Source organism: Rhipicephalus microplus, chromosome 10 (assembly GCF_043290135.1).
Source record: "Rhipicephalus microplus isolate Deutch F79 chromosome 10, USDA_Rmic, whole genome shotgun sequence".
In the NCBI taxonomy this organism is placed as follows: Eukaryota; Metazoa; Arthropoda; class Arachnida; order Ixodida; family Ixodidae; genus Rhipicephalus; species Rhipicephalus microplus.
The window spans coordinates 92,070,583-92,142,671 of NC_134709.1; the positions used below are offsets into that span (position 1 = coordinate 92,070,583).

Sequence of the window (72,089 nt, forward strand, 5' to 3'; positions counted from 1 at the left end):
TGTTTATATCTTCGAACTTTCTCTTCCGTAGTTCTATTGTTGTTAGTTTGTGTAGTTTGTAATAGTTCTCTCTCGTAAGCTGATTTATTGTTTTCTATATGTATTTTTAGTTGTATCAAGTGTTGCATTTTGTTAGTTGTATTGAAGTGTTGTACTAGATCCCGTGTGCTGCAATATCACTAGAGTAAAGTTTGTTTTGTTTTCTCACGTCTCTGATCTCTTCACTGTCTCTGCTTGCGTACGGAACGAACTAACCTGCTGTCATTCCCGTCGCCGACTTCGCGCTGGCGACGCTAGAGTGGCAGCTTGTAACATATTGCCATCGCCTCGCTTTGGCGTTTAACTTCGCTGAGTACTTCAGATGTTAAAGGTATTTTCGCTATGTGAAGCGTATTATTAGTTTTTTTTTTGTTGCAAAAAGCACTTTAATGTTATACATACTGCACGGTACCTAAGCATGTGTTGCAGCCAAAATGTAAGACTGGGCAGAATATCTATCTGGGAACACAACACGCACAGCCACTGAACAGCCTACGCTGCACCGGGAAGGAGTTATGCTTTCTCACCCTGACAGCATGATTGAAACAAATGGCCCTAATTCTGCAGTATGCAATGGTTATTGAGTGATAGTAACAGGGTCAATTTATTCGACATTTCCCAGCCATTTTCGCGGCTATGGCAAATGTGTTTGAAAAAAAAATCGGGCTGATTTAATGCACTGAAAACAGTGAAGTGCTTGAATATTTAGCAGAGAAAAAAAGGTTTTGGTCACGTGGTTGCCTTTCAAACTTTTCAGACTGCTGTTGAGTGTTGTTTGTGAAAAAAAATATTTTACAAGTACCGCACCTTTTTTTATACCAATTTTGGTACATGTTAAGTGGAGGGACTTATGTAAGGTGTTTGAAACTCAGCAATATTATTACAAATTTTCCACCACATTCGTCTGCAAGAATTTAGCCAAAGTTTGTTATGTTTGCATTTTCTCATTGCTATACTGCACTTTGTATGAATATCTTAGCTGGGACAACTTACTTCACAGAAAAGGTATATTGATGAAAAATTATTTTTTGACACCTTAAGCTGTCTACCTCTACGAGAAAAGATCACTCATTTCACAGAATTGTCATTTTTGTCCATATTGAGACGCTATTTGCACCATGTGGCGGTCGATTTGAAAATCACCTTTTACCTAAAGTGAAAGCAAATGAACAGTTCTTTGTATGTGACAAGTTTCATCATTGCAATTTCTACTTCAAGGAATAAAATATTTTTTGAATTTTCCCATCAACGGCAGTGGGGAACTTCGAGGCGTCGGCTGCTGTATGACCAAATGGCGAATGGGGAACTTGGAACTTCAAAAATCATTTAGGGGCAAAGCTCTTGAGGCCATGGGTCGTTCCCTCCTCTGTAGTCGTACTAGTAATATGTAGCCCCTTCATAAGCTGCACAATAGATAGCGTTAGTGGTTTTCACAGCATATACACGAACAAAATGGTGATTCGTGGGGCGAATCGTTTGTCCTTACATGTGTGCTTTGGTCCGTTCATCTGTGCATCCATCCGCTCGGGCTTCCGCGTGTCGGTCTATTCGTGAGTCCATCCGTCTTTCTTTTCGTCCATACTGGCGTCAGACTGTCTGTCTATTCGTTTGTGCGTCCGGACGGATGAACGCTACGTTCCACTCATCATCATTCACTCCTTGGATATGCTGTGATTTTTTTTAAAACATAAATTGCTATGACAAAATTTGGCACATGAAAAGAACTGTTTATGTGCTTCAATTGAGGTACAGTCTATTTTAATTCAACCACCACATGGTGCAAGTTGCGTCTCATTATAGACAAAGCAATTATTTTGTGAAATTCGCGTTTTTTTCTCGTAAATTTTGACAGCTGGAGAGGTCTAAAATATTTTTCCTCCAAATATACATTATAGGGATTAAATATTCACTCCACAGATATTCATTCAAAGTGCAGTATTGATATATAAAAATGCAGATATAACACATTTCGGCTAAATTATTTGAGGCGTATGTGGTCAAAAAATGGTAATATTATTACTGAGCTTGAAAAATTTTACGCAAGCCCTTCACTTAACTTGCAGACCAAATTTGGCACGGAAGAAGAGATACTTAAGACATAATTTTTTTCACAAACATCCAGACGAGATTCCGGGAAGTTCAGGAGGCAGCCACGTGAGCAATAAACTATTTGTTTGCGAAAGATTCTAGCAGTTGCCTTTTTTAATGCAGTAAAATCAGCACGATTTCTTTTTCGAATACATTTGCGGTGGTCACCAAAATGGCTGGGACGTCTGATGTGGAATGACCCAATAGCCAATTCTTCCATTATATATTCGTGTCAATGTAAGCCAGTCCAAGAACACCAGTGTCATTCGCATTTCAATACGTCACTGTACAATACTTAATTTTACAAGTTACCTGCACTGAATACCTCCTCAATGCGCATACCGTCATGTATGCTCATTGGCATTGTGCTTTTGTGCAATACAGATAAAATATGTATATGTTGTTTTGTGTCGTACCGTATTCTTTTTAATAAACTAATCGAATGAGTACCATGGTAGATCTGCAGAAATACACATGAAGCTGTGTTGATGCATACATAAGCATAGAACTTGACATTCATTTAGGTTGGTCGTTGATTGCTAATGGAACATTATCAACTTGGAGCCGCATCTTTTTATTTGCCTGCGCGAGCAAGCTGAAAGGGTAAAGTAAGGTTCATATCTACAACACAAAAGGTATAATAATTCTGCCACAGCGCGCTTTTTATTGCGTTTATTGCTCAGCATACCTTTTCTACCATTTCTCATTGCAGTGGAGCCCGATGCCTCTGAATATGCTTGCTATGCACTCAATTTATACTTACACATAAGAAAGCAGTTAGTTATGCATGGTGCACACTGTATGTTGCACTCTTTGTGAAATTTCAGTCATTGTTCCTTGTGTATTTATTTTAGGTTTTCAGGATTGAATTTTCTGTACATAAAGAACAGCTTCGCCCCACTTCTCTCGAAGACACCAGTCATCTCAGCTGCTGAAGATGATTGTGCAAGCAGCAGTGATGAGTGGTTTCGCAGTTAGAAGTATACCAACACTGACATTACATTAACACAACCCCAATTACACTGCCTTGTTGAATGTTCTCTTTTTTACTGTCGAAATTTATACTGAGAGATGTAATAGGTTGTTAATGTGACTCCAGAAACTCGCTTACTCTTTCTACGTATTTTTTTTTCTTTGTATAGGTGTCAATCAGACGCCATACGTCTCAGTCAATTGCCCGACTAGCGCAAATGTTTTTGAAAGTTGTGGAGATTTATTGTATTGAAAACAATGAGTTTTTAGTATAGAGAGAAAGAATATTGGTCCCGTGACATATTTCAGAATTTTGTACAAAATGCCATCAGAGTCCTGTTTGACAGATTTGCAGTTTTTTATAATAAAGGCAGATGTTAACGTATGGGCTTAAATTGTTTTTTGCTTCGGCGTTGTGTTAGGTTGGACCTTACACTACAGGTTACTGGTTGCACTACTGTGGTGTGTGTGTGTGTGTGTGTGTGTGTGAGTGTGTGTGTGTGTGTGTGTGTGTGTGTGTGTGTGTGTGTGTGTGTGTGTGTGATGATATATGGTGTTTTTTGGCGCAAGGGCCATTTGATGGCCGAACAGCGCCAGTTCATGAGACAGGAATGTGGACAATGATTGTGATTAGCGGCTGTATAAGGGCCATAAAATTCCTCGCAGTAAAGCGGGTAAAAACATACAATTAATAAAATCATGACCATGCCGTGAAAAGTTGTGTGTGGTGCGAATTGATGGCAAAAGTTAATGATAATAAAAACGATGGTGGACATGTATGGCATTGGCACAAGTGCCTCACTCGTTCATACCCTTGCGTCCAAGGGCCGTGAGGCAAGTGCTTTATTGTGTAGCCACCGCAGCGAAAACCTCTCTGGAGAGGTCGTGCTACGGTATGCCCGGGTATATGACATGAAAGCTATGAATTTCTTTTAAAAACGCTAACAATGATTTGTGACTAAAAAGCGGTTCCCTACCGACGAACATTGCAGGGTGTAAAGGTATATGTTGTCGGTAGGGTGAAGGAAAGTGTTGTTTTCTTAGAGTGTCCAATTGTTTGCACTGAATTAAAGCGTGAAGAACTGTTAGTGCTTCACCACATCTGTCACACAATGGTGGATCGCCACCGGAGAAAAGATATGAGTGCGTCGTGTATGTGTGTCCTATCCTGAGCCTCGTTAATGTTACCTCTGTGTGACGTGATTTTGATACTGGTGGCCAATGGCCAAGGTGTGGCTTGATAACGTGTAGTTTGTTTGTGTGTGTGTATCCCACTTGCTCTGCCAGTAGTCCCTGAGTTTTCGTTTGAGAGACGGCTGAAGATCGAGGGCCGGGATTGATAAAAGTGTAATGGCGGTGCTTTCGTGGGCGGATGCAGCAAGCTGATCCGCTATCATGTTGCCTTGAATCTCACGGTGCCCTGGCACCCAGCACACAACATGTCGGTTGAGTGTGTAGAGTGTGCATAAAATGGAGTAAAGTGAAACGAGGACAGGGTTTTTTTGTTTTTTAAGACTGTGCAGAGCCGTTACCACACTGAGGGAGTCTGTATAAATTACTGCTTTTTGTATTTGTGATTGTTTGATGTGTTTAGCTGCCAAAAGTATCGCGTAAGCTTCCACTGTGAAGATACTTCTGCCTGGATGTAAAGGGCCAGCATCCGAAAAGAAAGGGCCAACAGCAGCGTAGGACACAGAGGAGTTAGACTTAGAGGCATCTTTAAAAGACTCAGGACGTGTGTATTTGTGTTGAGGTTCCAGAAAGTATGTTCGGGTATGGGCAATAGGTACATGTTTTGTAACTTCTAGGAAAGACACATCGCAATCTATAGTCTGCCACTGCCATGGTGGCGGGTATGCTACAGGAGCCATTAAACTGTGTTCGAGTGACACTCCAGTGTCCTCAGCTAGACCCTTCAGGCGAACTGAGAAGGGCTGCCTCATTGAAGGCCTGTTTTGAAAAAGAATGAAGCTCGACAAGTCATTATTAGTAGAGTATGAGGGGCGCCTCTTGTCTGCTTTCACCTTAAGGAAATATACAAAGGACATAAAGGTTCTTTGCAGATGAAGCGACCACTCATTTGACTCAACGTAAAGGCTTTCTACGGGGCTGGTGCGAAAAGCACCCGTAGAAAAGCGGATGCCCGAATGGTGCACGAGATCCAGCATCTTCAAAGCACTTTGAGTCACAGACTGATAAACAATGGCCCCATAATCTAAGCGGGCGCGAATTACGCTTCTATACAGATTCATGAGGCATTTCATGCCACTACCCCACGTAGTACGTGATAACACTTTTATAACATTTATGGCTTTTAAACATTTTGTTTTTTAAATACTTTATGTGGGGTACGAAGGTCAACTTGTTGTCCAAGATTAAGCCTAAGAATTGATGCGCGGCTTTGACGGACAGACGTTGCGCATTCAGTCGAATGTCAGGTTCCGAGTGCATGCCTCTCTTTCGAGAGAACAAGACACACGTGCTTTTTTGTGGGTTAGGTCGAAATCCGTTTTCATCTGCCCATTAGGAGACCTTATTTAAACCCAGCGGAACCTGCCGCTCACACATGGCCAAGTTGCATCACTTGAAGCCAAGCTGAACGTCGTCGACATATGTACAAAAGAACATATTGCGGGGATAGGACAAGTGCAAAGAATTCATTTTAATAATAAAAAGTGTGCAACTAAGCACACCACCTGGTGGCACGCCTGTTTCCTGGACAAATGTTTGAGAGAGCACACTGCCCAGACGGACACGGAATGTCCGGTTTGACAGGTAACTTTCGATTATATGAAACATTCTTCCGCGCACACCAAGGTGGGACAGGTCTCTTAGAGTCCCGAAACGCCAGGTTGTATCATAAGCCTTTTCGATATCGAGGAACACAGAGAGAAAATATTGTTTATGAACGAAGGCGTCTCTGATCTGTGCCTCGTTACGAACAAGGTGGTCTGTGTTGGATCTACTTTCTCGAAACCCGCACAGAAATGGGTCGAGCAAATTTTTTGTTTCAAGAAAATGTACAAGTCGGCAGTTTATCAATTTTTCGAAGACTTTGCACAAGCAGCTTGTAAGTGCTATAGGCCTATAGCTCGAGGGTAAAGAAGGGTCCTTGCCTTCTTTCAAAATGGGAATAACAATAGCCTCTTTTCAGAAGGTACGAATAGTGCCAGAAGACCAAATAGCATTGTACAAACAAAGTAAGGTTTTTCGGGTTTCGTTTGGTAGGTTTTTTAACATTTCATACATCACACGGTCAGAACCTGGGGCAGAAGTACTGCAGGAGTTTAGAGATGTTCGGAGCTCAGCAAGACTGAAAGCTTGGTTATATGCCTCGCATCTAGTGGATTTGTGTTCTAGTTTCTGCTTTTCTATTCTTGTTCTGTATTTTGGGAAAGTGTAAGTATAGTGGGACGAGCTGGATACCTGTTCGAAGTGTGCACCGAGGAAGTTTGCGTGATCTTCCAAGGTATCACCCTGAGTGTTTACGAGTGGAAGTGTGTGTACTTGTTTTCCTGCTAACCTACCAACCATGTTCCAGACTTTAGCCTTCTGTGTGTATGAATTAACCCCTGATAAAAACTTCTGCCAGCTTTCTCTTCTGGCCTGCCGACGCGTTCTCCTGCCTTGAGACTTTATTTTCTTGAAGGTTTCAAGATTTTCGGCTGTCGGTGAGTTCCGAAGCAGCCTCCAAGCTCTGTTTTGCTGTTTGCGCCCGTTTCGGCATTCAGAGTTCCACCATGGCACACATCGTTTTTCAGGGTGTCCATTTGTTTGTGGGATGCATTTTGTTTAAGCGTCAATCAAAAACGCTCTGAAGTAGTTCACAGCAACATCAATGTTCAAAGTACAGATGTCATTCCAACCTAGACAAGCGATAGTATAAAACTGTTCCCAGTCGGCTCTGTTTATGAGCCACTTGGGAACACGTGGTGGACACTCAGTTACTGTCGTTGTGCTCAAAACTACGGGGAAGTGGTCACCTCCGTACAGATTACTGACGACTTTCCACTGGAGTAGCGGCACAAGAGATGGAGATACTATGCTCAGGTCTATGGAGGAGTAGGTGTTATTAGCGAGGTTATAATAGGTTGGTTCTTTTTGATTTAGGAGACACGCGCTCGATGAGATAAGGAACTGTTCGATCAGTCGACTTCGCGCGTCATACCGAGAGTCACCCCATGGCCTGCTATGCGCAATAAAGTCTCCAAGGAGAACATAAGGCTCCGGAAGTTCATCAATTAGAGAGTGTAAATCGGGTTTTTGCAGCTGATAGCTAGGAGGAATGTATATAGTGCAGATTGTGATCAGTTTATCAAAAAGAACCGCTCGAACAGCCACTGCCTCAAGGGATGTTTGGAGTTGTAAGTGTCTGCATGCTATTGCTTGATTCACTATGATGGCAACACCTCTGGATGATGTCATAGCATGAACACGGTCTTTTCGGAAAATAAAATATTTACGAAGAAAATTTGTGTGTTTTAAATTAAGGTGTGTTTCTTGTACACACAGCACTTTTGGTGAGTGTTCATGTAAGAGTTCTTGGATGTCGTCAAGGTTTCTGAGAAGGCCCCGGACGTTCCATTGTATAATTTGAGTGTTCATGGTGAATGTGAACTAGTGCTGTGTGTACGAAAAGCGAGTGGCTGTTTAGACAGGGAGTTTGAGTTCACTTAACAGGGCTTCACCAGGCCCTGTTATCTGCTTTTTTGTTTTCTTGACGCGCTCCAGGGAGCCACGCCGCTCTTTCGGCACCAAGGGTGCCGACGTATTCATTGCCTCCTCGGAGACACTGGATGCCCGCACGTGCGGGCTGTTAATTCGAATTTCGGGCCTCGCCTGGCGAGGTGAGGCCTTGAGACCGGAGGACTCTGGAGTCTCTTGTCTCTGTTTCAGAGTAGGCGGTGTAGCCTAGGCTACAGCCGCCTTGGGGGCAGGTGCCACAACCAACGGCTCGGTATGCGCGGGCCGAAGGAGTGGCGAGGGCTGGTGTGGCGGTGCCCCCTGACGCGCCGCATCAGCGTATGTAGGTCCATAGAATGGAGCGATATTCGCCGTGCTTCCTTAAATGCAATGTTCTCCGTCACCTTCAACGTAATTATTTCTTTTTCTTTTTTCCAGTATGTGCAGGGGCGTGAATATGCGGCATGGTTTCCTTCGCAGTTTACACAGTGTGGCGGTTGTTTGCAGTGCTCAGACACGTGGCCTAGGACTCCACGTTGTGCACAAGCCTGGTGACCACGACAGGTTTTAGAGCCATGGCCATACCTCTGGCATTGGAAGCAACGACGAGGGTTTGGTATGTATGGCCTGATAGATGTCTTTGTGTACCCTGTTTGAATAGATTCCGGTAGTTTACTGGATGCAAATGTGAGTATTAAGTGTTTGGTCGGTGTTTCCTTATTATCTCTTCTAATGATGATTCTCTGTACATTAGTGACATTTTGGCTCCTCCACCCCTCCAAAAGTTCAGTCTCAGTCAAGTCAAGTAAGTCCATGTCAGAAACCACTCCGCGAGTTGTGTTCATTGATCTGTGTGGTGTTATGGTTATTGGTATGCCACCGAAATCTGAAAGACGGTATATCTTTTCAAATTGTTCTTTGTCACGGATTTCGAGGAGAAGGTCTCCACTAGCCACTTTGGTTACCTTGTATCCTGTGCCAAGAGTTTCGGTAAGCCATCTAGAAACCAGGAAAGGAGAGACGGTTCTGGCTCGCTTTTCAGTTTTTTCACAGTGGATAACATGATAGTGAGGATATGTTTCTTTGGGCTGGTTAAAAAAGTTTATATCATCGGTGCGTACCCGCTTTAAGCCGGTACGATCAGAAGTAAGGGGAATGCTCTGTGCATGCCAGTCTTATTTTTGTTCAGCAGCGTTGGCGGCCACCCACCACGGAGCCCAACGAGGGGACGCTGCAAGTTTGCGGATGCTAAAAGCTTGCAGACGTCAGCCGTACAACCCTGCTATAACCCAATGCGCATAGGCCAAGGTAGGCTATTTGCACAGGGTTAACCCTTGCCGCCGAGAAAATTGGAAGTAAGCAGAAGAGAGAAGTAGACAGGAAAGCTAAAAAAGTAAGAAAGACGAAGATGGAGGGAGAGAGAGATAGGAAAAGGCGACTGCCGATTTCCCCTGGGTGGGTCAGCCCAGGGGTGCCGTCCACGTGAAGCCGGGGCCAAAGGGGTGTGTTGCCTCTGCCGGGGGGCCTTAAAGGTCCAATCACCCAGCGTCGGCTTAACCCCCAGGATCCCCTTTTTCCGGACACGGCAAAGCCATGCACGGCTAGGCGTGAGAGGGAGTCAAAACTCCCCCGTTAGCTCGGGTCCGTGGTGTCGCTACACACCAAACGCCTACCTGCGCAGGCACCCCTGCGGGTGTATGTGTGTGTGTGTTTGTGTGTGTGTGTGTGTTTGTGTGTGTGTAAGTGCCTTCCCCGTCTTTGTCTTTTACGGCCCAGTTTACGTACACATATATGCACTGGTCTCATGCAACTCATTCAAGACCATGACACCTTATTTTATCAGCTGCATGCATGCAGGTATAAGTGCAGTGGGTGAGACCAGTATCTTCCTTCTTCCCTGTCAGCCGTAGAGAAGGTTCATATATGCTTCTTCCTGAGAACAATTGAGGCTTGGGCCAGTTGGTGATGCATATTTGATAGAATGAAGTGCTGTGAACGGCTCTCCTCAAAACACAAGTCTAAGCGTCACCTCCCGTGTCTTTGTTTTTGTTGCCCGTTAATTGCGCTTCATTTGATCAAGTATGTTCATCCATATAATTGCCAACGTTTTAAGGGGGTTTTCAGTGTACACCCCACTCGCATGGGTATAGCTTCATCCAACACCCATAGTTTAGGGGTGTTCATAAAGACCCATTAAAGGAGGGTGTAACTTTTCTTTACACCCTACGGTTTCAGGCTGTTTCTAAAGATTTTATTGTTTAGGGTGTTCGTAGACACCCTAAAAGTGTGTTGCCCATGAGAAAAACAAATACACCCTTGTGGGTGTAAAAATTTTTTGAGTGTAGTAGTTGAACGTGATAGCGACATCGTGTTCTCAGTGCGTACTTGAGACACTTGGTGCATGAAACCTTTTCGATTTTGCTACGCACCCTTACGAGGCCTTACGGGTTTCGGCACAGTAGCGTGTGTGCCTTTTGTAGTGACGTAGCAGCTTTCAACCACAGAGCCATTATGATGATCACATATTGCGACGTCTGTTGGCAATGTAAGCTTGCACCACGTATTATTACTGCAACACTTCGTGTTGCATTGTGAAGCATGTATAATCGACGTGTGTGTTTTTGAAGCATGAAAGCTGCTTGCAATGAATTTACAAGAAGAGGAAGTTCTTTCCACTGTTTTCACAAGCAGAGGCATGACCTTGTGGTTGAACCTCCACTTGCCTAGCAAAAGACCCGGGTTCGATCCCCACTTGAACCCAAACAACCCTGGTTCGCTACCCACACTGCTCCAGAATTTTTGTCTTTTTTTATTTATTTTATTTGCATCGTCCTACATTTTTCGATCACGCATATCATGATGAGTTTTCGCTTACAACTGCTGACCCCGGTATTTCCACGAAAAGAGCTTTTTAATGGTATCGCGGTAAATGATGTTTTTTGACTAAGCATGAGTAAGCTTCAATTTTTTTCTGAATTTTTATACTCGCATCACTCCTCTCAACTATGATTTTCAATTTTCATTGTTAGTAAAACTATACAAAATACAAGGTTATGCTATACTTTTTCGTATGCTGTTGCTCTTTATTCTTTCTGAATTTCAAATAATTTTTACTACCACTTACCACACTTTCGCACTACATGTGATGCTATACTGTACACTGCTATGCAAAAATTTATCCCTTTCTTTCTCTAAGCTTGTATTCTGCCTGCCTAACACCAGCCTACAACATCAGAAAGAAAACAACAGTCCGAGCTTCTAAAAATCAACAAATATAAAAGAATGAAAGAAATCAGACAAATATATGGTCCTGATTGTGTGGTAAATTCGTGAGTTTCTGTATCTTAGACATATTTATTTATTTAGAAAATGCTGCAGGCTAAGAATAGCTCAGGCCGAAGTGGAGGTGGTACAGTATGAGGATTTGACCAAAAAAAGGAACAATACAGGAGGTACAAACTAGCTTGGCCATGGATTGCTTCTCTAGAAGTATCAAAACTTGCAAATTTGTCTCGCGTATCTGCATCAGCACAGGCTGTTGAATTTAATACAGAGTGCGTATGGATCAAGGCAGCTTGGCTTGAAAACTGGGTAGTTCCAAGCACCACATGTGTCGAAAAAAACTTTGTTACACTCGTGCCTCTTCGATGTCATCGACTCCCAGGTGTACTGTTCACATTCGCCATCTGCGAAAAAAAAGATGACGAAATTGTAGTGGTATAGTACAGTAAATCGCCTCCCCCCCCCAATAAAAAAGACGACCTTAGAATTCGGCTCTTAAATATTGACTGTACTCTAAGTAACGACTCTGTGGAAGCCCGACGTCGAGTGGCTGCTCCAAGTGGTTTAAATGCCACGATGCAGAGCGCCACGCGCCCTGTGGCGTAAGCAGTATGCGCACGTAAAAAGTCTTTTTTCTCAAATATCCTTTTCTGCGTATTGTCAACAACTATGTACCATTTTTCAAAAAGTATTGATTTGATTTTGATGACATTTTGTACGCATGAGCTACAACAAGCTAGAAATAATCTGAGTTATAAAATAACAGATTTCATAAAAAGTGCAGCAGTAACAAAACTACACTACAGTAGGCACACTCAGTGGCGTTGTGAAAGCAGTATTTTTATTTTTTACAAAGAATTCATGAAAAATTAATATTTTTTGTTCCTATGTAACCTAGTAGTCCGTACAACAATATGGCAGATCATAAATACATCCCTTAAGATAGTCGCAGAAAAAAGGTACGTTGAATTAGTGAAGCCCTTTTAAAATTTGGCAGTGAGCCTTAGGAAGAATAAGCAACCAAGGCAAACGAAGACATGTCACGTGATACCCACTCCAGTTTGTGTAAGCACGTAAATGTTTATAGGAATACATGCAGCCGTTTCTAAAATATTACGCTAAAGCTAACATATACCGTTCGCCCTACCATACCCCGTTAGACTTGACATTGTAAACTTACGCCAAGGCTATATATTTTATACGTTCTATGGTTTCGTTGCACTGTTCTCTAACGTCTTTAAGGGTGCTTGTTGTTTGCTGCGAAAGTTGACGACAAGTAGATAACAAGCTATTGAAATAAAAGCCGGCCGCTCGCTTGCTTGGCAATATGAATTGGTTGATCGTTGATGAAAGCTTTGTTTTTGGACAGAATGAGTGTAGACACCAAACTCTTCTATGATATGTTTTTCCTTTTTTACGGGCAGGACTGCCCATATTCAGCCCAACACAATGACTACCATACATCGGCTCGTGTGTTTTGTCAATTGTCCATAGTTATTATTACGTGAATTGTATGGCACGTTTGACTATTTTCGAAATTCTCACGAAGTGCTTGGTAGCATTCGGGTGACGTGTGTATTGAGTGTGATGCCGTGACAGTATCGCAATGAGTATTAAAGCGCTCACGCCGACAAGAGGTGTAGCAGTCGGTACATTCCCGCTCAGCTTATAGTGCATTCAGACTATCGACGGATTCCAGATTTGTCGTGGACGCGGATTCACGAATTATCCGCCTGCAGACACATCGGCACCACGGGCAGGGTCTTTGACAGAACAGCTGGATTTTTCTGTGCTTAGCTGCACCCGCTATCAGCATACCGGTTCGACAGATTCAACAACATGATGCTTTGGTAATGTCAAGCATTGTGGACAATTTCAGTTTGTTTAGGTTAAGATCGCGTTGTTGGCGCAATGTCTGGATGGCAAGAAAAGGCCGCTATAAAGAGAGGAACTGAATGCGAACCTGGCTACCGTTGTGTTCGAGGCAGCGGATAAGAAGGAAGGACACAGCGATGCCCGAGCCCAGAACGGCTTTTTTTTTTGCATTGCATCAGTGCAAACGTTGCTGTATGTGTCCGTTACCTATCGTAGGTAACGGACACATAGAGCAACCATTGCACTGATGCACATGAGGTTTCTTTTTGTTGGTTTTCATTTTCACGTTGAAATCAGTGTTCATACATGGGCTGGGTTTCGTGACTACCGCTTTCAACGGCAGCGTCACTTTGCCGGTCTCAAAATCCTGCGTGTGCATCCAATGATTAAAGCAGCAACTTACTCGCTACTCTAAAACCTGCCGAGCTGCGTGCTTTACCAGAAATAGATATCATAAAGGTGATCGTCGGTAAATAGGGCCCCAGAAGTAAAGTAGCCACAGAGTCTAAATCATCAGTGAGTATAGCTATACGGCTAGAGCTGAAGAAAAGTTTAATGTTGGCCAGCGTATTTGGCCGCTTAATATGTGAAAAACTGGTTAGGCCAGCCAACCGCGAGTCACGTGGACGAAGCGCGGTTGAATAAAATCGCCGAAATGAGGTCATGTGACAGCCGCTCATCCCTCCGAATCCGGATGCGATGTGTCACGTGAATGTACCACAAGCACCGCACATCTCCCGAAACGCCTCCCTTCAACAAAATTGCGTCGTCGGACTAATCCGACCATGGCCCGCACGCAAGCAAGTGACAGTGATAATTCATTTCGCTGTAAACAGAATAGTTCTTCTTGCGATACCTAGAATTTTCATATCTGTCTGTCACAAGTCACCCAGCGAAGGTTTAACCCGATTCTCAAAGCCAACACATCTTGATTTTGTGGCTTCATTCATACGTGCGAACGTCTTCAATCAAAAAAAAAAATAACACGCATGCTTGAGGCGCGAAATCAATATATACGCTAGTAGTAGCCAGTGTATACATTTCTTTAGAAAATGCATGTATAGGTATATAAGGATCAAGGCACTGATTACGCTGCTCTGACAGTGTGACGCTATGAACGAAATAGCGCGTGGTTCCTACGGTCCACTAAAATTGAAGCGCTTCAACAAAATAAAACCGGTACTGCCACTCACAAATGATTCAGTGTTCTAAAAAATTGTTTTTCACAATATTGCCAAATGCCGATATCTCACACAGTGTTTTCAATCAGAATACAATCGTTTTTCGACGTCCTTTGCAGTAAAGTGCGATGATACGCGGCCAATTTTATCCCTTGTATTTTTTTGTGCGATGGCAGTGATGGACAAATACGGTGTCACTTGCTTAACACCCAGGCTATTCGAACAGTTAACTGCGTTCATACTTGAGAACATTTAGACTAGTCTGTGCTCTGAGAGCGTGAACCAGAAAATATTGCTAGGAGCGTCGCGCTGTTCCGGTGTGGCTGTCCTGACGCTCATTGCTTTAAATAAGAGGAAAAAATCTGAGGTAATCACCTACGGATCGCTTTGGGACACGGAGTGAATGATGAGAAAAAGCCTCTCGCGTGCTAATGGGATGGGCCTTGTCCTGAATAGACGCCGGAATATATGCGAACAACACTTCTACCGAGTGTCTAGTAACTGGTCGAATGCTCCATGATGAGAACTGCGTCGACTGGTTGCACATAAAGACGGAGATGCTCGGTCTTTATTTTGTGGCTGAAATGAAAGTCTCGTACTGGTACTACTATAACATTGAAGTTCTATTTGCCATCTCAGCAATATAACATTTATGGCGGGTCTATGCCTCGAAACGGCGTTATGATTATGACGGATGCCGTAATGGATCAATCTAGAAATTTCGACCACGTGTCGTTCTTGAGCGTTCAACTAAATTTAAGCCCGCGGTCTTAGGCAGTTTTCGCCTGTTTTGAAAATGCGAACACAACAGCCGACATATGATACAACGGCTTTCCTGTCACCAGTTGAGGACCTCAACCCCTATACCACCGTCAGGCTGCTACTCCAGCATGACTGCTCGAATAGCGTGACGGTGTGAATGACACGTGCCCTATCGTTTTCGTCTACATAGAATAATAATAACCATTTTGAGTCGGCCCAGTGCACCCTAAAATGTTTTGTTCAAATGTCACAGAAGTAGCAGTTGCATGCTCTTAAGGTGTCTCCGTTAATTTATTATGTTTAAACTGCGGTATTTTGATTGTTCAAAGAAAAAACAGATGAACTAATATTCCTCGGAGTGAGATTAACGACTAGGCTGCAAAAAATCACGATACATATCTATGATTAAGGGCTGAATGCATGCGCTGAACAAAAAACAATTATAAAGAACCGTCAATACGATGTGTACCTAATTAGATCAATGTGAGCTCCATCAAAAATTTACATTACAGAATCGTTTATAGTAAAACAAACAGCTTCATGGGACACTTACCTGGATGCAGTAATATGAAGCATTTCTCAGACTCTAACCAGTACAACACCACGTAAACTTTCGCTTGTTCCTCTATAAAAGAGATCATATGTCAGGTGCTTGAAATAAGGAAACATAAACAGAAGCTAATGAATAGGGTTAAAATTCTTTGTGCACACAGCGATTCTAGATGACCTCATAAGAAACATTTCCCACCGTAACTTTGTTACCTATTTATTTACTATACCACAGAGGTCCACGTAATAAGCTTTACATGAAGCTGTGAAAAAATTCAGAAAAATATTCATTAGCTCCAAAACCGTGGAAGGCACCCTTCGGTGCCTTCTAAAAAAGAAAATAAAAAAAGGAAATATGCAAGTACTTATAGCCGTAGCTGATTATATAGTTTCTAGCCATATAGTAATAGCATCACCTTTAGAATTTGTCTGTGTTTCCCTCCATGTCAACTATCAAAATGTCATATTTTGTGGCTGTTACCGCCCTCCGAGTGCGACGCCAGAGTTTTGCGAGCAACTGCATGATGCTTTGAATGATATTGTCAAAAGGCACCCGCATACACCTGTTTTTATTCTAGGCGATTTTAACTACCCGAAAATAAACTGGTCACTTCCTTCCTGTTCATTAAGCTCACTTTCAGCCGACAGTTTACATTTCGTGGAACTGTGCGAAGACTTTAACCTTACCCAACTCGTAACGCAACCAACAAGAATGGGCCCCAATTCATCAAATGTTCTTGATCTGATTCTCACCACTGTACCTGACCTTGTCCATTCTATTTCATATATCCCAGGCATAAGTGACCATTGTTTCGTGCACTTCAATCTAACAAGTTCTTTAAGGCGTCGGTCAAACAATTGCAAAACAATAAGAGACTACTCACGCGGCGATTATGACTCAATCAACAGTGAACTCGAATCGAATTTTGAGAGCTTTGCTGATGGCTTCTTTGATCGCAGCGTTCAACAAAACTGGAACTTGTTCAAAATGAAAGTTGAATCTTTAATCACGCGATACATTCCCACATACGTTATCAAGGGTCGCCAACGCCCCCCTTGGTTCTCAACTGACCTAAAAAAATTGCGGAATAAAAAGAAACGGTTGTTCCGTCAGGCAAAGCAGACTAATTCGTTAGCCCGTTGGCACGTGTACAAATCTGTCCTTTCCGAATACAGAGCAGCTATCAAGGAAGCCAAGCGCGTTTTTCTTAATGATACCCTTCCTTCAATTCTTGTAACCAACCCTTCTAAGTTTTGGAAAACTGTTAAACCTAGGGAAAAGATAAACATTTCGCTTACGAACTCAGATGGGCAGCCAGTTGGCTGTGAAGAGTGTTGCATTGCATTAAATGATTTTTTTGTTACTTCTTTTTCAAGTTGTTCTGCTTCTGCGTTTCCGCAAATGCCTAGTCGTGATTTTTTACCCATGTATCCTGTTACCGTTGATGCCGTTGGAGTGCAAAATTTAATTCACAAGCTTAAGTTATCCTCTTCTTGTGGCGTAGATGAAATCAACTCAAAGTTTCTAAAAAACACTGCATTGTATTTATCAATTTACTTGTCCTTAATCTTTTCGCAATCTATTCAGACCTCCACTTTGCCGCTTGACTGGAAGGTGGGGAAGGTGGTCCCTCTGCACAAATCTGGTAACACACAGTCTCCTCTCAATTACAGACCAATTTCCCTAACCAGTGTTCCTTGTAAAATGTTAGAACATATAATTTACTCCAACCTTGTCTCATTCCTAGAATCAAATTCTTTTTTTACTCCCTACCAGCACGGATTCCGAAAAAGTTACTCATGTGAAACCCAACTTCTTTATTTTACTAATGACATAGGATCGGCTTTAGATCGCGGCTCACTTGTGCATTGCATTTTTCTTGACTTTCAAAAAGCTTTCGATAAAGTACCTCACCAATTACTCCTCCTGAAAATTAGTGCCTTAAACATTGACCCGAACATTCTTAAATGGATTGAATGCTTTCTGACTAATCGCACTCAGTTTGTAACAACTAATGGCTATAACTCACCTCTTTCTAAAGTAACATCCGGCGTACCCCAAGGTTCCGTATTAGGCCCTTTACTCTTTCTTATATATATTAATGATCTCCCAGACAGCATTAACTCCGCTATAAGGTTATTTGCAGATGATTGTGTAATTTACCGCGAAATAAACAATGAATATGATAACCAATTTCTACAGTCAGACCTTGACACTGTCTCAACCTGGTGCCATAAATGGCTTATGACTCTCAACTCTAACAAATCTAAATGCATGTCAATAACCCGGCGATCTATTTCTCCCCCCTGTACCTACAGAATTAACGCCGTTCCCCTCCAGCATGTCTCTTCATATAAGTACCTCGGCGTTTACATTACCAACAATCTATCTTGGCACACGCATGTTACCTACATCTGTAATAACGCTAACCGAACGCTAGGATACTTACGCCGCAACTTTTCTCGCGCTCCGCTGTCCCTCAAAATTCTATTATACCGATCACTAGTTCGCCCAAAGCTTGAGTACGCGTCCGCTATATGGGATCCCGTGCAGCAAAATTTAATTAACGCGTTAGAATCTGTTCAGAACCGCTCAGTTCGGTTCATTTGTTCTAATTATTCCCGTACTGCTAGCATATCAGAAATGAAATCTAACCTTGACCTACCCAATTTAACTGTCCGGAGGAAACTGGCGCGACTGCATTTTTTTATAAGATATTTTTTCACAATCCATCAATGAAGCGAGACCTCATTTCACAACCGTCATACCACTCATCGCGCATTGATCATCAGCATAAGGTTGCCATTCCGTTTTGCCGCACCAAATTCTTTTCAGCAGCCTTCTTACCGAAAACAGCCGCCGATTGGAACCACCTTCCCTCTTCCGTTGTATCAATAACAGACCCTTTGTTATTCAAGACTGCAATTTCTCAGCAATGCTTGTAACTATACGCAGTTTCCATTATCTATCTTTGTCTTGTATGTGCTTGAATTCTTATACATTTTTAGTTGACTTATGTTGCCTTCCTGATTTGCGCATCTGATACTTGTTTCTTTATTTTGTCTTTTTTTCTTGTGTGTTATATATGTTGTACCCACCCCCTCTGTAATGCCCTACGGGCCCTGAGGGTATTCTAATAAATAAATAAATAAATAAATAAGTAATCTCCAATATAATACATACCACTTATGATTTAGACTTTTCTACTTTACACGATAGGCTAAATGTTTGCAAGGTTGTGCAAGCTGATTTCCAAAAAGAATATTGCTCATCTCTCATCAACCTATGGCACATAGGTTGAGGGGAGATATCTGATCACATATCACCGCCAGGAATGTGGTTAGGCATCCTCACACGTAAATCTTGCAGAGGAAATGTTCACTTGAGTAAATCCTCACGAACCAGCAAGTAAGGCTACCAGCATAAGTTTGAAACAATGAGAACCACCGGATGTTAAGAATCTATGATGGTCACCATAAATGATATCAGGTGTTTGACATCCCAAACCATCATATGGTTAAAGGAGACACCGTAGTGGAGAGCTGAGGAAATTTCGGCCACCTGGGGTTCTTTAACGTGACCAATCTAAGCACACAAGCTTACAGCGTTTTCGCATCCACAAAAAATGAAGCCGCCCAAGCTGGGATTGAATCCCGCTACCTGTGAGTCACAAGCCGAGAACCTTATTTACTAGACCACCGCGGTGGGGTTTTGGTGGTCACCACCAAATAATAATATTGCTATAACCATTCTTGGTACATAAAAGCTTTCGTCGGGTTCCTTTCACCCTAAAAGGCGCAAAAGTGAACAGTGAGGACTATATGACGTGTTGGAAGCTAATCTTCTGAAATATACATTTACATCGAAACGTCGCAAAACCATCTTCTTACAACAGGATAACGCTCGAGCAAATTCTGGTGAACAAACTATTTAAGTTGTAAAAAACTAAAGAAGATTAGAACCACCCAATTACTCAAGACACACTTCTGATGGGGCAGCAAGCCATTTTCGCATCATTAGACCATTGAAAGAAGCGCTGAGCGGAAGATATGAAACCGATTCAGCATAGATTGATGCTGGTCAAAATTTTTTACAGGAGCAAACAGAAATCTACTTTCCGACTGAATAAACAAATTATTTGTTTTTGACGAAAGGGTGAAGCAATAAATGTTATGATATCATAATCGAATGTTATATGAAGTAAGCCTCGAAGCTTACTCCTTTGCAACGAATGTCCACAAACGCTGGATGAAAAATGACGCCACGCCTTGATTGTCCCTATTTTCTAACTTCGGCTGCGAAAATCCCTCTTTGCCTAAAGTGTCCGTATAATTGGATATCGCCACGCAAGCCGATTAAACGTTGTCGGAGGTGTGTTGAAGTGAAAGAATGCTATACAGAAGAATTATGTGTTTTCGAGATTTTCCTACTAAATTTCGTTTACCATCGTGAATTTAAAAATATACACTGGTTATTTTAAGTACGCACTGAAGAAAAGATGTTGCTGTCTAGTGGCTAAGGTACTCGGCTGCTGACCCGCAGGTCATAGGATCAAATCCCGGCTGCAGCGGCTGCATTTCCGATAGAGGCGCAAATGTTGTAGGACCGTGTGCTTAGATTTGAGTGCACGTTAAAGAACCCCAGGTGGTCTACATTTCCGGAGCCCTCCACTACGGCGTCTATTATAATCATATGGTGGTTTCTGGACGTTAAAACCCAAATATCAATCAATCAAAGAAAAGATGACGCTGTCCCGTCCGACTTTTGAAAGCGAAGCTTGAGGGTCCATAAATTATTCGCAGAAGTGAATAATCGTCGCCTGATTGACTGATATTCTTCGTATTCGTATGTGCCCGTACGGGTAGTTCATTACGGGGTGCGTGGCTCTCGTTCGATAGCCAGTTACCATCCAAATATATGTTGGTAAAGCAAAGGCGTAATGTGTGTTGAAGGTGAATTTACGTTTGCCGGTCCTCTCATCGAGCAGCCTGCTCGCTGGAATGCCATTCCGGCCACCGCTTGCTCCCACTGTTCTCCGATAAAACGAAGGACAAGTGTGCCAAAGCCTATTCCAATCCCATCTGCTCGCCGCCAGTCGCGCTTCTTCATGTCATTATTCAAGAGCAGACCCCCCACTTTTCCCTAGTCTCTGCGCAAATTATGGAAGACTAGCATGACAATTACCTGTGAGTAAGAGCTTCTAATTTAAAGAATGATCTTCACAAGCTCTCTCACCACACCACTATCTCTCTGGAGAAGGCGGGACATTGGTCCTTAGCCATGATATTGAGCGCACCGACTGGCCTAGCTTCAAGCAGAAGCTTTGCCAAGTATTCGCAATGGTAGTGGCCTATAGGTAGCGTGCCGCGAAATCCAAGAAGGCTGCGGAAGAATGAAGATTGATCAACTTGTGAACTCGCATAACAAAAGATGGGACACACAAACGTACTCTCGTGCTGCTTTCACCTGACGAACTCTTTATCGTCAAATTAACGTATATCAAACCAAAGAACTTTCCCAACCGATATGAACTGCCGAATGTTCGCTATCTCATTTTTTGCTGCAGTGCAGAGGGTGGTGGTGCCAGCTGAACGACTTGTATCAACGATGCGTAGCGTAATCATGTACGTGGTACAGAAAACTTCACGAAATAGAATTCACACATCAATGGAATGGCACTCCGAGATCATTAATTCCGAGGCTGTCTGGCAGATTTGCCGCAGTAGTAGGCCACAGCGAATAGCACGCTGTTGCATCTGCACATGACCGTATGTTTAACGTAGCGATGGTTTGCAAGCATAATACGCCGTCGTCAATACTTGCGCTCTAAGCATCATGCAGCTTCTTCTTCAACTGAACACAAGCATTTAACTTCTTATTAGGCAGCGATTGTGTCACAGCCATGATCGGACTTAAACCGTGCGCAATTCCCTGCAATCAGATGTTGCAGGTTCCATCAGCGCGATGGAAACAATGATATGGACACGCGTACGCTTTTCGCAAATTCCAAGTTGCGAAAACTTGTCGAACATCAACGTCGTTCAGATAGCACCGGAGAAAATCAGTAGAAGTGAGCATGGACTGTAGTCCTAACTGTATACTTAATTGCCCTAAACATTCGTTTTTGCTCGTTGAGCTCGAGCGTGTTCACGGCATGCAGCGCTTTGTAATAACCACTGTAATACAGACACATTCAATGTATAGTAAAGAGTATGCATTTATTTAGAGATTGCTGAAGAATATTACACAATAAATACAATAAAAATGACTTAAGAGCGTGAAAAGAACATGAACGCACGACGGGACGTGAAGTGCACTTCCTTGCTTGTGAGCTGGCAGTTGATCCTTTATCGTCGCTATCACTCTCAGTGCGTTGACAACCATGTATGTCCAGTGCGGAATCTTCGATGACAAAACCGTTTCTTTAAACATCACTGCTGAAAGTCTTCTGGGGGATTCTCTCTGGCAAACGACGGATAGCAGCAGCACCAATGCGAAATTCACCACGCACAACACCCACACGGCGTCGCACACCACGTTTATGTGAGGGTGCGGAGATCATTTCGCTTCGATACCCGACAAGAAATAAATCACATGCAGTGCGCTACCATCTGTCAACAAACGCAGAGAACAAGCGACGCAGGGTAGGTCGAAGTTCAGAAACGGAAATCGTGAGCCTGCGCTACTTTCGGCGTACAAGGAACGCTTTGCAATTTATGCACTGCAAGAGCCCTGAAGAATGCTATACGCACGTAAAACAAGGCCAGTTTAAACTGGAATGATCAGACGACGACATTTAACTATCCAAGGTGACGGCGGAAAATCTCGCGTAGCTGATTTGTGTACTCTGCAGGCTATGATCAAAAGCGCAAGTTACCACGTATTTTCACGAAAAGTTCATCTCTTGGAATAACGAATGATGTTTATTGTGTCAAGGATGGTCCGGTATGGTCACTGATGCACGAAACATACAAAGTGGTTTATGTTCGCTTCTTTTTAGCGCGTTAACAATGCGGCTAGCACCACCGAATAAGGGAGCATAGGGAGGGTCTGCATACTTGTCATGCTTGAAAGAACGCTCCCGAATCACGATAGATGGCACGACAGTCTATGAAGATTGTGAATTACGCGTTTATAATATTCAATTCGCTTTGCCGAAGAAGATTCCCGATGCTAGCACACAACATCCTGGCGAGGCATCCGCATCGTACATCGAAGAGGTTTTCGCGCTCTGCCGGCGTGTGAATTCATTGATGTGCAAGCCAGACAAACAACACCACATTCTAAAGGGCTTCGGCACAGTTGCCACCAGTACCCTCACAGTTCAAAATCCCTCTAATAGTGCTGACTTCCTCACCATGTGTCAGCCTTCGATTGGCCTGTTTGACTACAACTGAGCTCTGGCTAACACCGTCTTGCGGTGGACCGGAACCTATGTGACTTGATCAGGGAGACTTTACGGGAAGAAGTGTAGCCAATAAGCTTTTCAGCATTTCCCTATATCTCGTACTTTCTTTAGGCATGGCCTGGTGAGATATTATCCGAGAAGAAATAACATTCATAGAAACATTTCGGCGCACACACAGTAGATGAGAAAAGGTCGCTTTTCATGCTAGTTTATTTTGCGCACATGCGCTCTAGAGCTACTTCGGGATGTATATTTTGTGTACTTCTTTCAAAAAACTGAGTTGTAAGTTCGCGTTGAGATGTATCCTTGGCTTTCGATTTCCTGGCTACTGTGCGCACGGCAAAAGTTTTTAAAAAATGTCCTAAAACCAACTCGCCCAACGTTACCTAATAGTACAAGAACTCACATCGTTGACCGGTCAACGCACGTACGACCACCATACAAGATGGCCACTGTATACCTCGGCTCTCAGTATTTCTGAGACAAGACGGCCATTTCTTTAGCCTGTATGTCTCACGAAATAAACAGTTGCTAGACCAAGACAGTGTCCGTCCTGTCTATGAGCTTCTTCGTAGTTCTGTGTGGACATGCTTTCAGTGCATTATTGAGGATTAAATCCATATATGCATGAACTAGACGAACACCTAGCACTATACTCAAAGCAAGCTCACAACGATATATAGAGAAGTGTACGCAAGCTGTCGAACCATTTTCATTCTTCTCTAACGCAATTGCACCCATGCATCCGATGAAGTGCTTTTTTTCTTTCTTACCTTTTTCATAGTGGGCTCTGATTACCATCGCTGGATAAGGAATCTCATCTAAGTATCCTATCTTCGCATGTTTGTGTATCTTCCCTCTGAAAATATATTACACAGAGTTTGCTTATGGTTCAGCACAACATCATTATACAAGCAAAACAGTTCCAGTGTGCTAAAACAACAAATTGCTGTTTAGGTCACAAAATATTAGTCGCGGAGCTGTTTAAGGCACATACGAATTTCTGATAATTTGTTAGCCAGAGGTCTTAGCTAAGCTAAAAGAGTGAAGCCTGACAAGGAGGAGAGCATGGGTAAACTTAAGTTGGTGCGAGAGAAGCCTAGTATAGCTAGTTTAGCCTAGTCCAGAAGGAGTATCGGCGTATTTAGGATGGAGCGGCGTACAGAGATGGAGAGCAAAATTCAAGCTATCGTGTGAGCGGGAAACTGGTGTGCATTGGAGGGCCCCTGATAACCTTTCCGCATACACTGACGGTATCGTATTTGTTCTGGAACTCACGGTAGAAGCCAAGGTAAACCTCAATTATGCCAATAGTTCTGCGTTAGAATCAGGCTCGGTAATTTTAGGTTTGTTGAAGCTGCGCATAGGATTAACTTCAGCATAACTAACTGGTTCACAAGAGTAGTTAGTGAAGGAATGCTTATCGAATATATATAAAACTAATGCTTCAACATCATGCCATCAAAATAACGGAACAAAGAACAAAGAGAGAGGGAACGAACATGAGTGAGTGAGGGCTCGCAACTATTGTGTAGAGAAGACCTTGTGTTTTTCTTACACCGAAACAACGGTAACCTAAAAAACACAGTTCACTAATAGAATTCGCTAGGATTGAAGTGGGTTATGTGAAAATGTGCGCGTCAAGTGATGGCGCCAACGCAACTGCCCTATCGTCTTTCACTATGCATTTGGGCAGATAATTGCACAACCGTGGTTCCAGTGAAATCAACAACCATGTAATTACATCGGAGTTAATGGATGTGCGGGAAACCTCAGTCATCGTATAATCCATGAAAAACTAGGAATAATATTTATCGGCACAATATTTCCCTAGTCCATCACGTAAGTTCAGTGAACATACTTGTGCCGCATAGCTAGAAATGACATTGCAAAAAGGGAAATGATTGATGTGCTCCTTGCGTTGGTACACATAACTTATAGAACCGAAATATCACGTTGAGGCGAGAAAACCATACAGATAAATAATTTTAGTTATTATCTGTCGTACCAGTATGAACACCTCTGTTTTTAGGAGCAGTCCCACACATCAATTATTGACACATTGTTTTTGCCTATTGTTACAGGAACCCATAACCGATACTTATGGTACCCGTTTTCATGAGTCCAACGGAAAGATCAACTGACAGAGCTTGTAGTCACCAAATGGTAACGCGGAAAACACCGTAGAACATTTATATTCAGATCAACGATACTAGATGTAGCCTCTACAGGAGTGGATGTTTGAAACGCAAAGAAAGGGAAGGCGTGTTGGGTTTCCTCCAAATTTTATCGTAGAAAAACTGTCCACTGAAACGTTGCGAGCGGTATAGAGAATGAAGCATGACATAATACACGCGGCGATCTGCAACAGGCTAGGGAGAGAGTGGCGACAACGCGTGCGCGCTGCGAGGGAAAGCATGAGCTACTTGGCATCGCTCGAACACCTGCGGCGAGACGTGCGCGGTGCGGACGGATGGACAGCGTTAGCAAGGTTAGTCAAAAAGCTGCTTCCCATCTAATGGGCCACTCAGGCTCCAGTTGCAGATTGATATGCTAGGTCACAAGTGTGCTCTTAAAAATAGGTCGACATATTCGTGAACTCATTGCGAACCAATCAGTTGTCGCAATAAACCTCTTGGTTAGTTAAGTTAGTAAAACAAAGGTCAGCGGACCTTTGTACCTTTGTAGCAAGTGAATAGCTCCGGCTCGAAAGGTTCGTTCTTTACGAAATTATTACTAACCACGCTACTTGCTTCGTAAGTGTGTTAAGTCTAACGGACTACATTTTGTGCGTGTGCGTTGCCGTATCAAGAAATTATATTAAAAAGTTATTGAATAAAATAAGTAACATTGTTCACGTACAATTTTTATTTTCTGCTAACTACTCCATCTTAGTACCGTTGTAAGTGCGTATCATAGCAGATCACAGCCGAAACGCGATCGCATACTCGTATGATCAGACCATATTTCTATAATATAAGATCACAAAAGTAAATGTTCTCATATGAATGAATCACAAGCGATAGCACGTAAACGCTTCCAAAGATTCACATAAAAAACAGCGCCAATAATGAGGGACAAGAGAAAAAAGGAGACAGACAGCGGCACTGTTTTTTATGTGAATCATGTCGTACCAACTCGCCCAAGCAACCACGTTAGCTAATTTCATTTCTAGTACATTGGGCTCTTTTAATTGTTTCACCGTTCAGCCATGTGTCATCGTTAGTGCCGCTGTCAGCCTCCTTCTTTCTCTTGTCCCTCGTTATTGGCGCTGTTTTTTATGTGAACCATGTCGTACAAACTCGCCCAAGCAACCACGGTTGCTTCCAAAGAATCTGCCTTTGAATTTTTCTGTGCTTCCCTCTGACGCTCTGGTAGGGTTTTGGTTGGGGCCGCGAGAATTTGCAATGCTGAACAAAGGCCTCCGACTCCGAAACGCGAACACATTTTGTGACAATACTGCCAGGTAAGGGCGCGTGCGCTGCAGCATCATGAAAGGGCGGATTCAGAACTTCGACCAAGCCCCTTTCTACTCTACCAGCACCTTCAAAGCTATTTATGTAGGTACTGTGAGATCACTCACTACGTACTGGTTAGCCGCTATATATTTTAAAAGAATAATTGACGTTTGCTACACATCACCGTATGCTGTTTATTAGGTAATATGTGAATCATCGCGTAAAACAAAACTTCTAAATTTCTACTCCAAACTACTCAATAAAATTCAAGTTAGCCGAAAGATATACGGAGTCTCATGATTGCGGCAAACTATACTTCAGCATCTACGAAGTATCAGATTGGCAGCAGAAGTGTCTTGTTGAAGGGGCCCTGCAACACTATTTGAGCATGGTCCGAAAACGCTGCTGACCGATAGTAGAGGCTCCCTGAAAAACGCGAGCCAAATAATATAGCGCAGCACGCGGCCTGAAATTCACAATAAACTATCAGAGTCAGCTAAAAATAGCTTTCTCTTCTCTCGACAAATCACGAAAAATAAGCCCAGTAAGCCCATTTATCAACCATGTGCTGATTTGAACATGGCGCCCTCGGTTGTTACAGAGGTCGCCGCGAGAGGCCGTCCCTTTTCCACGCGTGCGCGCGCAATCCGCACTGGCAAACCCGCGTATTCAAAGAAAGAAATTGGCCCCGTATCTGCATGTTATACTGCAAATGTCGTCGAAAGACGATAGTCTTGCATCTAGGAAAAATGAACAAAACGTTTATTTGATGTTCAGTGCAAGAAAATGATTGAACAGTATTCCGGAGGCGCTGCGCCAGAATGTCTCGAGCGTGCAGCGGAGGCGAACGAGCGCATCAGGTCACGTCACAAGTGAGACATGAGCGCTATCTGGCACTTATCATGAAAAAAAAGCGCCCGTGGCGTGCGCGCCCATCTCGGAGGCGATAAGGTGTAGAACAAAAGGCGACGTGTTGGTGCCACCACCGTGTCGTCTTACCAAACCAATGTAAAACTTGCCTTTTCTTGCAAGCGTTGCATCGTCAGCGCAGCATAATGAGCGCTATGGTGTTTAGAATTGCTTATGTATGCCTTTTCTAGTAATAGACGCACATCACTGAACCTTGAGCAATATTGGTGGGCTCAGCGGATGGTGTCGGCGGTTTGGGTTATCGTTAGGCGCTGTTTAGACTTTAGGGTATCGTTAAAAATGTACAAACAGACAAATGGGCAGTCTGACCAAAATTTTTCCGTCGAAGGTCCCCAAGAAGGACTATCGTCTTTAAAAGAAAAAAATGCTCATGGTCACCAGTTGCGAATAACATTTTTTTGCTTTCCCCTTCCACCCTTCCCTGCTCAGCTTCTAGCGCTTTCGTCGGGACGAGAAGAGAGAATGTGATTGCAGCGTGTCACAAATCATTTTTAAAAATTTTGCGGCGTTCAATTTGTCAGGTAATACGCTTTTCCAGTGATTTATTTCCATAATTACAAAAAACAGTGTTTCAAAACCCCTTTAGGTCAAAACGCTGAGAAAGCTTCTCTGGTTAGAAAGGGCAAATGTTCCAAGCTGTACAAGGTGCTGGCTTGAAAAGGAACGCCATGAAGGGATTAAAATAAGCTGGAAATAAGTAAATACATGTGTTTAAAAGAGTTAAGGAACTTTTTAAAAAAAATATGTGCGACGTAGGGGTATAACGCTTTGTTCGGATATAGCCATTGTTAAAGGGGCGATGACACAGACACCGAAGGAATTGTAGCTTTCAGCGAAACATGGGAGTGCAAGGTTTATTCTGATGTATTGCATAAACCTAGACGTTCAAATGGATATTTCACTCCAATCAGTTCACTAGAGTCACCGCCGGTAAGCTCCGCTCACCACCGGCGACCGCCGTTTCGCCATAGCGCTTGTGACGTCAATGTATCCTTCGAGTGTCCCCTTGCAGTTTGCCCCTTCACTTTCAGACCCCTCAAAATCGTCCAGTTTTTAATGCCAAGCTGAAGATAGCCGAAATGTCTCTGTGGTACAGCAGTGGACAACGAAACAAAGTCGGTGGGCAAGAAAGACACTCGCAAAGCCAAGTGGCTTCTTCCATCACGGTTCCTGAGAGCACCAGTGCGGTCAGACACTCGTGTTGCTGGTAACTTAAGAAAAATATTGGTTTAGAAGTCAACACTCGACCAAATGTGATAATATTTAAGGTATAATTGAGGTTTCAGCACACGAAGAGACGCAAAGGAACGCAGGCCAAGTGCTTGTCATGTGTTTTTTGTGCCTCTTCTTGCGCTAAAACAACAGTTATACCATATATCTGAACAACTAGTCAAAGTGTCAATTCTGTCACGCTGTTATTACGCAGGCTTATTTTTAAACACGCAAAGTTCAAACCACATAGGAGAGCATATGAACGAAAATTCGGCGTCATGGCCTCGCTAAGTGAATCATTTTGAAAACCAAATCTGACCCCAGGTTTCTGGTGGTACGTTTCTTGTTCTGACAGAAATGAAGCATGGCATAATGTGGCAGTGTCACCGGCATTTGTAAAGTTCGACCGGAATGCAAGTATGTGTTCATGCATCACTTTCATTTCATTAACGCTGCAAGCAACTTACGCTACTCCACTGTTCCAACTACTTGGTCTCGGTAGCCTTCGCTCCCAGTAAAAGAAGTCGTAGTCGGTGCTGTTCAGCCCATTGTTCAACCAGTAGATGCAATCCCGCCGTGGATTATCATAAGTTCGCATCGTCATCCAGATTTTTTCTCGAGTGCTCACCATCTGTATGCGCAGTAAAAGAAAAAAAAAGCCATGAACGCACATACGACAGTAACTAGTGTTGCGAGACTTATGAAGTAAAAACAGTGCGAAAATGGGGACAAGGACAGAGGAAGAGGACCACGCTGACTCGTAACTAAACTTTATTCGAAGATACACGCACATATATTAAGCATTCGACCCGGTCACGTGGAAAACCAAAGGTGTCTGCGCATCAAAGCAATCAAGGTACGAAAAAAGCCTGATCATATTGAACATCAGACGCCTTTGGTTTTCCACGTGACCGGCTCGAATGCTTGATATATGTGCGTGTATCTTCCAATAATGTTTAGTGGCGAGTCAGCGCGGTGTCATCTCTTCCTCTGTCCTTGTCTACATTTTATCGCTGTTTTTACTTTCCAAGTATGTACCACGAACTAGCCCAACTTTCCCTGTTAGTGTTGCAAGACACAAAATATTGCACATTAAGGCGGTGGCGTGAGCTTTTGCAGGACGAAGAGAGTCTTTAGCCCTTTCAGAAGGGGACCTAATTAAACCTTTACAGCCGAAAAACTTCTAGGGTGATTGCACTGTGGTTGGTAGAGTAGTTTTTTAAGGCGAGGTTTTCCAAAGCACAGTTTAAAGCTCTCAGACAAAATTAATAGTTTTTCGTAAGCTCCGTTGTAGTCATTTTAATGGGTAGAAGGGAGCACTTTCCTAATCTTGGATTTCAAGATAGAAGAGTGCAATTTTTCATTTCTGGTGGTTTTTATACGGGTTCTGATATGGCGACTCACCTGCTGAGGTAAAAAAATAATTATGGTGCCCGAATTATCATACTATAGTCATTAGAGATGTAGCAGCGAGATGTCGATGGCATTGCCTAGGATATGGGGCTAGTCGCTAAACATATTTTTTACTATGCTTTATACTAAAGATGAAGTCCCGAATCTAAGGTTGACATAATTTGAATAAATCAATCGCCTAAATGGTGTTAGATTGATAGATGTGTGAGTTTGAACGTCTCACAACTACCATATGATTATGAGAGACGGAAATTTTGACCACCTGGGGTTCTTGAACGTGCACCCAAAACTGAGCACATGAGCCTACAACATTGCCGTCTCACGAAAATGCAGCCGCCGTAGCCGGGATTCAATCCCGAGACCTGCGCGTCAACAGCCGAGTACCTTAGCCACTAGACCGCCACGGCGGGGCACCTAAATGTGGTTGGGCTAGCGAATAGAGGCTATTGAATCTCTTACTAGAAATCGCTAGCATAAAGAGTGCTGGTCTCAATAACACTCCTAGCAATTTTCATATAGATATGCGCAATGGTGTACTAAATAAATTACCGTGATTTTTTTCTTGCTTTCTTCTTTCTTCTTCTTGCTTTTGAATAGCTTAGTAATGCGCGAATGTTCGGCTGTTAGTGAAAGTAATCGTAAGTTGGATCTTAGTCACTACACATTGAGTTCCTTACTTCGTATATATTCTAAATTGCTTGAAGACATTGGCTAAAGCAGTTATTGGTATGTTTACATTATTTCAATTTCATAAACTGCAGTCATCATGGTTTTCGGAAGCAGAACATGACTCTAACGAAGGTGGTTGAGTTGACTGACGATCTTTCTAGTGCCTTTATTAACGCAAAGAAGCCGACATTGTTCGTGTATTTTGCCAAAGCTTTTGATATAGTTTCTCTTCCAAGACTTCTCCTGAAGATCGATAAAGCTTTCAAGAATTTGTTGAATAATATATTGTTTTTATTCTACCACTCTCATAGCAATGAGTATGCTGTAAAGAAAACTAGTGCTATGATCATTTTTTTGCGAATAATGTACTGTTTGTGAGGGAGGTAGTAAGTTGGATCTTGGTAACTACATACTTCATTCCTTAGTTGTTATGTGTTGCGAATTCCTTGAACGCATTAGGTAAAGCAGTTATCGGTGTGTCTAGATTATTTCAATTTTATAAACTTCAGTGATCAAAGTTTGCGGAAGCAGAACTTGATGGTAATTAAGCTGGTTTAATCAACTGAAGATCATTATTGTGCCTTAAATCAACGCAAAAAAGTGTAGATATTATTACTTTATTTGCAGAAACTTTTGATAAAGTTTCTCACCCAAGACTGCTCCTAAAGATTGATAAATCTCAAAATTTGTTGAATAATATATTTTTTTCCTTCCACTACTTTCATAGGGAAGAGTATGCTGTACTAGAAAACTAGCACTTTTATCCTTTTTTTCTCGGAAATGTTGCACTGTTTGGGAAGGTGGTAGTAAGTTAGATCTTACTAAATACATACCTAATCCCTCAATTGTTATATTTTCTAAATTGCTTGAACGCATAGGGTGGAGCAGTTATTGGTATGTCTAAACTATTTATATTTCATAAATTTCAGCGATCATGGTTTTCGGAAAGAGAACTTGACGGTAACTAAGGCGATTGAGTTGACTGAATATATTTAGAGTACCTTAAATCAATGCAAAAAAGTAGACATAATACTCCTTTCTTTGCCAAAGCTTTTCCTAAAGTTTCTCACCCAAGACTGCTCTTAAAGATTGATAAAAATTTGATTTGATTGACATGTCAGGCTTAACGTCTCAAAACCACCATAAGATTGTGAGATATGTGGTGGTGAAGGGCTTTGGAAATTTATACCACCTGAGGTTCTTTAACGTACACCAAAATCTGGCCAAACCTTCAAAACTGTGCTGAATAATAGATGGTTTTCATTCTACTACTCTCATAAGGAAGAGTATGGCATACTAAGAAACTAGTGCTAAGATATTTTTTATATCTAGAGTGGCCCAAGGTAGTGTGTTGGTTACGCTGCTATATTTAGTTTCCTTAATTGATATGCCTAACAATATTAGAGTGTGCCTTCTGTAGTGCACCGATCACTGTGTTCAATATATTGAAACAATCTCCTCATGACCAAGCCCTTCTTTATTGAAAATCGCGAAGATATAAATCATGGACCGACAGTTGGTAAATGCTGTAAGCACAAAAAACAATCGTCACGTCGCTTACGAGAATATAGTTATGTAATGTCGGTTACGAGAAGAAGGATACGTACTCCATTAACGACAGCTTCTTAACACAAGTGTCCGCGCATAAATATCTTGTTACCATGGCCTCCCGCTGAAGATGTAGCATTCACATTGATAATGTAGGCACCAAGTCATGTGTAGTGGTGAAGGAGAAAGTCAATCAGCAGTGAGACCATCTCTTGGTGCGAGGCGTGAGTGCTCTGCGCGTGTTGTGGACGCCGAGCCTCTTCTGGGATTTCTGTCTCTACAGGCTCTCTGCCCGCTACTAGACGTCGTTAACCAACCCCCTCTCAAAGTGGTAAAAGTGTGCTGGGTAGTTAAATCTGGATGTTTGAGGCCGGAAGCTAGCTCCTGCGCAAACATTGCCTGAACAGATCACCGAGCAAGGCGCCTCCCAGTAAAGCACGGCCCAATCTACAGTGGTCATCGATACCACCCTGCGGCAACGCGATCCCTCTTGCGGGCTGGTCAGGCCAGAGGGTTTCAGGTATAAGGGACCCTCCCAACTTTCCTCAAAAGCTTTACGCAATAGATGTTCTCTCTCTCTCAGCGGATCTGAAGACCAGGATTGGCTGCTGCTGTTAGAAAAAGTGAGTGCCGTCAACAAGTGAGACAACCCCTCCAGGTTGGAGTATGTCAGGTTTCACCTCAAAGACGTTGCCAGCCTGTGGTTTACAAACCACCAACTTCGGTTGCTTTGAAGCCCACCCTTGCAACTGTGTTTGATCGCCCGTGGTGCGCAAGCTCTGTGCCGAACAGCACTTACGCGGACGTATGCAAAGTTAGGGCGAAAATTTTATGAGCGATATCGAAGATGTCATCATTAATATATGCAGGTCCATGAGCTCTGAGATCGTCGAAAAAGATAACATCACGAATATGCTGAAACACATAGACGACGATGCCGTTCCTTTAATTGATTCTGGCGAAGGGCCCATGTCTCGTGTCTGAACTTGTAACCTTGTGGCAGAGCTACGAACAACTTCGCAAGCAATGTGCCTCATTTCAGAGGTCGACGACAGCAGACAACTCTCTTGTCATCCTGACCATCGATGGTGACAATAAACCAATGGTGACATTCGGCGGTGCAGATAAAAGAATATGAACGCGAAGTCGCTTGACAGCTTTTGTGCCTCTCGTATCCACCGATCATAAAAGTGCCAACGAACATTTCAACACCGGCCACAAGACAGAATATTTAGGAGCAGGTCTCCTAGGCATTGCCATTGCCGACGTCCACCTCTCCTCCAACACCTGTCGCTGTTTTCTTAAGCAGTTTGCACTTGAGCAACAATATCAACAGGAACACCACTAATGACACCAGAATCGATAAGCTGATTTGAAGCCCTGGTGCTCTCGAAAATGGTAGCGTGAACACTACATAACCCAACTCTGGTGCACGGCACCAAACAGAAATTTCCATTACTCCACGTGACGGCTGCATCAAAAGATTACATAAGTAAGATGCATAAAATCAGACAGTCAGCGCTCCAACCAAAACTGGCGTTTCACAAACATTAGCGTCTATTTCAAAAACACTTTCGAGGGCTGTCGTGGCTCTGGGGTAGAATGCTCGATTGCCACACAGAATTCTTGGGTTCAATTCGTTGTGAGACCATGGCAGTGTTTCTTAGCATGTTTGTTCTTGTCGTTTCTTGGCAGATGTTAAGCTGTTCTGTTTTGACGACTACAATATCGTGGGTTATACCCTAGGTTTCAATTAGTTATGGCACATACCTGTATGCGAGTGCTACATACCCGCCCTCGCGTTTGTGCCTCTGTCTTGCGGGAAGTGCTCGACAGCGTACAAGTTGGCGTTGCTACATTATTTATGTGTTGAACAAGGCGTAGCTTTTTGCCTTCTTACCCTACCACAATAACTTTGGTTCCCGGCAAGCTAAGGCAGTGATCACGAGAGCACCCAGACGTAAGTGGCTAGACAGACAGACAGTAGTAGATAGACAAATAGATAGGTAACAAACGTAACAAATGTGCATTGGCGTATCAGCTGGGGGGCAAGGGGGGCGCGAGCCCCCTCACTTAAAAAAGTTGGGAAGCTGAGGCCCCCCCCCCCACCTTTGACAGTGTTCACTGTCGGCGTGCAGTGTTTTATATAGTGAATATTTTTTTGCATTTCTGCTGTGATGAATTTCCTGGAAGGCTCTTTGTGGTCCAGGCCGCCTATGCGTCGCTCTCGCGCCTTCTATTGTAGTATAGCACTCTGAAACGCAGTTCCGAAAATACAACGCAGTTTATTAATGCGTCTCCGCCATTGTTCCAAGTCCCTCTTCTTCCCTCTCCTCAGCACACTACCCACTACTAGCTTATGTCCTTATGTCCCAAGTGTGTCGTGCCAGAAGAAGAAGAAAAGTATGCCACAAATAGGCCCCCTGCAGACAAGTGGCTGTGGGCACTATAAAAAAATGATCAGACGGAGCTTTCAGAATGGGTTCCGGCTTGATCCTTTCAATGCTGACTGTGTCTTCATGCCCATTACGCAGGATTGTAAAATGATGTTCAGAACGCTGGATGACTGGGAAAGCACCGTCATAGCAATGCTCAAGAGCACGGCGAGACGCATCGACACGAACAAAAATGTGTGAGGATGTCTGTAGGGTTGGCGGCAGAAGAACGTCGTTCTTAGTGTGAGCTGAAGTTGGTGATGGGAGCAAGTTTTGCATGAAGATCCGCAGACGCTGGACGAAAGAAGATGGATCAGAAACACTCTGCGTAGTAACGGGGCTGACGAGGTCACCAGGCAAACGAAGTGTGCAGCCATAAACCATCTCGGCTAGAGAGCAGGCAAACTCTGGCCGATGTGTTGAACGCAGGCTGAGAAGCACGATGGGGAGGGGTGATATCCAATCTTCGGCGTGAGGCTGCGAGGCGAGTGCTGCTTTTAGATGACGGCGGAGTCTCTCCACTAAGCCATTTGACGCTGGTTGATACGCAGTTGTGCGAATACGCGCACCACCCAGTAGAGATGTGACAGAGGTGAAAAACGCTGACTCAAACTGTCTGCCTCGATCAGTAGTCATCGTTGATGGTACATCAAAACGCTAATCTAGGTAGCAAGAAAGGTACGAGCAACTGTTTCTGCCGTGATGTCAGGCATTGGAGCTGCTTCAGACCACCTAGTGTACCTGTCAATACACGTAAGCAAATACGTATTTCCCCGACATGGCGGTAATGGCCCGACAATGTCCAAATGAATGGTGTCAAAACGTGCATCAGGGAGAGGGAATTTTCGCCATGGAGGCTTGGTGTGCCGTTGCACCTTGATACGATGACATGCTCTGCAAGTGCGAACCCAGTCACGAGTGTTAGCGCGTATGCGCGGCCAGACATAGCGTTCAGTGACCAGATGTTGAGTAGCTCTTACGCCTAGATGGCAGATGGAGTGGAGGGTGTCCAAAACAGCACGAAGAAGCTGTGAAGGAGTATAGATACGAGTGCAGTTGTGTGAAAATCGCACCAGAGCGTAACATCGTCGTCGGGAAAGTTGACTTGTTCCAGTCGGAGGGAAGTAGAGGATCGGAGTCGTTGAAGCTCATCTTCTAATGCCTGTGCCTCAGCGAGCGAGGACAATGAAAGGTCGGTGGTGCCTATCGTGGCATCGATGGTAATACGACTGAGAGCGTCCGCTGCATTGTTAAAGCTGCCTTTTACAAAACATATGTCTGTGGTGAATTCTGCAATGAAAGCAAGATGTCGAAGCTCTCTAGGAGTGTGCGTGGCACTGCAGGAACGTAAAGCCGAAACAAGAGGCTTGTGGTCGACAAGAATAGCAAATGGTCGCCTTTCAAGGAATCAGCTGAAATGCTTCACCGCAGGGTAAGCCGCGAGGAGCTCTCTTCCGAAAGTACTATATCGGCGCTCTCTGCCGCGTAACTTGCGGCAAAAGAAGGAAATTGGAGCCCATGCATCAGTGATCCATTGATGAAGAGCGGCCACAACTGCTTCTGAAGAAGCGTTCACCAAGAGGCTAGTGAGAGCAGTTGGTGAAGAGTGGTGGAGGAGATGGGCCTGGGCGAGCTTGGTCCTAACAGCGGCAAAAGCTTGATCCGCGACCGTGTCCCAGGGAAGTGCGGCTGACTCAGCTTGCGAAGTCGAGAGTAGTGCTTCCAGAGGTTTCAGCAGTGTAGAGCATGTAGGAATGAAGCGGCGATAAAAATTGACAAGTCCGAGAAAACGTCGTAGACTGCGTATAGACGTGGGAGGCGGGTACTCGAGGATAGCTTCAACCTTGTCAGGTAGAGAAGTGATGCCATCTTCAGTGATCTGATGTCCAAGGAAGGCTATGTCCGAGACTCCAAACTGACACTTTTCTACATTGATTACAAAGTCGTAATCACGCAGTCGAGTGAAAAGCTGACGTAGATGTGCCTTGTGCGTTTCAGCATCCTTGCTGGCAACGAGAAGATCGTCGATATAGGCGAAACAAAACGGCAAGACTCTTGTGACTTCGTCTATAGAACGCTGGAATGTCTGAGCTGCGTTTCTGAAACCAAAAGGCATTCGTAAATACTCATGAAGCCCAAATGGGGTAATTATTGCAGTTTTGGGAATGTCAGAAGGCTCAACGAGGATATGGTCATAAGCTTTCACAAGATCAATCTTCGAGTAAACAGTTGTGCTGGTTAAAAAGGCAGTACAGTCCTGAATATTTGGTAACGGGTATCGATCTGGAACGGTGACTGCATTGAGAGCCCGATAATTACCACAGCGCCGCAGGTCATTGTTCTTCTTGAGAACCATGTGTAGCGCCGACGACCACGAGCTTGATAACAGACGAATGATTTGCAACTGTAACATATGCTCAAACTCGTTGCGAGCAAATCGATGTTTATCATGGCCAAGTCGGCGAGGGCGGCAGTGAACCGGTGGGCCTGTGGTAACGATGCAGTGGGTCACAGTATGCTTGGGGTTCTTATCCATGGGGGACTGCGTTGTAGTCTCCGGAAATGCGTTGAGCAGAGCTGTATATGGTGACGTGGATGGTTTCACGAAAGAAGAGCTGGGCGCGCTCGTTATGGTTCGGCGGGATGCTGGTGAGTCTTTGGCTGTTGGCGTTGCGGCTGCTGGTTTTACGCCTGTTGTTGTTCATAGTTGCGATGTCGCCCATGTGCGCGGGAAACCACTAGAGGGCCTCATCAGTCATCTTGCCTGACGTGAAGTCCCTAGCTCTGGCGTTAAAAATCGGAGACCCACCCTTTAAGATAGCTCGAAATCGCTGATTTAGACTCGAAAATAATCATGGTGTCGTCCCACCACAGCTGATTACCGCTAAAGCTAGGGCATCTCTTTTGCAGCTTCGGTTGATGACAGCAGTGCTGATGCCATGACCTGAACCTTTCCCGTTGTATCCAGGACCACCATGGAGAAACCAGGTCCCGTCGCCGTTGACCGAACTTGCTGTTGATGTTGGCGCTGTCGCTGCAGTTGTTTTTGTCGTAGCATAAGCTGTGGTGGTGGTCTCAGCACCTCGACTTCGTCTCGCTTATTCACGCGTAGTGGCGGAGCTTCCGAGCGTTCCCCCATCGCCGCCGCAGGTTGACAGTGGATACCTGGCCGCATCGACGAAGAGAACACCCTCTGGATTCCATGCGCCTGCCGGATTTCTGCAGTTCTGCATTTGCGCCGTTGCAAGACATGAACGTAGTGCATGTTCCTGGGGATGTTTTCTCTCAGTATGACGCCCCTGGTTTCCGGTAACAATGCTTCCTTCAGTCCCCGCGCCTCATGATACCGAATCCCGAGCAGGTAGAGAATGCGTCTTCCCGTTCTTGCGCCCGACAACCTCTCGAGCTGCGTGATCGTCTGCGCTTCTGCTATCGCGTCGAGGGTGTTGTGCACACCCACCTTGAGAAGCCTACGGGTTTCCATGTACCGCGGCACACCCAGGGCTACCTTTAACGGTCGACGAATCGCCACGTTCAGCTTCTCGGTTTTGCTTCTGTTTCAGTCGGCGTACGCGGCAATGTATGCTATTTGGACCAGCGCGTGCGCATGTATCAACTTCGTCATGTTGTGTTCCTTCAGTCCTTTTCTTGTTTTCGCTACTCGACACACAAGGTGCGTTGCGGCGGCCACTTTCTTTTGCAGTTGAGCTACATGCTCGTGGTTCGCTCGTTCTCTTCCAGCCACTGGCCGAGCAATCGATTGTGGACACCGTTGGCATTTGGGTCCCCTCATTCGTCGTGACGCAGATGAATATGCGACGAGCGTATAGTAAAGCTTGTGGGGCAGGTCCTTTCTTGCGTGGTCTATGCAGGAGGGTTTCTGATTTATCTGTAGAGGAGACGAGTCCCGTGCTTCCGAGATGCCGCTCCACCTCCCGCACGGCCTGCTACAATCTCTCTTGCATTTCACTGACGGTCGTCATCACTGTGGTCCACGCGGTCACGTCGTCTTTGTAGATCGTGTGATTGATTCCCTGTATTGCATCCAGACGCTCTGGTAGTCCGATCATGATGAGGTTGAAAAGCATGAGAGAAAGCACCGAGCCCGGCGGCGTACCCACACCGCTCATGTTAACTGTTCGTAGTGCGGCACCGTTGAGCTTCACCGTCGCCTTACGTCTGGTCAGGAAGCTGCTCACGTACCAGTGGGACCTCGCACTAAGATCTAGTCGGCTGCTCGCGTCCAAAATAGTCACGTGTTTTACTGTATCGCAGGTGCTTTTGAGGCCTAATCCGAGGAGGGCGCGTGCGCGCGTGCTTGGTGTAATAACGACCTGTTTCTGTATGTGCAGCATAGCATCCTGCGTCGAAAGTTCTCTGTGGAAGCCGATAATGTGGGTGCCGAAGGCATCCCGCTTCTCGAGGATCCTCATCACCTTATTGAGGCAGGTGTGCTATATATATAGATATATCGGCCTCATATGTCGAACCTCAAGCGGTTTACCTGGCTTGGGTATTAGTATGACATCCACTGTCATCCAATCTTGAGGAATAGGCCTTACTTCCAGCATGCGTTGATATATTGACGTAGCTTCTTGATTGATTGATTTGTGGGGTTTAACATCCCAAAGCCACGATAGGATAATGAGAGACGCCATAGTGGAGGGCTCCAGAAATTGTGGCCGTGCATCCTAATTTCAGAACACGGAGCTACAACATTTCTGCCTCCATCGGAAATGCAGCTGCCGCAGCCGGAATTAGATTTCGTAACCTGCGATTCAGCAGCCGAGTACCTAGCCACAAGACCAACGCGGCGGAGCTTAGCTTTTTGATGGCGTCATCGTTCAGGTTCATCAAAATTCAGTTGGTGATCTTGTCAGGGCCGGGCACTGATTTAGTCTTCAGTAGCTGGAGGACAGCTCTAATTTCCTGCATGGAAAGTTCTGCGTCCAGTTCCTCGTTTAAAGCCCTACGGTATTCAACGTGACTCTCGCCTGCCGGGCGAGTGAGGTGCGTCTGAATGATCTTCTCCACGAAGCCCTTCGGGTCATTTTTGTACTTGTGTCGCAGCTTGGCTATCTGGACACGAGTCGCTGTTGTCTTTCTAATTGGGCCCAGCAGATGCCTGAAAATCTTCAAGTGCGCCCTGCACTCATGTTTCTGTCCATCGCATCGGACAGCTCCTGCCATTCCTGTTCGCACAGTCGAACGCCGTGGGCCTCAACCTCTCCGTTGATCTAGGCAATATTCATGCGGATCTTCCTGTTTAGTTTTTTATGACTCGCTATTCGCTGCATAGATTTCTTGGCTCATCACGCATAAGGTGATGAGCCCATATGTTAATAAATTCACTGGACACAGAATCAAATACGTGAAGACCCACCGATTCCTCGGAGTCATAGTTGATCGCGACCTCTCCTAGAGTCCTCACATCGCCCACATGAAAACTTAACTCACCATCATCACCCACGTGCTGAGGTTTCTAGCTGAAAAAACTTGGGGTGCATCAATACGAGCAATGCTTCAATTCTACACTGTTCTGTTCCTCGGTTATATGCCATACAGCTTACCCGTGCTTAGCGGGATCCGAAGAACAAACTTGTGCGTCCTCCAGGCGATCCAAACCCAAGCACTGAGAATATGCCTTGGTCTCCCGAGATGCGCTTCTACAGCAGCGACAGTCATCATTGCGCGTGATTATCCAGTCAACGCATACATCCGCGTAGACGCTTTGAGAATGCTCGTAAGACATTTCTCTCGGCTTCCATCTCATCACCTCGCCTCACTTCGAACATTTAGGCCCCACTGAGCGTTCAGCGCAACTGTAGCTCAGCATTGCGCAGTGCTTTCATTGCACTTCACGCATGAAGCACGGCTGCGAATACTATTATGGTGCCTACACCCACTCAAAGCCCTTCTTACAATTTCTGGCACCCGAAATAAGAAAAAGTCGTCGCATCTAGCCCTGAAACATGCCACATTACTCTTCTTGCAAGAGAGGCACAACGGGCGCCTTCACATTTACACGGATGGCTCGATATCTTCAGTAAGCTCTGCAGAGGCGGTGGTTATTCCCGCGAGGCATCATCATCATCATCGTCATCATCATCATCATAATCAGCCTGACTACGTCCACTGCAGGACAAAGGCCTCTCCCATGTTCCGCCAGTTAACCCGGTCCTGTGCTTGCTGCTGCCAATTTATACCCGCAAACTTCCTAATCACATCTGCCCACCTAACCTTCTGTCTCCCCCTAACCCGATTCCCTTCTCTGGGAATCCCGCGAGGCATATCACAATTAAATTCATGAAATCGCATTTGACGTCGTCGACAGCTGCAGAACTCGCCGCCGTACGTGCAGCTCTTGTGTTTATAGTTGAAAGAACCTTCAGGAACTTGTTTTATCTTCTCGGACTCGAAGGCAGCTCTTTAATGTCTTATGTCACCCTTTCGACATGGACCTAATGAACAGTTAGTAGCTTAAATAAGGCTTCTTAATCACCAAGCAATCGAGCAACAGCACAGCATAGTGTATCAGTGGATACCAGGTCATTGCGGTATATATAACAATGACCGCGCTGATGAGGCCACCAAATCTGCACACGATGGTACCCAATACACAACCATCCCGTTCTCAAGAACCGGCGCAGCTACAAGACTTCGTTTGCTTGCGCGTGACCTCCCACTGGTACAGTGGAACTCAACAGACTTCACAAACGTGCACCTGCGTAACTTGGATCCCGATCTGAAGCTTCGTGTTCCCCCAAGAATATCTCGAGCTGAGGAGAACCTTCTATGCTGCCTGTGGCTTGGAGTGGCCTTCACGAACTCATACTTTTATCTCATCGGAATGGCCAGCTCTTCTACATGCACTTACTACATGTACTACAGCTGCGAAGAAAACATCGCGCACCTTCTGTGTGAGTGCACCCATTTCAACGCGCAAAGACAAGAACTCACTGCAGCTCTTGATAGACTGGACGATCGGCCTTTGTCGGAACGCAGGATTCTGGGTCATTGGCTGAGCCCATCTTCAGCCCAGAAGGCTTTGAAAGCTTTGCTGCGCTTTTTGCGGACAACTGGCCTCGGAGACAGACTTTAGAGTCTTATACTCTTTGATGTTGCCTTTCCTCTGTCGCAATTTGTTTTGTAATTTATTCCTCTTTTCAGAACACTTCTATTTAATATCTTTTTCCCCTCACCCCTTTCCCCAGCACAGGGTAGCCAGCCGGGCTAAGAACTGGCTAACCTCTCTGTCTTTCTGCTTAAACTTTATTCCTCCTCCTCCTCTTGGCCGCTACGAGATGCGCGAGCCGGCTGTTCAACCTGCATGGCTTGAGAACGCTGTCGTCGATGCTTCCGCAGAACCTGCCACGCTTTTCAGATTCTTTTCGCTAGTTTGGCCATTCTATTTGTGTTGTAGCTTTTTCTACGTCTATTATTATTTTCACCAATCCCCGATAACCTCGATTGGCCCTTCCTGCATCGCTCGTTCTCTGTTCTCTCGAAACTTGTCCCAGTCCGCGACCTTTTTTGGCAGCCGTCAATCTTGCCTTCATCCTCTTTTGTAGTCACGCACAGGACTCTGTGATCGCTCCCCAGATCTTCCCCAGACCGAGTGAACATGCCCGTGTCTGACCAACTGGAGAGATCAGGGTACGTGTCGCTGCACGCGCCCTGTCCGAACCGGGTGTGCGATGCTGGTTCATTGAGCAGAACCAAGCCAAGCTCGCCCATCAGTCCGGCTAGCCTCCTCCTTTTCGGCGAGTCGGTTCCATATCCTTATTGCGTGTGCGGTGCATTGAAGTCTCCGCAGATTAGGAGGGGAATGGAGGTGGCCTTGGCCATCGCTTCTAAAAAAAGGGCGCCGAAATTGTGCGTCGGGCCTTTTTTAAAGGGGATGGGGTTGCACACAATAAGCACGAATAGCCCGGTCTACCTGGTTCCAATGCAGGGCACGACTTCAATGAGGTTGTGATGTATGTCCGACTCCTCTCTGATATCAAGCGAATGGTCCTTAAAGGGCCGTGCCTCTATTAACCACGGTACACACGTTGATGTCCTTCCCCGTGCATTCGCTTCGAAAAACACACGCCACAAAGTTCGGTAGCTGAAGCAGGTCGAAGAGTTCTTGCAAAGCAATCACGCCGGAAAGTTTGCTTTTCGAGAGAGTTTTCGTGTATTGCACCATTGTAGCTTTTTTTGTTTTTGAAGCCTCTACAGCTCCATTGCCAGACGAAGCGTCTGCGGACAAACTTGCGCGACACAGCCATGATTGCTATTGAAAGGCTTTTGGAAATGCGACTGTCCATGCGTTCCTCCTTCTTTAGTGTAGATGGCGTTGACCATGCTGCTTCTTTTCAGAATGGTCTGTGCGGAAGGGCCCACTTCGTCATGACCTTGTCGCTGTTGCTGTGACTGTGCCGTCCCACGTTCCAGATATTTGACGAGATTATTAACGGCCGCAGGTTGGGTACGGACCACGGCTTACTGTCCGCTCCTTTCCGCGTCTGACTCGTTCAGCCAAATGAGGAGCGTCTCAATCGCTCTGTCTTGTTGGTCAGTTTATAAATCATTTCTTTGATCGCGTCTATATTTTGGGCTCTTGGTCGTGTCCGCTTTGGTTCTTGTGTGTGATTTTCCGTGCCTTTAAAAAGTTGAGAACGGCTGGGGCTTTTACGCCTAAAGCCTACCGCTACCGATGCTTCATATTCACCTCCACAACACATGCGCGTGTCTCCGTCTCCTTCTGCTGAAGTTGCGTCGCTTGAAGATTTCGTTCAATGTATGTTGTAGCTCCTCAATTTTCCGCGTTGAGTTTTCATTCTGCTTTCTGGCCTTGGCCAGCTCTTGTCTAAGTTCCATATTTTCTTTCTCCATGTTCTCCATCCTCGCCACCAGGCCGGAGTCGGCGGCTGCCCACGGGCGGTCGAAGATATGGTGCCCCTGCGCAGAGCCTCCCTTTGTTCTCGCGACTATGTCACGCCAGGTGATTTTACGCGGCCCTTTCTGTTTCCCGTCAGGTGTGGCCCCTCTTATGTCTTGTTGGGGGTGGAGTCGGTTCTCGCGGCGGCTTCTGCTCCGGCTGCGACTTCTACTCCTACTACGTTTTTTTTCCTCCATCTTTTTACCGGCGAGGGAGATCCGGATCTCGTTGAACGACCTAGGACCTGTTGGGAGCAAGTTTTGAATCTAGAACGACTAAGGCGACCTACCTCCAGCCCACCAGCATTGATATCTGACGGTGATGAGGTTCGCTCGTGAAAGTCTCTTAACCTCAACTCCCTCCTTCTCTGCTTCACTATGTGCGGCCCCTTGTATTTGCCCTAGACCATCTGGTCGGCCGTAGGGTGTGCTTAACCACATGTTTGGCACTGGAGCGTACACTCGTGCCCTATGATGGGGTTCACTTATCAGCAAATCGGGCAGAGTTTGTCATCTGGTCTTGGGCACACGCCAGGTCTGTGGCTGAGCCTGCCACACTCCTCGCAGCAGTCTATCCGTTTCCGGTACAGAGGTACCCTTAATATAACGCTGTTGAAGTAAACCCACATAGGAACCCTATTTTCTTCATAGAGCACTCTCATGTTGATCGCATTGCCGAGCCTCTTCGCATACGTTAGAGAGGGGTTTCTTGTGTTCTCCAGTGCTTCGACGGGCTGATATTGATTATATTAAGAGGCACATTGCGTATAATTTTTGTCGTATGCCCAGGAGCCGAAACGTATGCGTACGTTTCGTACCTCTTTCCATTAATAGTCAGAACTTTCATCTTGGCGATTTTAGTCGCTCTGCTTTCTTGTAGTGTGCTTATCAACAAAATGTTTTACGTGATGTTGGGGAAAATCGTGATCATCTTGTCGCCCACTCTTCTTCGTTGCATATCGCCTCCTGGGGACTCACAGCGGACGTGCTCCTTATATTCAGCCTGTCCCTCGACCGAACAACTGGGCAATATGGGCAGTCTCTGGACAGTCTGGACATGTTGCTGACTCGTAGAACCTTGATGACGATGCTGCAGGGACCTGAGCGCATCGCGCTTTTTGAATGGTCGTCTCCTTGTCTGACCCCCTGGTTTTGGCTCGCGCGTCCTCTTTTTTTTGTAACTTCAATCGACCCATCTGCAACAATGTCAGCGTATTCGTCTTCGCTCAAGGAAATGCTTCTTGTTTGATCTGTTCTGTGGTCCATGGCTTCCCCTGTCCCTGCCTTGTCTACGTCCATCTTGGTTGTTCTTTTAGTCTTCGAGTTCGACGCGGTATGCGCCAGGCCCTACGACCGTAAGACCTAGATGCTCACTCGTATAGTTCTTGCAGTTTACGAGCCCTAAAGCTAGTAGAGCTCACGCTCACCCAAAAAGCTGGTATCCGTGGGTTTGCGGCAACTTTATCTGCCCGATGAAGCGCCACTTCTAAGGCTAGAGTTCAAAAAACATTAGAAACATTCACAAATTGACGGAGCCGATGTGAAGTGCGTTTGCTCCCACTGGCGTCCGTAGCACTTTCGCCAAAGCGTCGTGTACTTGCTTTGTTGTGAATGGGAATGACCAATCGTTTTATGAACCAGTCAGAGTATTCGAGCTGCTTCCGTAAAATCACTTTAATCGAAAATGAATAGCATCACCACTGCTTTGTCGAAATTGCTGTGAGCCGATGATTGTGACGAATCTTTTTCAATGTTTCAGTTTTGCCGTACTGCAAGCGTCAAAAAGTTTTCGCTTTGGTTCCTGATAAATGTGATCATCATTACTTATGGTAACTAGGATCGGTGGCAGCAGTATGCAAAGTGGCGATGAATATTGCAGTAAACTCGAGCACAATGATAAGCTCAGCTTTTAAGCTTATCCTTCAACTACCCACCGGAGTATATATATATAAATATATGTATATATATATATATATATATATATATACATGAGATCTAACAGACAGTAATACTAAAGAATGTACAGGGGAAGGTGATAACGTACAGGGGACGGTGAATAACGCGTTCGATGCTCGAACGCGTTATTCGAAGGTCGTAGGTTTGATTCCTGCTCACGATTGGTAATTTTTTAATGCACTTTTCTTTCTTCTTATTTACATCCCATAGGTTCTAATAACTTCCCCTGTACATTTCTTGGTATTACTGTCAGTTAGATCTCATTAATATTGTGTTAAAACACGGAAAAACGAGCCTTCAGGTATACACTTCTTTCCCTTATATATATATATATATATATATATATATATATGCATATATATATATATATCTTAGCTGAAAAGGTTAAGTATGTTCCCCCCCCTCCTCACTCGCGAAAGAATTGGTATGCCACTGAGAAACGTGCGCACAGTTCGCGAGTAATGAGAAGCAGATCGAAATGTGCCCCGCATTTCTACGCACCAATGACACAGGAAACGCACTTACAGTTACCGATAAACGCAAATAAGCATCTTTGTTGTTATTTCACTATGCCTGAAAAGAGCGAACGGAGACTGTGCAACAAGTACAGTGGCTTCTATGCACCCAATAACTGCAACGAAATCGTTTCAGTGAAAGCCCAAGGTGTACGGTTATCTCCATTGCAAGATAAACGATCACACACGTGAGCATCTCGTCTCCGCAGAGCAATGTACGCGTGGAAAATGAGAGCACGCGTGACCGTGTCTTGACTATCTGCGATGTGTACTCATTGCGCCATCTCACTGGTAATGCTGAGAACACAATAGCACCCCAAGATGAGCATCACCAGCGGTAAGAGGTATACATAAATTGCCGGCTGCTTGAACATTGAAGGAGTTGTTCCTTCGTGGCTGAGTGGCTAATGCCTCACACCGACATTTCATAGGTCGGGACGTTTGACTCCGCACGCCTGAGGTAATTTCTGAATTATTTACTGTCTTGCATTTCCCTATATATAGATACGTATTCATACACGGTGAATGACGGTGACATGAACGCCAGCGCCAATGTCAAGCCGAAATGGTCCACATATTCCATACTGGAACAATACGCGTCTTGGTGCAGACTTTTACTCTTATACACTGTCGTGTAGGTATTGTCTTGCAGGCGGAGTGCCGAGCATGCAAGATCACCCCTACGATCTTTCGAAAACGAAGTGAAAAGAAAGCATGATGGTCGGAAAGTACTGTAAAAGCTTGCCAGTATAACTAAGAACGAAGTTTTGCTCTGCCCACATACGACGAGAAGTTCGGGCTTCGTGCCTGAATAATTTCACTCCGAGGAAGAGAGCCGCCTTTATAATTGCACCCCGAGGAAGAGAGCCACCTTTTGAAATAGGCGATCATGCGATTTGGCCCACATTGTCCCTGGGCCAGCACAGCCCCGATTCCGTGACCACTGGGGTTAGTGCGAACTTTCGTTGGAGCTGAAGGGTTGAAATGAGCTAAAACAGGAGAAAACATGAGCAAAGTGTCGACCTTTGAAAAACTGGCAGCTTGGGGAGGGCACCAATTAAAGGGGTGTCTTGTTTGATGAAGTCCGTGAAAGGTCCAGCAATTTCTGTGAAATCTTTGGCAAACCATCGAAAGTAGGAGCAGAACCTCACAAAGCTTCGAGCGTTTATAGAAACACTTCACAGCTCAAATGTTTCCTGGAATAAGCTCTATACCGGAAGCACCAACAGTATGCCAAATCATCGTAATGCAGCTCCATCTAAACCGGCATTTAGAAAAATTCATGTGAATTCCGGCAAGGTGGGACACGTCCAGAATAGCTGTGAGTCTTTCAGACGGAATTCTGAGCATGGGTGGAAACAAAATTCTGTCGCATAAATGGTATACACACGTGTTTACTTGAGTACGCGAAGCTGGGAGTCGATCATTCGTTCGAATGTGGTTAGGGCATACGTAACATAGGCTGGAAGGCATGACCTTGTACTGGTAGAGCCTATTAGGTGTTACAAATGCCGTCTTTTATCGCTCGATGAAGTCCACAGAAATCTGTCAACACTCGGAACGAAGTGGCTAGAAGAAAAGTACGAGGTAATATGGAAACAATCAACCATGTCGTGACTGTAGTAGAAGGTACGCATTTTTCCTTGTAATGTTGTCGAAGTAGTGATAGTTCACACTAAAGCACCACGATCCGCCCTTTTTTTACCACTCAGTCCTGGAGACGGCCAGGAACTAAAGGTCTGTAATGTCTTTTTATAGCATCATCTTTACTTCTTACTGAATAACACCTCTTTAGACACAGACATTATGTAGAGGTGGCGGTGAACAGAGTTGGCATTACCAGTGTTTATACAACGCTGGACAACGGAGGTTTGCCTTAAAAGTCAGTCACCGGAATCGAAAATACCCTGGTTGGACCCGAGAACAATCTAGAGCACTTCGAAATGTTCATATGCAAGGTCAACATCGACCGTGGTTAGAATTCGATGGGTCTCACAAATTTGTTCGGGGGTTCATGCTGGGTAAGAACGGCATTCAGACAGAAATCGTCGACCAGTGAGTCCAGGAGTGAACATAGATGGCCTAGATATGTGCCTAGTGGTACCTGTATATTTGTGAAGTGAAAATTTACAACGGGTAGCCAGGTTGCAATAGCTACGATGCTGAGAACCGTATAAAATGCAGCAACAAAATGCGTGAACAGCAAATCGGAAAGGGGCGCAGCGCAGTATTCGACGTCTAGCCAGCTGGTGAGGACAGCGTGTCGAGGTACTTTACACGTTTCTGGGCTAGATGAAGAAAGTACCAGCAATTCATTTGGCGTGAAGTTTGCCACGGCGGGTACCAATGGCAAATGAAGTCGGATCACACCGATCTTGAAAAAAAATGAGCGCAGAATTGACTGCGTGAAAAGGCAATCTATTATAAGGTCGAGAGTGGGGGGATGTGGCAGAACCAGCAGGCAGGTCCTCCACTTCATTACCAGCAAGTGCGAATGGTGCCGTACACATTAGGGCGAAGTTAACAATGCCTCCATCAGCAACCTATACCACACTAGTCAAGTATGGCATAAGGATCTTTTTCAGCGACTTTCAGCGACGACTCGATCCGCACTCACAATAGAAACGTGAGCACCTGTGGGTATCAAAGCTTTGACAGGAGTGTCATCAACAGAGACTTGAAGAGTGTACCATTGTAGACGCCAGGGCAAAAGAGGATTTTCGGGTAAAGTCGACCTTTTAGCTTCCCCTAAAGAAGCTGCATGATAGACCTTATCGGAGAAATTCACCGACTGCGTCCAAGCTATCCAGACAACAATCTATTGACCTCCTCCTCAATTTATATAAGAGGAATAGTAAGCGAGGTGCATACCTTTTGCTCTGCCCTATATCTCATCAACCCGTTCCGTTGACCTTTGGTACAAATACCTTGAAGCCGTGGTTGCTCTGGACTCACCATGCGTTGAATTTTCCGTTATGAAACACTGCTGAATATAGCGCATGTATAATGAGCCAGGCAATCATGTTTGTTATTCGGCTTCCAACAAATAAATTGTGAAACATCGTTTTGTCCACCAGAAGTAGCGCCAAGTTATGAAGAAAACAAGCATGTCTTGCGCGTTTTCTTCGTGTGATTTGTTGGTCAGACCTTAAATTAGAAGCAAAGATATTCAGGTGAGTTTTTAGTGATCCATATTGGTATTTAATTTAGGAGCGCGAAACATCAGTCATAGGGAGATGACAGGAAAAGAGTGTACGTACACTTTTTACAGTTGACAGCATTGCAGGCAAAAACAGCCAAGTTGGCGAGAGCAGGCACCACTTAGACATTCACTTTTTCGTTCTCTAGGTGAGCGGCACATAACAATACCCTGTGGTGGTGAAGGCACTGATTCGGTGCAGCCGGAGAAAGACGGTAATGAAAGTGGTCAATATCCATGTGCGCAGAGGGAGTCCGGTGTATGACAAGGCTTCAGACGGAGAACGTGAACGATGTCGGTACGGAGTTGCGTGGACGAGCACGAAGACAATTTTTTTATTTCATACGTGACGTCGGTCATTGGCGGCGCACACAATATGGTCCGCAGTACGAGAGCAGTAGCTTCTCAGAAAGTTTATTACTGCATGCTGGAGACCAAAGGAGGACAAGAGATGCTGAAGGATAGTGGGCGTTTCGGTGAATGCTATAGTGAGGAGATTTTAGGCCTGATTTCCAATCAGTTTGCCAAACAACGGGCATGCTGACGCGCATGGTCGGCGCAGGCTATAGTTTCTAGAACATAACCAGTGGGTGGGTACGTCGAAGGAGGCATCGTTGTGTCCATAGGTAGCGTTGGATTTTTGCCAAATAAGAGAAAGAAAGGCGACTAGTCAGCCGTCTCGTGCCACGTCGTATTGTAGGTGAATGTGACAAAATAAACACTAAATCACAATTCTATGATCGGCAGACACCTACGTTGCCTGCATGTATTGGCTCGATTCAATCGCTCCGTGAAACACTTCGTTTGCGGATGGTAGGCCATGGTTAGCTTATGTTTAATCGAGCAATACATTAAAGTATTATTGATAGCACGAGATATAAACTGCCTTGCACGGTTCGTCAGAAGCTGAAAGATGACGTTGCGGAGCAAGAAGTTTGGTACGTTGGTCGCGTAGTTGGTGGGAAGTGCGCGAGTATTGGTAAACCGTGTGGCATAGCCCTTGGCAACGGCGTTTCATCAATTTCTCGAGACAGTCGTAGGGAACGGACCAAGCAAGTCGAGGCTGACACGATAAAATGGTTCATATGGGACGTCGAGGAATTGAAGACAGCCGGCCGGTGAGTTTGTTGGCTTGTTCTGGCGCTGACAAAGATCGCACGAAGTCGCGTAACGGCGTACTGACCTATAAATTGCTGGCCAGTAGACCCGAGGGTGGGCACGATTGTCGGTGCGAAAGACGTCGAGGTGCCCCGCCATCGGCACATCGTGAAGCTGGGCCAGAACAGTTTAACCAAGGCGTGCCAGAATCACAATTATGAGGCCAAGACCATCGCGTATCAGACGGTGACGTAGCAAAGTGCCGTTGCGTAGCACGGAGAGACGAATACATGAACCGGGAGCCGTAAAGTTGAGGTGGTTGATCATCTTGCGAAGAGTATAATTACGTCAATGCCCATCAGCAATGTTGAACAGGTCAGTTGTAACAAGGACAAACTGAATGGTACCGTTCGCAGAAGGGTCTGAGGGTTCGCCTGGATAACGGCACAGGCAGTCGGCATCTTGATGCAAGCCACCACTCTTGTCGACAACACTGAACGTGTACTCTTGAAGTCGTAGTGCCAATCGAACAAGTTGACCAGCCGGATCCTTGATTGAAGAGAGCCAGCATAAAGCGTGGCGATCACTTACCACGGTGAAGAGTCTGCCGTACAGATAGGGCTGAAATTTTCCGACAACCCACACAAGAGCAAGGCACTCTTTCTCGGCTTTTCTTCCACTCAGCTGCAGAGAGGAATCGGCTGGCGTAAGCAATGACGCAGTCGTGGTGACCACATTGCTTTTGACCAAGGACAGCGCCGATACCATCACCACAGCCATCAATGCGTACTTCGGTAGGCGCAAAATCGTTGAAATGGACCTACACAGAGGGTGACGAGAGTCAGTCAACGAGACGAAAAAAGCCGATGCTTGGTCACGGCCACAATTTAAAGGGACGTCCTTTTCTGAAAGGCGTGTAAGGGGCTGCGCAATCACTGCGAAATCTTTAACAAAGCGGCGAAAATACGAGAACAGGCCAAAAAACGAGAGAACGTCCTTGGAAGAACGTGAAATAGGGAAGTTGGAGACAGCGGGTATTTTAGCTGAATCAGGTCGTAAAACCACAGCGTCAACAAGATGGCCGAGCACAGTGATTTCTCGGCGTTTAAAGCGGCATTTTGATGAGTTGAGTTGAATACTGGCGGTATGAAAGACTTGCAAAATAGTCGACAAGCGTAGCAGGTGACTGATGATTGTCAGGGAGAAAACGACGACATAATCGAGGTAGCAGAGGCATATGGACCACTTGAAACTCCTCAGTAGCGGGACCATCAAGCGCTCAAATGTAGCTAGCGTGTTGCACAACCCAAAGGGTATGACTTTAAATTGGTATAGACCATCGGGTGTAACAAAGGAGGTCTTTTTCCAATCATTTTCTTCGACAGCTATTTTTATGTGCGGCTCACTTAGAGGACAAAGAAGTCAAGGTCTAGATGGTGTCCACTCTTGGAAGGTTAGTGGTTTTTGCCCGCATTACTGTAGACTGTAAATACACCCGTTTTCTGTGATCTTCCCCGGTAACATCGTTGGTAGAAGAGCTGGGTACATGCGGAGCACATCACGGAACAACGCAGAGGACGTCTTAGACAGTCCATCATGTCGACAGACAATCAGGCCAATTGAGCCTCCGCTATGCTGAATGCACCAAGCCGCGTTGTTATGACCCATCTCCGAGACCTTCTTGCGGGACTCATAACGTGCACGGGGAGAAGCGGCTGGCCTAATACGAGCGCGCTAGCAATTTCAATCACTGGGATCCGGCTTTGAGGCTTCCAATTGTAAGCTACTACCTCAGGGGTATGGCCAGTGTGTGGTTTGACACGCACGAAGAGGAGCTGACCAGCTGGGACGTATGTAAACAAAAAAAGAAATACCTTTTCAAGAACCCCAATGCACCCGAGCAAGCCGCCTAGAAAGAACGCTCGTGCTGGGCGCTAACTTCAATGGAGCCATACATAAATTACATACAAGATGGCTTAGCCTTGTGCCGACCAGTTGATAGAAAAATTCCTGAAGCCGACAAAGTAAGCCACATTCACAAAGGCATCACAGAGGACGCCTTTAACTTGCTTGTGTTTAAAAAATGCTCCACCTTTGACGACTTTATCAAGGTGTGCCGATGGTTTGAATAGACAAAAAGCCGACGAGTTAAACAGCAATTTGTTCGGTTCTCTAACACTGCCACGACGTCGTCATGCGAAGAAGCCCAGATCCAACCACCCCCAAGACCAAATAGTTCCTTCGTCTTGTGCAGTGAGAGAAGGCATCACCTACACCTTCACTTTTTTGTCCTCTAGGTGAGCGGCACGTAACTAAATTTCTTAAATAGAGCGTTCATGTGTGTAATCTGTCTCCCTATATCTAGTCTGTTTAGCCCTCCTAAATACTATCACACGTCTAATTTCATAATAACATCACACAGAATACTGAATAAACTTAGGAGCAGAAAGCAAAGTTTGCGTTCATTGTGTTTTTTTGGCGATACAACTGCTTTTATAAAAACAATACCAAACGCCTGCGAACGTGAAACCACGAATTACATTGCAGATCTTGAGCGTGGAGTTGGACAATAACCGAACGATTACAGACGTCTGCATAGCGAAATACTCCTGTGATCTCCATTCCAAATAGAGGTGCAACTGCACCAGGAACAAAAGAAAATAAATAGTGTTTTGCTCATGAACAGTTTTACCTTCCTCAGATCTTCCAAGGTAGGGACCTCATTATCCTCTTCCTCTGAATCACATGAAGAACGTTCAACGTTAGCAAAACTGCAAATACAGAAAGCTATTAGGTACAGTGTGAAGGACTTCATCATTCCACTCTCTGATTGCGGTCGAAGCTTTCGCCAGCAATCAGGACTATATGCTTTCGAAGAGCTCGCTGCCTTAATTATATCTCAAGGAGGCCAGATGACAATACGCAGGTTTCCTTTGTATTACAATTTGATTAAACGTTCCTATCAACGAAAAGACAATACACTTCTCTGAAGTGTTCGTCAAAAACGCTCTATTACAGATATTAGTGTGACTCTTTTCGCGACATGAAGCCTGTGAAATGAAGCTTGACTGAAAACGACCAAGGCAACAGCATTACAGACTGCACAAATTCGCTTGATTACCTACTCTGGTGCTATGAGCTCAAATAACTATTCAGTGAGCGTCTTAAATTTGAAGGAATAGAAAGCAAGTAACTAGACCCCAGTAGAATAGGAACGCAGTGTACCATCTATTTTGTGTGGCACTGTTTAGAGCTCCTTTGAAAGAGTGCCAGGTGTAGGTCTGAAGGACGACACCACCATTTTCATCAGCCTGACGGCGCCCACTGCGAGGAAAAGGCCTTTCCCAACATCCGCCAATCAACATCGACTTGTGCTTTCTGTGGTGCTTATACAAGCGAACTTTTTCATCTCACCGACCCACCTAACTCTCTTTCTCCAGCTTGTGCGTTTGCTTTCTCTGGAAATGCAGACAGGCAAACGCATAACCAGGATGTTTTTTTTGGGGGGGGGGAAAGGGGGCTGGGGAGGCATGGTTTATATCTTCGAAAGAAAGTCGTTTAATGGCAAAAAGTAAAAGTTGTCGGAGATATAGGTGGTGCAAAACTATTGAAAGAAATTGAGAACAGGAGCTTAGCGCTAAAGCTGAGTTAATCAGTGATGACAGGTGAATTCTGACACTGCAGTAAAACTAATGCGTTTGAACCAAACAAAATTCTTTCCTACCAAATATTCCCGACCAAGATGGCTAATAATGAACCAGGAACGGGAAAAGGCATGACGAAAGGGGGGGGGGGGGCTAGAGAATCGGTTGCCGACTTACGCGTGTTGGCAATATATATATATATATATATATATATATATATATATATATATATATATATATTGTCAAAACGCACACACAGCATAAGTTCAATATAGAAGAGGTCACTTAATTAAATGAAGGGCGCTCGTAAAGAGGACTGGGCCAGAACTTTGTCTTTCTTTCTTGCTGCGCTATCTCTTCTCAGCAGGTTCAATGCGGCATTTGCCTCCCTCCAGGAAAAGCATCGTACCGATGCTCTGCTACAAAATACGCGAGGTATGTTGTTTACGTATTATGCAACTTACTCACTGCGATATGGGTTCATCTGCACAACGTGTACGATTTCTGATTTTTGCTGGCGAGTTCACGAGGAACTCTCAGGCATGTCCTCATAATTAACGTCACTTAGGCGCCGTACAACATTGTAGGGACCAAAGTACTTCTTCAGTATATTTTCGGAAAGGCAGCATTGGTGAATTGGGCCCCCGATCCACACTTTCTTGCCAGGTTGATTAGTGACGTATCGGTGTAGTAGGTTATAACGTCGTAAATCTGCTGCCGGGCGATTCGCACGCGTGCTAGCTGCCGCGCCTCTTCAGCTCGTTGGGTAAAGGATTGAACATCCATGTCTGTATCGTCGCAGTCATGCAGCAACATGGAATCAAGCATTGTCTTCAATTCACGGCCGTAAAGAAGACTAATTGGCGTGCTTAGGATAGTTGCCTGCTTCGCCGTATTATAGGCAGACGTCACGTATTGTAAAACGTCGTCCCAATTTTTATGATCCACGTCAATATACACACTCAGGATATCAGCAATTGTCTTGTTGAGGCATTCTGTTAAGCCGTTGGTTTATGGGAAGAAAAAGGTAGTTTTTCGATGCGCTGTTTCACTCAGCTCAAGCACTGGCTTAAAAAAGCATGGCAGCGGAAGCGGTACATCTGTCTGTTATTATAATTGTAGGAGCACCACGCCTGAGAACAATATTTTCAATGAAAAGTCATGCCGCTTCTACTGCGGTTTCACTTGATAAAGTCTTTGTTTCTGCGTAGCGAGTAAGATAGTCGGTAGCGACAATTACCCACTTGTTTCCAGTATGTGAAGTCATAAATGGTCCAAGAAGGTTCATTCCGATATGTGCAAAAAGGTATTGTGGGAACTTGAACTGGTTGCAACAATCCGGCTGGTTTTAAAGGCGGTGATGTTCGTACTTTTCTGCAGAACTACAATCGTAGTTATCCCAGCATACCTGTGTTCCTATCACCAGTGCAATCTCGTACTTCCCTCCGAACTTCACCACTGTGTCTTGACAGAGAGAAAATAATGATAAAAAACAGCCGCTAAACACGGCTGCATGAAAGAGAAGGACGAAGTGAGTTTCGTTTGATGCTGAACCGGCGCCATCTTGTTCGTCGAGTTCTGTGCATTTTAAATAGATTAACAAATAAATTACTCGTAACATTATTGGTGAAGGAGCTGGTACTTGTCACCCTACACTGGACCATTCTATATCGTTCGTCAAGTGACAGGCGTCACGTACGAGATTGTTCCAACCAATTTAAAAGTCATCGTCGGCTCTGAGCGACATTGTTCACGTGGCTCGGCTAAATGCCTATTACCGTCCTTTGACATCATTTGCGTAGATTTAGCACCAGGACGGTGCTTCTACCGCCGGGAGTATGATGCATAACAGCCGCTAAACAGGGCTGCATAAAAGAGAAGGAAGAAGTGAGTTTCGTTTGATGCTGGACCGGCGTCATCTTGTTCGTCGAGTTGTGTGCGTTCTAAATAGATTAATAAATAAGTTACTCGTAACAATATCTACGCATAGGTTCCCATCTCTTCCAGCTTAGTCAGCATGAAGTCAACCTTCTTCAAGACAACAATGATGTCAATGTATGGGCTCTGCAGGCACACAGACAGATGGTATGTGAGTTCTAAGAGTGTCTCGCTGATAGCGAGGCATATAAGAAAGTTGGGCGAGCAGGTTCGCTAGTAGAGGAAATGCATGGTGAACGATGTTGCCAAGCCAATGAAGGTGTTCATGAACTTTTCAAGTCAGTGAACAACCTGATAGGCGTTTCTGCTAACGTTGAGATGGCACTGGGACGTTCCACCCACTTTGTTTCAAAATATCAGCGCAGCCGGCTGAAAGGCTATAGACGCTTCTAGACATTTTTCCAAGACTGCTGTGTTTTCGGGTGACACCCGAAAGAAACTGCACACTTAGGTAATTGTCCGAAAGGCCCATCGAATGTCTTGCCCAGCTAAGGCGTCAAAGAAAGGTTTCGAGAGTGCTTTAAGCAGTTAGTGTGTAAAGCCATATAGAAGTCCGTGTGGATAAGCGCATGCTTTCTAGAGGTCAACGACGTCCTTCTCTCCCCTTTCACTCTGTCAAACTCTGATTCTCGCCGCCGAGTCATCGAGCCACGCAATGAGCGGGAGCTGCGGTCACTGGGTGCTTCAGGGTTGTCCCACAGCTGGCTATATAAGCCAGAACTGTAGTTCATTTCTCTCTTTTCCTCTGCTTTTCTATCGTCATGAGGTTTAAATGAACCTCGACCTCTTGTGCAAGAGTACATTTTCTCACTACAAATCATGATTCAGGTGATGAAGGCCAGCTACTAATTGAGAATGGCCGAAACTGGTCTCAAAAACTACAGGTAGCGTTAAGATCCTCCTTGCTCACGACCCGCCACACCACGCCAGCTCGGAATCCCTCGAGAAATCGAGGTGGAAGAAACGACTCAAATTTATCTGAGTCCACAGACGAGTCTGTGGTAAGGATGTGGCCGTATCCCCACAGCTTTCGCTGCGCTACGCATACACGAATCATGCAGAAGCTTCCCTGGCTTCCCGTCCGAGCCCAAGTGCGCGGAGACGGCGGCACGGAGGCTCAGTAAGTGAGGCGTTGGTTGGTGAAGTCTCTTGGTTAACGGATAGCCTGGTTTGCTCGTTCAGTGGATACGTGTTGTATCATGTAGTGTGGTGTGAGACAGTCTAAAAGTATCATTAGACGACATCATGGGAGCAGTGGCAAGTTGGGAAGAAGTCACCGAGGAGACATTTGATCACCTCCTATGGCGAAGGGGAACAAATCGTCTGCGCTCCTGTCTACGTGCAATGAATCACAGAGTCGGTGAATAAAATATCAGCTTCGCACAGACCAGTGTAGGAATGCCCAGATACAAGATGGAACTCGTGTGAAACATTTGATTTCTTTTGATTACAAAGTCGACGTCTTAATCACTGTTTATTCTTTCGGCAGTCAACGATTAGCGTATTGTTTAATCTGTAAAGAATAAATACGAGACAATCAAGCGAAGTAACCTTGCATGGCGTTCGAACCGAACCGAAACATACTTGGGCTACGAAAACATTCTTCGTTTTTCAGTGTAAGCATGATCGAGGTAGAATGAAGGCTTGAGAGCAAGAATAAATGCATTAACTTGCACAATGACAGAGCGGCTAGTCGATCGCACCTCGGTGGCAATAAATTGCTTCCGTCACAGTTTCTCATAAGGGCCTGTGCTAAATAAGTTAAATCGTGTAACAGGCACGTTTTTCTGTGCTGTTTTTCTAACAGAATTTCTCCGCCAAGTTTCAGCAGGTCTGTAGTTACCTTATTCTAACCAGCGGCCTCATTTCTTTGCATTCTTATTACGAATTTTGTGACTTCACCTGTCATTACTGTAAGGATGTCGAATTCCTCTGGGGTATTACTGCTTCATAAGATATGAGTTTGGTTGTTTAAAACTCTGTACTTTCCCTCTCAAGGCTACATCCATAATTGGCTTATCAACTAGCTGACTAAGTAGGTGATGACACAACTGCGTAAAGAATGATGTCATTCTGGCGCCTATTTGGTCATATTCAATCTAGGTGGCCCTCGTAAGTCACCGACGTTGTTGCTGCTGACGGCACTCAGCGCAATTTGGCGGTCAGTGTTTGGTCTTACTCAAAACACTGGCTATGAAACCCCATTTTTTTCTAGTTCGCTCATGGCGTATAGTGATCCTCGGCTACAAGCTGTATTTTCGTATAGTGAAAGCTTTTATGAGTGCGTGCCGTATTTAAGCAGGTTAAGAAACATTCACAGTAAATAGATCTTTATTCCCACAGTCATCGCGGTCGGGATTATGCTCCGCAGTGAAGAGAGCAAGTCACGTCTGAAGCGCCAAAATATCTATGAAATAACGTCCCGTCGACGTAGCAGGAAAGTCCACCCTCTTTTTAGAGCGAAGTGGGGTGTATTTTGTGAGTTCTTCGGAAAAGTTAGAGTTGCGGAATCAGACCCCATCTGAATAAAAAATCACACTACACTCACACTTGTAGTGATATGAATTTGCGTTGTCAAAGTGATACTGATAGTTTCACCGACCAGGGTGGTTGTGTTTCTCTTTTTAACATTGAGGTTTGTCACACGTACAAGTCGTACACGTACGAATGAAACAATAACAGCAGCAGGCTGCTACTAGAAGGAGGAGCTGTCATTGATAAGCAGCCGCGGAATCCGGTCGCCAAAACGGGCGTGTGTCACTGGAAGCTCTGCACGCACAGGTGCAGTACCCTTGCGCAGGTGACCTACGATTGAGCGCGCACTTTTATTGCGCTAGCAACTGTATGGACACTGTCCACTTGATTTCGCCATCGGCGTCGAAGAAGTCATGCACCATATGTGCATACGTATCTATGTATATGCAAACGCAAGAAAGAAAGGTATGCCAGAAAAAGGACTCCAGTGCGTGGTATCGAACGTGGGACCTCCACGCCGTTAATGCTAGGTGTTAACCACTGAGCCACCGAGAGGTACTTTCTTGAACGTTCAAACGGCAAGCTATTCAAAAACGGCAAGCCGTTCAAACGCCAAGCTAAGTTATCTGCCACTTACCCATGTTGGCGGGCATCTCGTGGGAGGGGAGGGACTACCACGTTATCAGCATCATTAGCAAGGTGGCGCAGTGAGTGCGCGGTGGCTCTCATCTCTCACGCGTACTTTGGTCTTCGTAGAAATTAAGGAGGTGTACGCTCAATCGGGCGCCCGTATCTTGCAGTGGGAAGAATCGTATGTCTTTGCTAGGCTTTGAGTTACCTTGGAACAATTTTTTTGTAGCTACCGGGCACACAAAGGTCACTGCAATCGTTGCACAGCCCCCGTTTGCGAAAAAGGCGCGCCTGTCAGACACGGTGAAGTAACAACTGAGACGCTTATTCGCGTGCATGTGTACCTGTGAGTACGTTTCGGCGTCATTTGTGCATGAGAAACGCCAAGCACGTTTCAATCTGCTCGCCATTGTTCGCATTACCTTCAAATTTGTTGCTATCGTGTTCTTTGCTTCGCCTTTGCGACAAAGCTGCGACTTCTTTAGGCCAATGTGAGTCTCACGCAATTAAACAATCACCTGTTTTCAGTAAATATGCTTTGATTGAGCCTATGTAAGGCAAATAAGGCTTCTTCACCATTTAAAATTGTAATTTATTCTCGCCTATGAAATTATTCTCCAGAAGGCCTACGAGCGAGACTCGACGCCAACTTCCATGGACTTTATGGTACATGGTAGTGTGGTTACTTGCGGCAGAGCTGCACTTGTGTTAAAACACGTAGAATTACTACCAGGCCTCATACTCAATTAAACGTGCTAAATTACTTTAACTAGGAGCAGAAACGTCGGTAAAAATGCCGTGTTTTGCTCGTTCAAACCTTTTCAAGCAACTAGCTGCTTCACCTTGCGAAGTTCCCAGAGCTCACTTAGCGCTCAATACTAGGTTTCTGAAAATAGCAGCTTCAGCTGCCTACAGTTACTCATTAAGTAAGATGAGTCGCGAATCAAGAGCACCAGCAGCAAAGAATGAGCTGACAGAAGGTGTTCTACTGCACTCAGCTTTGCTATTTGACCTTTTCGTCTCACACCACACTTTTGATCAAAATAGTAGGATGTTTCAGACAGCCAATCTGTTGCGTCTCGCCTGTAACCTTTGTCCTTTCCACGGCTGATTTGGCGTGTATATGTGATGTGCTCAACTCAATTTGTACAACAATAATGTCCACCTAGACACCAGTGCTTGCTTGTTCAGGCTTATAGAGTTCATGGCGCATTTCGTTCAGAAACAAACAGTACTGCATGCGTGACTGAGAAAAGTCAACTAAATTCGCTACTTCTTCAGCTAATTAAATAATAGAACATGTTACCATTGTAAACTTCTGTTGTCTAAAAAAGTAACGCATGCTACACTTCCGTTATTACTCAAAGATGAGAAACTTCAATCAGAGCACCCTCACTGCAGGAATCAGAACAACAATTTGCAAAAGCTTTTATATTTCACATAAACGTTTTATCTCAAACGACAATTTAGTTGAATTACTGATAAAGCTAGAAAATTTCGCTCGAAATGCTCGGTGTGTTATATACAACAGACTTGCATATGATTGTTTGTAGTGCCATGGCACATGGTATTTCAGTTTCTCAAAGTCACAGCGCTCACACGATATTTCGTCGTGACCAATCACCCGAAAGAAAACATCGCGTATCTATTAACGAATTTACAGTCATTCAGACGTCGTGTACTTTCTAGCACACAAAATATATCTTGTGCGAAAAAAAGTAATCCCTAAACTGTTAAGACCCACTGAAAAGCCCATTCGCAGCATAAATTATATTCCCCCTTTAACCCACATTATGAGCCATGGAAATTCTGAGTGTTTACATGAAGTTGTTCAAGGTGATTGTCGTTAGCCGAGGTATTTATTTTGAACCAGAAAACAGCAGCAGGTAGACAGAAATTTTATTTATGATACAGAATGTTATAAAGTGCTAGCATATTGAAGATGGAAACGACTGACCACTAGAGCTTCTACAATTTAAGAAGCAAGAGCTCAGTCTCCAAGTGGTAACCAGGACGAGCTAAATTATCAAAAAATGTAGCGTGCTACGGTGCTACTCAAAACGCGTTACTGCCAACATTAGCGACAACACAGACGTGCTTGTGGTCGTAGCGATCATTACAGAGTAAAAGCTTTTACGCTGCATAGTCTGTAACATGATGTTCAAGGCGTCCGTCGCTTTCCTCAGTAGTGTATGGTACGTGATCTACACGAAACAACACATTTAGTGAAAATGTCTTTCGTTGCTTTCGTCGTCATACTCCCTCCTATTCAGCATATCTTCTACAGAGAGAGAAAACTTCACAATTTCGTCAGCCATGCTACAATCCTTGGAACTCTTTACACGGCTATAGAAGCTTAGGCATCAAGTCTTGTACGCACACACAATGCGCCCACATTGGGTTTTGTTTTTTGTAGTTGACAACTTCGAGAATTTAAGGTAATCCTAGCGAAAGCACCGAATGGCAAAAAATTTGCTAAGCACGACAATGCTTATGAAGAAAATCGCAGTGCACCTAACACAAACCCAGTGAAGTCTTCCGCTCAAATCCCGAATGGGTGGATGTATCTGGCTGTGCTCTTTAGATCGGGTGGCAGCTTACGCCACCTAGCCATGAAGTTAAGTACTATCCCTATGTATTGAAGGGTTGAATTTCACTCGCACCTTCATTGTAGCCACCAATCAGTTAGCCTCCTTCTCGTTGTTTGTATTCGTTTAAAGTTTATTTTATCTTGAATATCCATAAACGCTGATGCTTCAAAAATTCTGTGCCATTTTCTTAGAGTATAGGGCGGAGCTCTTTACAGAACGTTATCAAATGTACAGTTGTTTTCTCCTCCTCTCCACACGCACCACATAACGTGTCTGTGCCTTCGTATTTGGCTCGGTACGCACTGGTCTGCAAAACTCCCGTTCTGGCCTCGAACAGCAGAAAACTGCCCCGAGATTTAGCGAAGAACTTTTTTCTTGCAATTTTCTGCTTGAAACTTTGGTAGGTCTTTAGTAATGATTTCGCGAAAATTTCAATCTTCCACAAGTCTGTCTGTGTCCTTCACCCTCTTCTTGACCGATGTTTCCCTTTAGCTTGGTATTCTGCTGTAGTCTAAATTGTTGCTTTAAAATTTTGGTGTTTGCTTTCCCCATTTAATATGAAAAATCTTCATGCACAAGTAGCAGAAGACATTCCAAGCCCAATGCTCCTTTCCCATTTTTGTCAATTGCTCCTCAAATTCTATCTTGCTGCTAGATTCCCTGCACTCGAACGGTGTCCATCCCTTGTCACCCTATACTCCTTGATTTGTTGTATTTCCATGTACCCCCGAAGCAATTCTATCTATGACATCTTTTATAATTTTATTCTTGCTTGAAGCTGTGAAAGTCAACCCGGGGACCGAGACACCTTTAGAAGTCTCTCTCACAACGTCATACATATTGTAGTTCCAGAGTGCCCTATTTTAGGAGCGAAGCTCCTTAAGGCGTAGGCTGAGCGTCCCGTCGTAGTCGTATGTAGCCACCTCTCTTCAGTTCTTCAACCAGCCGTACAGGGCAGCACTTGTACATATAACGAAATGCATGTACGCTGAACATTGCAAATGATGCGATACCAGAGGACATTACTTGTACTATGATAAATAATGAAAATCACAGCATGACCATGAAGTTAGTGATGATGAGTGGGGCGAAGCGTCCGTCTGTCCAAGCATGCTTTTGGCCGTTTGTTCATTCGTTTTGCTTCCGTCCATTCGTGCGTCCGTCCATTAATCTACACATCCACCCATCCGTTCGACTATACGTTCATGCGTGTGTCTGTCCGATTATACATCCGTCCATGCAGCTCGCAGCCATCTCTAGGGGCTACCGTTTATGTTTCCCCGACGTCCAACTGAGCAGGGTGGTAGGCATTTGCTGGCTCTGTCACCGAAGGGACGATGATACTAGCAGCAGCCATCGTAGTTTTCTTGCGAAGTATCGGCGTTGTATCGGCCTCGAACTTCAGGGGGTTTTCCCGGATGCAATGGTGGGCGTTCATTCAGATGACTTTCCATAGAATCCAACTCACGGGTGATTTCGTTGATACGCCTATTAGGCTCAGTATTGTGCAGTTGAGTGGTGACAGCGTGAACAAAAACAGGTGGTGGTGGTAGGGAGGCCTCCACGGCTTGGTCGGTGAATTTTGCGAGCTGGTCTAGCAGCAGGTTCGGCTGAACCTTGAGAATGGCCTGAGGATGGGAGGGCATATGGTCGAGCCACATTATTCGGAAGAAGGAGTCATCAACAGCCGTGCTGCTCGCGAGGGCACGCATACTGCGCAGTAGCTGCAATAGCTTGCTGTGATGAGATGTGGGATTTAATGTCCCGAAACCACCATATGATCATGCGAGACGCCATAGGGGAGGACTCTGAAACTTTAGACCAGCTGGGTTTCTTTAACGTGCAGTAAAATCTGAGCACATGAGCGCACAGCATTTTCGCCTCCATGGAAAGAGCAGCCGCCACAGTCGGGAATAAATCCCGTGACCTGCGGGTCAGCTGCCAAGTACCTTAGCCATTAGACCCCGACGGCGGCGCAACAGCTTCCGGTCACCGAGCGATTCGTGCTGAAGGAGTTGACGAAAGCCACCAAACTGGTTTTCTCTTGAAGTGCAGATAGCAGTCTGGGCTGGGAGATTTGTGAGTATGTCGAGTAACTTTGCTGCGTAGCGAGAAGGTAAGTGGGCGGCGACGTAGTCGTATCGGCTCCAGTCCTGAGTGATATGTGCCAGGAAAAACTGCAGCTCAACTTGCGGTAACTCCACCTCGAATAAATCTGTCCAAAAGAGGGGCAGCTTGACAGCTGTTTAAGATATTAAACGCAGTCAGCCAGTGAAAGGCAAATAAGAAGAAGATCGCGTTCGATCATGGCGACGATGGCTTCTGGTTGAATTCTTCCGCGCCAGTTGACGTCGTAGCATCTACATATATTTGGCGCTGAAAACCCACGTATGGCCTAGCCTTCCCTCTACGTACGGTGGACAAAGCTTCTACTCTCGCTTCGCGACACCGGTGGCGAGCACTTGATGGAGTATAGATACGAAGATTGGCGTTAGGGCAACGACGTCAGCCGGCAGCGGTGGTCTCGATGGATCGTCTCAAACGCAAGCGATCTGCACGACGCGCACAAAGTGCGAAGGTAATTCAGGAAGCGCGGATCTTGCTTGAGACCACTATCGTCGACATCGCGAAGGTTACAGCTGTACAGCAGTGAATTTGCTCCAGTAACGACGAGCTCTCCCAGATGTCATGGGTCCCGTTAATTAGGGGAGGCGATCACCGGGCTAATTCCAAAGGCCGAAGTATCGGCCCCCCCGAACCGCACCACGAAAGCGTGGACAATTTAGAAGCGGTCCTATTTGGCGCGCTAGCGGACGCCGGCTGTGGCCCAAAGAACAAGTCAGAGCCGAGAGTTGATAAACAAAACAAAATTATATTCTCCATTATGGCAGATCAAAATGGTACACAAGTATTCACACTCGACAATAGTTGAATACAATATGTCACCAATCAAACAACGTACTACACAGTACAATCAGCCATACTCGAAACAACAGACACAGACGACAATATGCACTACAATGCAGTCGCATGCATTGAACAAACAAGGCACTTAAAAACTAAAGAGTTAGAAAACTTATTAAGTCCAAAGTTCTTGGAACAAAAGTCTGAATGATACTGTTCCGAGAATCACTCACTCAAATTCCAGTGTTGTTGTCGTTCTGCTGCCCCCGAAGTTTCTCTTCCAGGAAACCTCGCGTCTTCAATTTACCGCTCTCCAGGCTCCAAACTTCTTCGCCGGTAACACGTCGGCTTCCCACACGCACCTGTTGCCACGCGTCTTCGCTCGCTTGCGGTAGACATACACTCTTGCCTGTAGCATGAGTCTTCAACCCTCAGGTGGAAATCCTCTTCTTCCCCTCCTTTGTCACTGAGCACAAAAGGCTTCGCCCACAAGGCGGGACACCCTACGCAATCTGGCGCATAGTTTCTTCTTCTCCTGCTTTGTCACTAAGAACCAAATCTTCACTGACAGACTCGGAGGAATAACCCCACGCACACTGGCGCTTACTTCCTTCTTCTTCTGCTCTCCCATCTCCGCTGCTAGGTTAAATACCTTCCGCGCGAGATTCCAGAAAATTATCATCATTTCGTCGGCGCGATACGCATCAAAGGCTGAGGAAAGTGTGAGACGGTTCGAGGGCCGTCCGCGACAGATGACGCAACTCTGCATCAGTATGCCCCTTTCCATCGAAAACTTTCCAGGGCTTGCTCGGCCGCAGATGTGAGGAGGTTCGTTGGCAAACCTACGCTTCCGAGGGAGAGAGACGCGCGCCCGGAGAGTCTTTGGATGTTTGTTTTCTTTTTTTATCGTTGACCTCGAGGCGTCTTTCCGGCGCTTCGTCGCGAGAATTTGGCGGTGCGCCCTTTTTGAGCGCTCGTTTTGTGACACTGCCCCCCACTTTAAGAATATTACCTCGTATTATTCAAAACCACACAAACGAGCGTGAACAGTCCCCACACTCTAAAAGACTGTAACCTAGTCCGTCGCTCATGGCGCGTCACAACCACAATAGAACACTGAATACAATTGTATATATTAATTCAATCTCACAACACATGAAATATAGCCACAGGTACATGACTACAACACTTCATCACATATTCTAAACAATACAAATGTACAAAGTTCTGTCTTTACAACAATTGTACAATACTATACATAATATCACCATAACAAAAATTTTGACTAACTCGACATACAGTTGTGACACAGGATAACAACCACATTAACTTAACATACTGCACTCAGCACTGTCAAACACATTCTGATTCGACCTCATCACCTTCTATCCCATGTACTTCGAGCGGCACTTGCGCCCTTTCTTGTGGTGCTCGCTCGATCTCTCCTTGTTTTTCCTTGTTCTTTTTCGGTGAGCCCTTTCCAACGACGGTATCTGAGGCGACGTCCCAGCCGTCGTTGTCACTTCCGACACTGTTAACGAGTGATAACGTTCAACCGATCCTGTTCGGTCATTCACCCGCTTGTTCATGTCTCGACGTTGGGCCTGGCGGCTGACTCCGTCACCTTTACACTGTCGCTCGGTTGAGGTCGTGCCGACGTAAGTTCAGCCGCCCAGCACGGGAACTCATTCAACACGATCATCTCCTCATTCACTGTCTCTTGCACCGCGGCTTCACCTTGGGCTCGAGTGAGATCCGTCACGGGATGCTCCTCCACTCTATCTCGCGGTCGCTGGGTTGGCTAGGGCTCTATCTTAGGGTCTTCTCTCAAACGTTCTGGATCATTCGGCCCTCGTGCCCCGTCGATGTTTCCGATGACGAGGTCGTACAGGGAGGTCGTCATGAATAGAGCAGTAACTTTCTCGCTGAAGTACGGGGTTTCCACCCCAATTTCTGCTTCGGGAAGCATCCGAACCGTACTGCCAATTAGGCAAACTGGTTTTGTTTTGCCTGATAACTCACCTTCCCGTACAAAATTTCTCCGCACAATAACGGTGGAGTTACCGTTGTCTCTTAACCGTAATCTTCTTGCCCGCAACTTTTCGAGGCAGCGTTGGCATCCCCTTCGTAACACCGGTTGGCTGTTTTGTCATTACAGCACCCACAATAGGAAGTTTCTCTCCATTTTTCAAGTCTACGAATCCGTCGGTGACAGCATTATTATCGGATTTCGGTGCCGCTTGCACACAGGATACCTGGTGAGTTTGACTCACTCCGTTACGACATGCGTCTGCTTTGTGCCCAGTCTGACCACACTTATAACATTTTACTACCGTAGGGCTCGTAAAGTTAGTACGACAGTTAGTCGCGCGATGACCCACTCGGTTACACAGGAAACATCGCGGAACACTCTCCGGTGCAAGCTTCTTTGGTTCGGGTGCCGAATTTTTCGAGTCTTCGGAACACTCGTTCTTGACCTTGGCCAAATTAGTTCCACCTTGCGCTTCCAAGAATTGATCAGCCAATTCAAGCATTCCTTCAAGTGACTCAGCCTTCCTCTCTTTCAAGTACAGCGACAGACTTGGGTGGCAACTAGTAAGAAATTGTTCTCTAATTAGGAGCTCTTTAAGTTCATCGTACTCCTGCGCTGTCCCTCAAAGTTCAATACATCTATCGAAATAATGGCAAAGTCGGGCGGCATACTGCGTAGCCGTCTCCCCATCAGCTGGCTTTCCTGTCCAAAATCTGTCCCGGAATCCTTCCACAGTAAATCTAAATCGCTTCAGCAAAGCAGCTTTCACCTTTGCGTAGTTGGCTGCATCGGTCGGCGTCAGCCTGCCGCACACACTGAGCGCTTCACCACTCAAGCAAGTACTCAGTTCAGTTCAGTTCAGTTTATTACCTTAAAGGCCCCCCCTTTCTAGGAGGGGCATTACATAAGGGGTGGGGTTTTATTTAGGTTAACAATAAGCAGTAAAAGTTGTTTTAGTATTGAAGATGATCAATAACACGGTCTTGAAAGGCAGATGATGAGGCGATGTTGGCGATGTCCCGGGGGAGGCCGTTCCAGTCCGTGGCTGCTCGAAAAAAGAACGAGGCAGAAAAAGCAGTGGTGCGCGAAGAAGCAGTTTTGCCCATTGATGTTCCGGCCAATTCTGGCTCCTTGCAATCGTCTCAAATCTGTGAAGGTTCGCGTCAAGGTCGTCCTTGCTTTCATCAAACGCTACGAGCAGCTTGCCTGGGTTCAAGCGGAAGCCATGATCTTCCCGTTCGCTGCTTTCAACTCTAGCCGGGACGGGAGTTTCACTTCGCTGTTGCAAACGGAGCCGCTCGAGTTCCATCTCGTGCTGCCGCTGCCGTTTCCTTTCAGTCATCTCCGCTCCCTTTCTTCCTTCGCCGTCTCAGCTGCCAGTCTTTCTTTCTCCAACTACATTTTCAATTGTTGCTCTCTTTCTTCCTTCAGCTGTCGCTCTTTTGCCTCTCTTTCTTCCTTGGCCCTCTCAGCTGCCAACCTCTCTCTCTCCAACTCAGCTGCTTTTTCCGCTTTGGCTCTTTCAACCGCCAACCTTTTTTTTTCCAGCTCAGCTGCCTTTTCTTCTTTGGCCCTCTCTTTTTCTTCTCTTTCCTTCTGGGTGACCCACTTCCGTAGTTCAGCGCCAGAGTGACCCATCTTCACACCAAGAGCTACTAACTTTTCGAGATTTTTTGTGTCTCGCAAATGAAGTCTTGCCGCGTGCAAAAAGTATCTGCCTAAATCAGTCTATCAGAACACTACCCGGCATTCGTTAACGAGAACACTGAGCAGCACACAAAATAGTTCCGAAAGCAATATCAACAACTCGAGGTTCGTTCTCACTACTTTGGACACACTGTGCAATAAAAAGGCCCTTGTCGCGGATGCCAGAATAATTGTCACGGGTCCCGTTAATTAGGTGAGGTGATCGCCGGGCGAATTTCAAGGGCCGAAGTATCGGCCCCCCCGAACCACACCACCAAATCGTGGACAATTTAGAAGTGGTCCTATTTGGCGCGCCAGCGGACGCCGTCTGTGGCCCAAAGAACAAGTCAGAGCCGAGAGTTGATAAACAAAACAAAATTATATTCTCAATTATGGCAGATCAAAATGATACACAAGTATGCAGACTCGACAAGATTTGAATACATTGTCACCAATCAAACAACGTACTACACAGTACGACCAGCCACACTCGAAACAACGGACACAGACGACAATACGCACTACAATGCAGTCGCATGCATTGAACAAACAAGACACTAAAGACTAAAGAGTTAGAAAACTTCTTCAGTCCAAAGTTCTTAGAAAAAAAGTCTGAATGATACTGTTCCGAGAATCACTCACTCAAAGTCCAGTGTTGTTGTCTTTCCGCTGCCCCAGAAGTTTCTCTTCCAGGAAACCTCGCGTCTTCAATTGACCACTCTCCAGGCTCCAAACTTCTTCGCCGGTAACACGTCGGCTTCCCACACGCAGATTTTGCCACGCGTCTTCGCTCGCTGGCGGTAGACACACACTCTTGCCTGTAGCACGACTTTTCACTTCTCAGGTGGAAGTGCTCTTCTTCCCTTCCTTTGTCACTGAGGACAAAAGGCTTCGCCCAGAAGGCGGGATACCCTACGCACTCTGGCGTGAAATTCCTTCTCCTGCTTTGTCACTGAGGACAAAACTTTCGCTGACGACTCGGCGGAACACCCTATGCACTCTGGTGCATACTTTCTTCTTCTCCTGCTTTGTCACTAAGGACAAAACCTTCACCGACGAATGCGGCGGAATAACCCCACGCATACTGGCGCTAACTTCCTTCTTCTCCTGATCTCCCATCTCCACTGCTCGGTTAAATACCTTCCGCGCGAGATTCCAGAAAATTCTCATTATTTCGTCGGCGCGATACGCAGCGAAGGCTGGGGAAAGCGCGAGACGGTTCGAGGGCCGTCCGCGACAGATGATGCAACCCTGCATCACCACGCCACTTTCCATCGAGAATTTTCCAGGGCTTGCTCGGCCGCCGATGTGAGGAAGTTCGTCGGCGAACCTACGCTTCCGAGGGAGAGAGACGCGCGCCCGGGGAGTCTTTGGATGTTTTTTTTTTCTTTTTTTATCGTTGACCTCGAGGCGTCTCTCGGGCGCTTTATCGCGAGAATGCGGCGACGTGCGCTTTTTGAGCGCTCGTTTTGTGACACCAGATAACAGAGGAATACGAGCTTCATATCCCAACAGAACATATTGAAGAGGAGTATGCAGCTATAGCGAAGTATCAAGGCAAAGCTGTCAGCATGCTCGCCGAGCTAAGTTGCAGAAGCTCACCGTACTGAAAACACAGAATCAACGGCTTTCGGAAACGAAGCTCCCGGAAGATTCATAGCATCCCGATGGTAGCAGCTGCAGATTCCAACGTTAACAGTTGATATCGTACAGTGAACAGAATTCTGGGAGCAATTTGAAGAGCTCATTCACCTCTCTAGCGACTTGACGCCATCGAGAAAATGTTACTACTTCAAAAAATTTCTGTCTGGGGACGCAGAAGTAACAATATAGGGTTTTTCCACAACAGACTCTTGCTACACTGATGCCATAGGTATGTTTAAGGAAGATATCGCGATGAAACAACGATTATCCAGCACAATCTCACAGCACTGAGAAATCTACCATGTGCGACAAAGGCGAATGACATCGGTGGGTTAGGAAGATTGTACGATACCACTCAACTGATTGTTCGCTGCCTCGGAGCGTTGAACGTGCCGAGATTGACGTATTAAGCTATGCTTGTCAAGATCTTGCTACAAGCTTTTCCGAGCGACATCGGTCTTTCTTTCACGCAAAAAAAAAACGGCACCGCACGTTGACACAGCCTTCTAACGTACATTCTGCTAGAGCCTCCTTGTCAAGTGTATCAGTAGGTGCGGCAGCAGAGTTCGACGCAGAGCTGAACGACCGTTCACTTTTCATGCGGGTGGAGCTCGAAAGCAGAGAACACCGTGCAACCCCTAGTCCAAGTTCGGCGACGGACGATCACACTGATCAAGTGAATAGTGATGTCCCTACAGCATCAGTGATGCACATTGCTTCTATCGTAAGGTTGCAGTGTTTCTCCTGCGTACTGATCAGAATGGGACGCCAGCTGCGACACAGTCTTTCCTCTTGAGGTGAAGAAAGAGCATCTGCAAGAAGACAACCGGTGTTTTCGCTGCACATCAAAAGGCCACCAAGTGAAAGAGTGCTGTGTCAAGCTCACCTGCAGTTCTTGCCGTAGAAGGCAAGCCTCCAATATGTTCAACCCTAGTTGAAAGAGGGCTTTGAGGACCGGAAGAACCTCAGGAAGTTCCATAGTCTGCATTTCTTCAAATGCTGTTTCGTCCTGCGAAGATGTATTATGCACTAGCCAACAACCTAGGGACAATACAATCTAATTGATTGATTTGTGGGGTTTAACTTCCCAAAACCACCATATGGATATGAAAGACGCCGTAGTGGAGGGCTTCGGAAATTTGGACCACCTGGGGTTCTTTAACGTGCACCCAAATCTGAGTACACGGGCCTACAACATTTCCGCCTCCATCGGAAATGCAGCCGCCACAGCCGGGATGATAATACAATCTATCTTCCGACATTCAGCACTGAGTTGATCAACAACGACTGGAGCAAGTGCGTTCATGGTATTCGAGGTTGTAATAGCCAGATGAAATTTAATCAAGAAGATCTAGTCCGCAAGTTGAACCTTAGCCCAATAAGGGCCATGAAAAAACTAGAGATCGGAATTTATTGATATTGGGCACAGCTAAATAAATAAAGTAGACAACAACATCTGCAAATTTCATTAAGCTCCGTTTATTTCTTCTGAAGAAACGATAGTGTACTTTAGGAAGTACGCTGGGCTCTTGTCATAGCAATGCACAAGTTAGTGCGGTGCAAAAACAAAGCAAGTGAGGCTCTTGCTGAACAAATGTCAGATTTATTTCGGTGCATGGAAATCGTTGAAGCACCCATGTTTTATGCACAGCGTAATATTACACTTTTCGCAACACCATTTTGATCTTTTGTGACAGACAGTGCACCTCAACTGTTTTTCAAGCTTCTTGTGAAAATATCCATGCTAATCAAGGGCTATGGCAGGCAGAGTGGATGCTGGGTACCTCTTGATGGCTCTGTTGGATACAACAAGGCGCTGGTAGTGCCTTGCTATAATGCGGGTGAATGACAGTAAGTCCAGCCGCGAATCTCCAGTAAGTTGATAGATCCTCCATGCGTTGACTACGTACATATTGATCATCTGGGTGAATAGGGGCCACCACCACTTCTTCCCACGGATGCAGATTCTGTAGTTATTAACCGTCTGGTCGTGGAGGTCAACGCCTGTCACACCGCTGTTGTAGCTGTTGAACGGGTGTGGGTGCGGCACCTTTACTTTTTTCTTTTCAGAAGATGAGAAGATTCACAAGTTTTTCACAACTCCCTCAATCAAACACCTTACATCATGCCACCAACGCGCATATCCTACCGCACAACCCATCCTTATTCAACTGCACGCGCATGCGCTCGCACTACTACTTTTGCTGCTTCATTTTTTCTTCGCACAGCAGTGGATTGGCATGATTTTCCCCGTGACATTGCAGCCATCACGTGTTCATCAACGTTCGCGCAAAATATAAATGCATTCTGTTTGTCAGACGATCACGCTCTGTAACCTCCATTTGTT

The 72,089-nt window shown here is 45.3% G+C and overlaps 1 protein-coding gene across 1 annotated transcript; it reads right to left on the minus strand.

The window, feature by feature from the left end:
- Positions 1-10,841: 10,841 nt before the first annotated feature.
- Positions 10,842-53,074, minus strand: LOC119181111 (uncharacterized). Its single transcript, XM_037432292.2, has 5 exons — positions 52,891-53,074; positions 28,908-29,071; positions 23,614-23,699; positions 15,436-15,507; positions 10,842-11,468 (listed from the first exon to the last, which is right to left on the minus strand). Exons 1-5 carry the CDS (start codon positions 53,014-53,016, stop codon positions 11,308-11,310), a joined length of 609 nt encoding a protein of 202 aa, XP_037288189.2. The 5' UTR covers positions 53,017-53,074; the 3' UTR covers positions 10,842-11,307.
- Between the last annotated feature and the right edge of the window lie 19,015 nt (positions 53,075-72,089).

Coding starts and splice junctions, on each gene's coding strand:
- LOC119181111 (XM_037432292.2), bottom strand. CDS start 53,016: ATGATGAAGTCCTTCACACTGTACCTAATAGCTTTCTGTATTTGCAGT. Junction 29,072..52,890: donor CCTTGGAAGATCTGAGGAAG/GTAAAACTGTTC, acceptor CTGCGCATACAG/ATGGTGAGCACTCGAGAAAA. Junction 11,469..15,435: donor CTTCATATTACTGCATCCAG/GTAAGTGTCCCA, acceptor TTTTTTTCGCAG/ATGGCGAATGTGAACAGTAC.